The following is a 72,089-nucleotide window of genomic DNA, read 5'->3' as shown; positions in this document are numbered from 1 at the left end:
TCAGTTTTTTGCAAACTAATCCCAATACACTAATACACTTGGAACTTATTTTAACAATATATTAAACCTGAACCACTTGTCCCTCCCGGACGCCTTTTTTCTTAAACTAATAATCACTGTAATGATATGATGTTAGCATACTTAGAACTGTCAAGGAAACAATTGTGTTTCATAAAAAACCACTTGTTTCTGAAAGCTGAATATTTCATTAATTAATAGGAAAAAATTATGAAAAAAAATACTGCAGTCTTTGTAAACTACATAGTGTTAGAAGTAAATAGAGGTTTGGATAGCCAATAGCCCTACAGTCAGAGATCTCACTCCAGATAAAACATATGCTGACTGATGTCTCTGATGTTCACAATTCAGAAGAGAAACGAGGACGTGGGTTTCCTACCTCAATGCCTTCACCATTTTGTATCATCTGTGATTGTTTTGTTTTCTCTGCTTGAAAAAGAAACAATTCCATCCTGACATGGGCATTCTTCCAATTACCCTTTGCTCTAAAATGGACACTTTAAGTTAAAAAGTTTAATTGGAAATGTGTCAGCTGGTGTGAACACTGTCTAGAGGGGCAATAGCTGTTTTAAGTTCCATTTTGTGAAAAAAACAGATGATACATGGTTTAGATATGCACTGCGTGGTATCTTACTAAGATGACACATGACCAAGGGATACAGCTGCATTCACTAACAAGTCTGTAATTCTGACATTATATTAAGACACCGTGGGAAGGCTGTAGCCTGTATGTTTCATTTCTCCATTATAGCGGATTGTTGTTTCAGCATGTAGTTGAAATGATCTGCAACTTCTGCCTCTACAGGGTTATGGTGTTGTGGTAGTTTTGTGCATTTTTGTGCATTGCTGCTCTGTTCCTTTTATTATCTTGTTTCTTATGATAATTTACAAAATTGTCAATTTCTGTATTTTATACATAAGCTTGTAAGCATCAGACATAATTAGAAAAATGAGGAAAATACATCACAAACAAATCATGTTCTCAAATTTTGTTAGTTTATTTTGACAACTGAAGTTCAATTTCAATAATTTGTGGAGCTCCATAACATGGTCTACTGTGTCTGAACACTATGAGATTTCAGTCTGTCCTTCACTCTTCTTTGTAAGGAAGTGAGAAAGCAAAAGGCTGTTTGGCATAAAGTTAATTTACATTCCCCTGATCCAACAGCTACAGCAGCAGGACTGGGCAGCACCACAAAAACGTTGCTCGCTTGCTCATCTACTCAGGAAACAGAAATAATACAACACGACATCTCTTCAGTCACTGAGCTTGAAAGGTGACTCCTGGATATCAAACATGTTGCTAAGAACTACTGACAATTCTGAAAATAATAAAGTTTGAAAGATTCAATACAATTTTCTGATAACATGTTCAAGTGACTCTCTGCATACCCGTTCTACTAATGATGGAATGAGATTAAAGGTCTCACTCCTTAACCTCAACAGCTCAAGTCTGCTCCTTACGCCTGTCTGGTCCTGCTGAGATCGAGCTTGTTTCAGAGTATTGTAATATACAATTACTCTGAGTAATATACTCACTCCATACAAGTGAATGTATGGACAAAAAGCTCTCATGCTGTTGGTCCAAAATGCACCCTATCACACCATCCAGATAAGCACTCCTACCTACTAGTGACTCCTGAAATTCTCACTAGGAGGCTTCTTTGTTAATTGTCCTTTAGCCCAAGGAATCAACTTATTGTTTCAGGTATTTATTGCTATAAAACTTCTACAAAGAAAATGCTGCCAAAAGATTTCTAACTGCTCAGTTTCAATTTTCTTTCTCCAACTCAGAGGCTTTAGTGGTTTTCTTACCAAAAAAAAAAAAAAGTCAGCAATACATAAATTTCTTTTTTTCCTAAAGCTCTATTTTCTGATCCTAATCAAGCTGAGTCCTCAAAGTATTTTCTTATTAGATGTCTTAAAATAGTTTCTAAGCCTTTAACCACAACTGATGTTCAACATAACACAGAAATAGCCTAGTGTTCACGTAAGTCTTATCTTCAGTTAATTCTTTACAGTGGGCTATTTTGAATCTTCAGGACTCATTCCTGTCAGTGGATACCTGCAAGAATTCCTTTTAAAACTCTTCCAATATTTCTTTTCGTATGTATTTCTGTTTAAAAAATAGTTTTAAGGAATATAACATTTTATTATGGATTTTCTCCATGGTCAATTAGCAATCTTTCTAGCACATAAAAAATAACAGATTTTGAGCCCACAAAATTTATACCCTGGGTAACTACCCTCACCCATTCAATACTTTATAGTATATTTTCTGTCTCAGTCTTTATTTTTTTTTTCTTGCCTTCATGACACAACAGCAGTATTTTACAGATACAGAAAAAGAAAAATGTCAAAATCTTGCAAATTTTACTGGCAAAAGAAAATCACTCCCTGCCAACTCAAGCTCAAACACTTTAGCTGTTAATATTTTCTTCTTTATTACAATGATACATCCAATATAGCTTTGAAAGAGTCATTTGGATCCAGAACAAAAACAAGCTAAAAGAAGTTAAATAGGTTCAAATAAATATTCACGCTTTGCATGCTTATCGAAATCAAACTCCAAAGCCTTTCAAGTTTGCTCAACGTAGACTTCAGTCCAGCTTGTAAACTGTTTCCTAAATAGATCTTTAAGAATGCTTCAGATCACTTTGGTCATTCAAAACATTCTGTGCAGTGGAATAAAATAAATATAACAGAAAATATGAGACTGACAGACACAGAAGCCTATTTCTGTATTCAGTAATTCTTATTCCAGTCAGTCATTCTCACAGTAACTCAGATCTGTCAAAATCTATACTTTTTGGCATAGTCTACCAACTTATATATTTCCTTTTGATTTCTTATCTTATATACATTTATGTATTTCTCCAGTCTTGCATAAACTGACTTCAGAGTAATAGCTGTCTTTATACAACATGCCATTTCCTGATTTTTTACTAAGCTAAAGAGTCACTTTTTCATCTGTGTTCGCTGCCAGTTACCTTTATTTCAGCTGTTTATATTTTAAGATTTTGGAGAGCGAGGACTGGAGCACTAATGCTGCTTTTTCTCAGTTCTCTTGCTTGTGACATGGACACCCATTGAAAGCAGGTGAGGTATGTTTTCCATTATCATAAATTTTATTGAATAATATTGGCACTCCTTCTCAGTCTCTTTAATGAGCCTATGAAATGAACCCACGATTCTGACTCTGTCTAGGGAGCAAAGAAATCTGGAGCAAAAGTTAAACATCATTTGCTACATTTGAAATTTTATTTATTTTAAAGGCTTAGTCAGCGACCTTCCAGTATCTTAGAAGATATTATCAGGAAAGTGGAACCAGGCTTTTCACAGTGGGTCATCGCAGGATGAAAAGGGTATAAAAAGAAACACGAGAGGTGCTAACTAGATATAAGAAAAAAAAAAAATGTCACGAGTCACTATGGGAATAGATTAGACAACTGAGGGGTTGCACAATTTCCATCCTTGAAAGTTTTTAAAGAACCAACTGGATAAAACCTTTAGCATTGCTAAAATATGTGACAACACCACACAGATTCCTAAATACTATATATTCATAATCATAGCAATCTGAATCAAGAATGAAATAAAAACCTGGTATCTGCCATAGTCTTCATCTACCTTGATTAATTCTCAGGACATTCTAAAGGCTTTTCCGACGTTCCAAAGCTTCTGCTTTCATCCCAAGACAACGGCAGAGCTGGAATTATACCTTAGACTACAGCCCTCTTTCAGTTTTAGTATCTCTTAAGAAACCAGTACCTTGCATTGAAATAAACTGAAAATGTCATTGCAGGAAGGCTCCTTTCTAATGTGGATAACACAGGAATGAGATTATTTACATTTTGTGTTAAACTTGACAATTAATGAAGAGAATGAGTGACACATGAATATGCTTCTTTTGTAAGTTAAAGGACTGTCTCTGACTGTATAATTCTTGTTTCTGAAACCTCCATTTGTAGGTTTATTTTCCATGAAGAACAACTGTCACGAAACAAATTCTCTCACATGATTTGGACCTATTAAATTACATTTTTGCATCAGATGTTGCAATTAATGCATTAGTATTTTCAAGCATAAGCATTTATACTAGCACATACTGCTGTTATTTCAAACTATCATTTTATATTTATGCCAGTGAACATCATGCTTTTTTGAGAATATTTCACTTTAAATATATTTTTTTAACGCAAAAAGCTTTGGGAAATTGTTACAGCCAATTCCTACTTCCCATAGTTAGATTACAAGGAAGCCATATGTTAGGGCATTACAATTTACTTCCTTTTTGCCATAGTCACTGAATAATCTTGTATCATCATATCACTGAATTTTTTTACAAAGTATTTGACAACATTATTGTCATACCACTGAATTATTACTAGCATGTATTATAGAGCAAGTCATTTGATTCTTTTGTGTCTTATCAAATATTGCCAAAAGGGGGAGACACGTGGTGAAAAACTGTTCCTGAACTGTGCCCATGCAATACATCTGCAAAGTCACAACTGTAAGGGTGCCATCTGATTTTATTTATTTACAAATATTTCCTACTGGAAACTGATTTTTAAATCAATTCCAATGAGCAGCTGGTTTGGTATCTTTTTCCCTTATTTCGTTTGTAAACCCAAAAGGTCCAGTTATCTCAAATTGCTTGTTTTACTTTTGTGGCAAAGGATGGAGATAAAAGGACACCAGAAACTACTGGCATTTCTGGATCCAGAAGGACAGCTCTGAGCCAGTGACTCAAGACATTAATCTGACTAAAAAGAGTTCTACTCTATCATCAGTTTCTGCAGCAAGAGTCACCTTCCTTGTCACCTCCTCAAGCTTCACCTTTATCCGGATGCTCAATGAGGTAACAGTAAAGTGAAAATATAACCTTAGGAGTGAGGGATGAGCTTTTCACCTTGGTGGTTCTATAACTCTTCCAAAGGAAAACAACCCAAGGCCATTTCCCAAAAAGACAGCTAGTTACACTGAGTTTAAGGTTACTTAATTACATTTCTTTGCTCAACTGCTTTGTATAAAAGGAACTAATTATTTACATGTAGAAAGAAAACACCTAATTTCCCTTCAGAATAATCAAAGTGATAGTACAAATAACAGAAGAAATTTATATAGGTGGAGGGAAAACTGCAAAAATATTGGCTATCTTGATGTGGCAATTAGGGTATGATACTTGTTTTCTCCTGCCTCTCCTTCTGATTACAATATTATTTTCACTCAGTTTTGATCACCGCCATTATCACCATCACATTAGCAGTAGTAATAAAACTAATTTGGTACGAAGGAAGTAAGGATACATAAGAAAATTATCATTATCATGCACTTAATTCTAATATCATCAACAGTAGCTAGAGATGAGAGGGAGAAAATAATTCAAAACTGTTTTTTCAGTGAAAAAAGATTAACAGGCAGGGAGAATTCAGTAAAACAAAAATATTTTTACAGACCAGTCAAATGCATTCTTTCAGGTAGCGTTTCAAAATTAAGCATTTTTATTTTCTGTGTGAAACAGCTTGTTAAAATCTATTTACTTATGTTATATTTTTAAATATTTTTTTTAAATATAATCAACACTGGAACAAATACTTAAATGTTTGTTTGTTTGTTTCCTAAGTTATGGAAGAGCTATTGAACAGAAAAGAGAGGAGTTTAGACAAAATTTCAATAATGGTAGTTTGACAGCTCTAGAGATATAAAAAACATTAATTAAGGTTGGGACCTACAGGAAAAAAAATAATCACAGTTTTATAAGTTTTGATTGTTAAGTGAATGGAGGCTCATTCTTGATCTTTCCATTTGCCGAAACAAGGTAAAATAATCAATAGGGAAAAAAAGACAAAAAAGATGAAATATCTACTTGGGGTAGCAAGGGCAGCCTAAGAGGCTCTTTTCATAACCTGCCCCCAGTCACTGGCATATATGTGGTACACAGGCAAATACAGACATAAAGACATTCTGTTCACCTTCTCTTATCAGTACTGTTGTCCCAGAGTAACTGCTTGCCTCTTCACCTCTGCAGCAGGAATTCAAGTGTATCTGAGAACGTAATGTGGTTGTCAAAATGACAACAATCTTGTGTTTGGCGCTTCAACGTCTGAACAAAGAGCTAGTGGAAAATGTGCGAAATATGTTTAAAAAAACTCTTTGGATGTTAAAATAAAATTCCCTCTGGACTTTAAAGAATAGCAGGGGGTCAGTAAAGAAAAAATATCGGTGTTGCAAGGCTTTTGAATAAATATCAGTAACATCAGACATGATCTGCTGACTTGAATTTAATATTACAGCCTACATGCCAGCCAAATCATTTCTATTTTGAACTAAAATTAAATGAGGCACTTGCTGCAAAATAACAGTGCATACTACAAAGAGTTTTCTTATCAGAGATACTGGTCCAAATCCTCACCAGGCAGAAACTGAAATAGCTCCAATTTAGTCAGTGGAAATGTGCCAATAATACCAATATTGCTCGCCGACCATCTTTGTTTTATCATCCCTGCTCTGTCTTTAAGCAGAACATCTTTTTTTTAGTTTTTATTTTCTTTTAAATCTTTTTACAGAAAGATTTATAGAAGATTTTTCTCCATATCTCTTCCAACAGCACTTCAATTCTGAGAGTTGGCATATATTCCCAGGACAGCTCTAAATTGCTTAAACAAATGTCAACTTCAAAAATGCTTAACTTGGAGGCAAGGCATCCAAGTGAGGAAAAATCTGTAAAGTAGGGAATACAGGACAGCAGTTTTCTTATTGCCACAACACAAGTACACTGATGATAGCTTGTTAGAAAGAAGTCTCAATCCACCTGCTGTAGGTCTTCTGCCAACTGTGAACTGTAATGGCAGGAAGAGTCATTATAACCTTATTAGCTAAAATGATGATTGCTCTTTTGGGCCAATACAATACCGGCTAACATCAGCTATTGGCAAGTTGCACTTTGTCAGCTACTAAGTCTGGGACACCGGGAACTGGAAGGAAATGGACTTAGAATAATTTTGTTGCTGCATCTTTTGACATTTCTCAGTAAGAGATGAAAACAGTAGGCAGTTAAAGCTTCCATATTATTAATTCAATTCATTAATCACTTTCTGTCTTACAATAACAGGAAGTCTGTTTTTAAATAATGATTTCCATTTTCCTTCTTTCAAAGTGCCTGTGCGTAAGTAGTTAGGGAAGTGCTCTCTAGTCCTGGGCCAAATGCTTTGTTCGTGTAACTTCACTGATATGGTACAAAATCTCCTTCTCATTGCAGGAGGAATGTCATCCAAGTAATTAAATACAGCACTTATGAAAGGATAGTAAAATGAAGTCTGCTACAGTTCCTTTAGTATTACAGCAAGCTGTATTACCTCAGTCTATTACCATAATGGTAGGCACTACAGTGATTTTTATACATCTGTTCTGTGGTCAAAGTGAACCATAACACCCAAGACTTGCTAGTAAAGGATTTCCATCCTGCCAGAAGATTAGGCTATGAGGTGAAACGCACTGAAAGTACTGATACAATATGTTCCGATGGTTTGGGTTTTTTTCTTCTAGTTCTCTGCTTGGATGGCACACAAAACCAGATGACATTAGCATACTTTGCTGCAGACATTACCATATGCATTACTACTACCTTCACTTTATCCAGGGTTTTTTTTGTGCCATGCTGCTTATAGAGAACAAATTCTTTCCTTATTTCTCTGAATCATTTTACTATAAAGAACACTTTAGTTTGTAAATCTCCTGGAAATGTAACCCCCTCTCACTACTATTTGGAAAGCTCTCAGCCTTTGAAGGACGCTACCATAAATATGCCGATAATGGAGACAAGAGCCAGAAATAAAATAAAAGCAGATGCTGAAGTTGTTATTAGAAGACCCAGCACTGCTACTTCTTCTTTGGTGAGTTTTGTCAATGAAAAATAATGCATTTCCTACATGACCAATAAAGGTATTTCTCACCTTAACCCTGCAGCTTACTTTTTTGTAGCCCGTATAATATTCTGATGAATTTGAAATTGAGTGGTCTGTCTTACTGCTGCAATGAAAACTATCAGCTGTTAGCATAAGCATACTAGTAGATACAGAGGAATCTAGAAGCACTTTTTAGATCATGAATTCAAGTTTGCCCTTTTCCTCTGCGGCATTTGGACACAGAATTGGGATGAGAGCCACATGCACCATTTAAGCCAGAAATGTAGTGTCTAAACCTGGCCTCTGTACTTTTAGAATTACCTGAACAAAGTTAGACAACTGAATTCAACTTGCTAGTAATCTAAACTCATTTTAAGTCTCTTTTTGCAGCCCTTTTTTTTGTCAGACCTTGCTCTGCATATGTTTTCTATGTTACAAGCATTCCCCTACACATATCCACTTAACTTTTCCAACTTTAGGCACATTTTATCCGTCCGGTTCCTCCCAGGCATTCATCCATCCTTTCCCTCATGCTACTGTAGAAATACAGGGCAGCTACCTTGCTGTTACTTGCACTGTACCTTGCATTTGGATGAATTGAGATGACTCTGGTCTCTAGGGCTGTCAAACTAGAACATTTCATAAGCAGTACATTCAATCAGGGACTTTGTTTTTTTTTAATAAATTCCACCTTCTGAAGAGTTTTTTTTAGGCTTTGATCTACTCACTGTTAACTCACCAGGACTTAGAGAATTCTACTCATTACACAGAACTTCAATGGACTCTGGTGGTTTGATAGTCTAATTCTAAATTTCTTCTCATCCCAAAGAAGTCTGTCTTATTAAAGTACATCCAAAAGATATCACAAAAAATGAGTTGATATTTTGAGTGCTGAATTGATTAAGATGTACGTTTTTCCCCCTAAAGAAAGCTGCAGCTGTTTCTGTGTCCTAGAATTGCACAAAATCTGTTCAATGTAGAAAAGAAAGCTTCTGAGTGCCATTTTCAATCGATCCATGTACAACAGTTAAATAATTGGCCTTCAGGTAGACAACTAATTCCCCTCAGAACATTACTGCACCTCAGGTGTTACAGCGGTTCTGCATATGAGCAGATGGATAAAATACAGAGGAAAAGAAGTGGGAAGTAAGGGTAAATATTTATTTCCAGTTCACTTAGAACATCATTGGACAGATGTTGCATGGTACAAAAATATATTTTGAAATTGCTTGGTAGCTAGGAAGCAACCCAACGCTAGGGACAGTTTGGGATCTTTAAGAATTTGATCTTTCAAGCTCAAAAGGCGAAAGGGAACCAGATGTTTAGAGCAAATAAAGCGACTTTCCACTTGGCTGTAAACTCCTCCTAAATTTTTGGTAGATAATACTGACTAGGAAACGGAAAGCCTGTGCATGTTATATTATCAGTAAATATATGTCCAGGAAATATAAGAATCATTAGGAACCAGAAAGATTGTATGAAAAATGAAAAATGTAACTTCACAACAAAATCAATGACAGATGAGGGCTAAATCTTCCAAATTATAACATACCTGTTTAGGGTCAATGTTAAGTAAGTATTGGCATTTTCATATGTAAGTAGGATATGAATTTTGGACTCTCCCTGAGCTGGCTATCAAGTAAGTGTTGTTATTCCACAGGGCATCTAGTCATCTAGTTCTCTGAAAAACTGCTGTGGAAACTTGACTTAAAGCGAAGTACTCTCAAAAGCAGCTTGGGAAAGAATCTGTAATCTCTCGCTGTCTGACATAACAAAACCAAAACAAAACCTTCAGAAAAAGGAAAATTAGCAAGGTCCCACACAGAAGCTGTGTATTGTCCAGTAAGTTTTCCATCTAGTAAGAATTTTTGAGAGGAATCATGAACTGCACTAAATACTAAATTATTGCAAGGGATTCCCATAAGAATCACCTTAATGAAGCTGCTGCCTAATTAAATACCCACTCGTGCATCTTGTCTTTTTTGCATGTGCCTGGAACAAAATTTACTCTTGTACAAGAGACTTATTTTTTCCAGTCCTTATTCATTCTAATATATATCTATAAAATGTTTCGGTTTTTTTGTTTGTTTGTTTGTTTTTTTACCTGGTATTTGTTTGCATTGAATGCACACGCACAAAGCTGTTACTTCACCTCCTATTTCAAGGTTTTCATTTCCCCAGTGATGGGTTATCCTGAACCTCTTTATCCCTTGATCTGTGGTGAAGGTGTACTTTTGTTCTTGGAGAACAATATGTCTCAGAGGTTTTATGTATTGTTTGTTCTTCCTTGTTGGTTAAGAATTGAATCTTCAATATAATACATTTATTCCTATGTTATGATGTTTCATGGATACATAGGTACACCCACGTTTCAAAAATTAACCATATCTTCACAAAACGTAAAACTTGATGTTGTCCTTCTTAACAGCTTAATAGTTCTCTCCTTTTTGTATTTTAAAATAAGATTAAAATTTATTTTGAGACTATTTAATTTATACAGGACAAAGCATGTGATAGTGGACTAACATGTAAAACAGATATGGTACCAAAAGCTCTTTGAAGAACCTGACTTTATGAATGACTTAGCACAAAACAATTGAACCTCCAGGTCAAGTCTGATTTTCAAGTATGCTTTTACTAAGAATATTACCTACCACCACACTTAAAGCTCTAGCCATTTTTAAGGAAAACCTGCCCCATCTTTGTTTACACATTGCCTATCTTTTCTACTTACTAGAGGTCCTTAGAATCCAGCAAGTGATAAGATGGTAACAGCAGCAATTAGTTAAAGGGGAAAAGGAAGAGAAAATAGCTGCCCTTATTAAAAAGTTCAAAAAACAAAATGTAGTAATGACCAGCAACTCAGACCTCAAACCATAAAGTCCTAAAGAGATGAATAAGAGGGGTAATAGTTGGAGAAAAATGGGTTGTAGGATACTGTTATCCGCTAACATACCATATACAGTCTGTGACTCTGCAATCAGGACCAGATAAGTTGCATGCAGTGCATCTACTCAGTGATCCATAAAATCCTCTAATATCGTGGTAACCACAAATCAGTTCTGTAACAGTCTATGTATTTTGCTCCTCTTGCCTTTGCCGTGAAAACTCTTTCCCAAAAGATGAATCCTTAGTTACGATCATAAAAAGGCTGTATCTTATATATAAGTACAAATGCTTTTAATTGAAATACGGTCTGATGTCTCCACCTACAGACCTGCCTCCCTGAAAAAAGGGAATTCTGTATAACTGGGGGTTTTCCTTCTTCTTTGGAAAAAAACCCCACTTCTAAATTAACATAAACATATCTGTCACAAACTGAGAATAAATAATGGAACATTCACACTTAGATTTGCTTGACAGCACCTTATAAATTATGGTTTTCATTATGAACAGAAGAAACAGTACAGGCCACTGTCTTTTATATTGTACTTTTCTATGGAAGAGATCAAAAAGCGTCATAAGAATTGGTAACTGTCTCCTGGTAGACCTCCTAGCAAATAAGTATGTACTGTCCATATCTCACGTACGATAAACTGAAGAATTTTAAGGGTAAGTAACATATAAAAAAGCAATACAGAAGTGGAACATAGTGTTTTAGATCTTGACTCAGCAAGAGTTCTTGAGCTTAACTTCATACTTGAATTACAAGAGTAAACTGAATAGCAGGCCTTTTACCTGCGATGAGGTTATTGTTCCAATTCTTTTGGAAATAAAGAATGGAAAAGACAATCCCATTTACTCAGCATTTCTTACATTGCTATTTCATATGTTCTTGTGGTTTTGATTTCCAGCTGAACCAAATACAATCACAGTCAATGAAAGAGGTGACCTCTGTACCACAGGAAAGTCAGGGCCAGAATTGTCAGTTATTAAGTAAAGATTTATTGCTTTTTTAATAAACACCTTTCACCTTCTGTATCATGAGAAAGACTCCTACAAACAACATTTCAAATGAGTACCATAATAACATGCTTTATAAGAAACAGGAATATAAACATACAGAAGTGATAACAAAATGAGTTATAATTACAGTTTAATTTTATAATCACACCTATAATGCTGCCAATCCCCAAATGGATGAACTAATAAATTATGCTTAAGTCTTACTCTATTTGTAAGCTTATTCATCTTTCATGAGAATTTTTCCAGATTAGACCTATCAACTGATGAATGAGGACATTAAAATATACATTCTCCTAATGGTAGAATATTATAGGTTACTTTGCTATACAATAACTTAATAATACTTTAATATACTGTCAAGTCAATTTCTTGCTGAACTAATGCCACTGATTTTTTGTTTATGGAACGTTCACAAAACAGACAAATAAGTAAAAATCATTTGATCCACAACTTCTGTTTCTACCTTCTTGCTTTTTTGGGGTTAAAAAGGACTAGCTTCCAGGATTTAGGAAGACAGATGACTTTGTACATGGATCCAATTCTATAACCTTTTTTTAACAGCTAACTATAAAAGCAAAAAGAAATGCAAAATCACAGTTGGTCTGAAGAAACAGTGCAGCAGAGGCATCTACCTTTATCTATATTTCTGCATGGTGCTTTAAAATTAAATCTGAGATTTAGTATAAAAAGGATACCGTATTCTCTTTTTTGCTTTATTACGTGGGGAAACGAGAAGAGAAACAGCAAAAATCTCACTAGAAACAGTGGCTTTCTAGAAAATGTATATAGAAGTATGCTCGCACACATACGTGTACACACACACACACACACACACACATGCAGAATAAAGCTATTTTACCTTTGAGAACAGAAATAATTTCCTGTAGCATATTGAGAATATTTATAGAGATAAAGGTTTTTTAACGCAACCTCCCTCTGGAGAATTCGTGTGATCCCACGCAACCTCCCAATTTGCCAGTAGAAATGGTGCCACTGTTGGTAATGGAAACTGGGTCCGCAAAATACTAATGGCATTCTGGGTTAATTAGTATGGCAACAACATAATCAACATGAACATGCTTATCTTTTTTCTGACAAGATTTGTGGTTGGCTGAATGATTTGATTCCTTCTTTCTGATCTGACTCTGTATTAGTGGAATTGTTTAGCATGATCATTTTTTTGCTCGGTTGTTTGGTTTTTTAAATAAAAAATGGGATTGGTATTAAAACTACCCTGATCATCTTCACAGTGATATGAGCTTTGACAAAGCAAGGTATTGAAATGTGAGATAACATCTATTATGAAGATTACGTTCATGAAAGCTGCCAGGTGACAGCTCCACAGCTGGTATTCCGGAAACAAGGCATGGCACAAGCTAACGCTGCAAAACGCTGGAGAAAACATTCCTCTCACAGGTCTCACCAGAGACCCGAGTCAAGGACCTTCAGAGTTCGATATGGTCAATATTTGATCACTTAGCCAAGAAAGGAATCTGTGATGTTAGTTTTCCCCCTTTACACTTGCCTTCCTACTCCCCAGGAGGGGGGGTGGCCACTTTCTTCTCTTTTCCCATAAACTCAGTATTCTTCACATATTCTCAGCTTAAACTCTCGCTAAACTTCTTTCAGTCAAATCTGCAACTGACATTAAAACTATGATATAAAAGGTATAGCTTCAAAACATATGACTCATGGATGAAAAGCCCTGGAAATAAATTGTAGGGAATAGTTTTAAGTCGCCTGCTAAATATTTGGTTTTTTTCCCCTTCCAGTTGAATAAAATGATGCCCTTAATATCACTTTTACCAGGTTGTTTCAGGCACTCACGGGCTTAGTTGCCAATTTTATTTCTTAGGTGGATAACAACTTCAAAATAGGAGAGAGAGAGCAACAGGCAGAATGAGATCTATCTCCTTAAAGCCATTCATGATATAGAAACTACTCTTGGATACTTTCAGTATCCAACTAAACGGGTAAATAAAATTTGTTTTCGGTCAAACATAAAACCAACATTAAGCCAGTAATTTAAGAGAGAAATGAGAGAAAATGATATCTGGAATTTCCAATATCTGACTACTTTTGGACAATACTTGAGGCATCCTTCGAAATGGTAGCTTTCTTTTAAAAATCTTCCTTGGTTTCTTCCCTTTTATTGCTCAGAAGCTAAGAAGAACATCAGGTTTGAAAAAAAAAAACATATTCATTCTTACTGAGACTAACAGTAATATTTATTCCATAATGTCACAGACTTATTTAGGGTTAACAGGAATCAGGCGAGTTATTTTATGCACATCTCAAAAGCTTTAATTGCATCATTTATCATTCAAAAGCTGAAGCTGGCAGGAAGGTATCGACATTAAGAGAATATGCAGCTTCCCGTAGGGATTTTGTTATCCAACATCATGGAACACCTGCCACACAGTGGTCACTGTCACCACAAGCATCTCTGAGCGACATAATAACAAGTTTGCTAGGGGCAAAGAGTGAAATTTCCTTGTATTATGTGTAGATTTGTTGTAGAGCACAAGTGCTGCACTAAACTTTCATGAAAGCTTGCCAGAAGAAAAGCTATTGTGAATCATAAAGGTTTTAGACTATACTGAGGCCTCAAATCATAGTTATTAGTTTAAGTAAGCATGCTTTTAAAGGAATATATTAAAGGGAACAAGAGAAATAGAAAAGAAAAAAAACCCAGTGGTATTCCACGTACACTGTAAATAAGCTGAAGCTTGCTAACCATCAGGTAGTAATGTAGTATTGTGCTCTTGCTTCCGTAGTTTTTATAACCTCAGATTCTGGCAAGGGGAGGCAGTGAACGTGGGTCACATGCGATTTGTACAGAAGTTTGCAGAATCTCTAATGAAGCTCAATCCCACAAACACTGTGTTGGTCAGATAAATGGCTTTGCTGGAGTAAACGGGCTGACACCTTAGAGATATCAGATTCTTTACAGCCCTGGTGAATATGAAACTCAGCAGCATAAAACAACACAAATCATACAAAAGGAAAAGAAAAAAATAAATCGTGGTCATGGTAAGATTCTCTCTCTTGATTACCGTCTTCTCCTTCTGTTTTTTGTGCATATGGCATACTGTTATACATAAAAAAGGTGTTAAAAAAGCATTGACGTAATTTTTACTTTTTAACTGGTACTGATAGCAGCAATGGATTCAACAGTTATTATCCGATGCAAAAATCACAAAAAAAGTTTTTCAAGCCAATTGCGTAGATTTATCTCTCTTCTCTTTCATAAAATTCTGTAATACTTTCCCCCTCCCCACTCAGTTGTCTTTTTTCCCAAAATGAAGAGTCCTTGCCCACTTAATGATATGATGACAGAAGCAGTAGGACACGAAGAGCAAAAGGGCTGATGCTAAGAGCCTGACATCCTCACTCAGTGTCTTTAGGAATGTTTTACTTTGGACTAATGCTAGACTGTTTGCGTGGACTGATAACTCAAAGATTTGTGGAAATCTTCCAGTAAACTCTATCTGAAGGAAATTCAACTTGTGATCTCCCAAATCACTCGGCAACTAAAGTGAATGGCAAATGGAAACAACCTGAAGATTCACTTCCAAAGCACACTTCCAATCCAAGCTACAGTGCCAATGTAGTTGGCACCCTGAGTTGTCCTTTCTATGGAAAGTATGTCACGCTTTTGATCATTCTCGATGCTCCTTTCAAAAGCTTTCCAGTGGTACTATATCCTTTTTGAGATCAGACAGACCAGAACCTCACAAAATACGCAGACACTGGCAAAATACTGCAAAACAGTGGCACACTGATATTTTTGAGTCAGTTCCCTGTCCCTTTTCTAATAATTTGTGCCATTCAGTTTTCTTTGCTGACTCCTACTGAGCATTGTCTTCGAAATTGTATTCAGACTTTCTGAGGAACTCCCATGCTCAGTGGGCTAGTGTAATGAATCCTAAATTATTGTTAACTTATGTTCCTAACTCCAGGGAAAAATAATTTATACATATTTATATGTGGGAGAGATGTTAGGCTCATTTTATCTCCATTGTTAGCTGGAAACTAAAAACCAAACTTAAACCTACCCAAATTCTTTTAGTGACGTTAATTTCAGGTGATCCATACTTACAGGAATTTCTAAATGAATGCTATAACTAAATGACCACAAATCCATTTTCAATACTAAAAAAGTTCTTAGATGTACATTCCTATAACCAGTTAGAATTCTTTTCAAACACTGAAAAACTTTAATTCAAATCTTTTGTAAAATACATGAGTCTTTCAAATGCAGCAACAGAAACATATCAATCACCTTCAACAACATCAACTCTATCCTAGAACAGTCTCCCTGTTTAGTAACAGAAATTATTACCTCCAAGCTGTTAGCTTGTTTCCTTTGATATCAGACTTCTATTTTGATTTTAACAAAGAAATCCAATTTACATTTTAACACCTATGCCATACCACAAGTTCTGCGATTTAAAATCAACTATCAGCAACATCAGCTTCCAGACCCAGTGAGCAGATTTCTGCAGCCCCAGGACCTCACAGAACTGCAGAGTTCACACAGCTCAGTGAAATTTTCTGTAGGACTTGAATTCTCTGGGAATATTGCTCCATTTGAGAGAACAAAAATTAAGGACATTCATACAAAACATACTAGGAGCCCAGCCGCTTTGGTTTATGAAGTCTTACAAGAGAAAGTGATGGTTATGTCATTTTTTTTGTACTCATTGTATCAACTATGTCCTTAATATTTTGTAATACTATTCTGGGTTCCAGGTGTCAGCCTCACCACAACACCACACCACCACACCCGAGACAGTACTATTACTTATTTCAGCATTATAGTTCTGCATGGGGGAAAAAAAAAAAAAAAGATGGAATTAAACTAAATCTTTCCTAAGATAAAAGAAGAATTAAGGAAAAAAACAACCCAGGTCACAATCTTACAGTCCGTGCAAAGAAAGAATGTTCATGGCAAAACCATGAGCTATTGTGCAGAAGCTATGCATCAGCTCCCTCGTCTTCCCATGCCAGTATGTTTCTCGTACGAGTATCTTCTCAGCAAATACTAGAAACTCTTCCAGTGTGATGTCTGGTATTCTGACTCCACAAATCATCCAGCACAGGCTGTCCACTGAGCCACTTTAGTTTATGGGTAGCATGGTACACAAGCAGATCTCATGTAGTAGTATGGAGAGCTTTACATTTGTTCAGTGCCCACAAACTAACTGTCTTTCAAATTATAAGAAAATCATGGAGTCAGCGGTTTTAATGTTATTTATAACTGATGTAGGAAAAAAGAACAAAACCGAAACAAAACCCTGACTGTCAAGGTCCTTCCATGTTTTTTTTTAACTTTGCTTTCCTTTTCAGAGTTCTTGAACTAGCTTGCCAAGAGAGTGAGCTCAGAGAAATGGAAAATATGAAAAGTGTCAAAGGAAAAGGAAGTGGTTAAAGTCAAGTATTACGTTAGATCAAGAAAGTTTTAAACCTAAATAAAACAGCTGTCATAAGATACTTTCATTATTAAAACATATTCTCATAAATCCACAAGGTATCTTCTCCTTAGATTATTTTTAATAGTATCCATTCGTTCTGAACAGCAAAACAGTGATCGATCTGTAATACTCAGGACTTCACATAGCATTGGTAGGTGAACACTAATCATATGCATATGCTATAAAGACATTTTTTTTGTCCAGTACCAGCAAAAGCGAATAGGAGTCTCTACTGATTGCAGTGACCTTTGGTATGGTTTGTGAAGATGATCATTTTACAACAGAAAAATATAAAATGTGCTTCTATGCATATTACTGACAGCATCATCTAAACCTTTAAAATAAATAAATAAAAGACCACAGCTTCTGACTCTGGGAAGTATTTGCATACGTCGCAATTACTTTCAGCCTAAGTATTCTGAAGTATCTCGCTCACTAAGCTTCCATGCAGTTACTAATTATGCACCACGAACATTTAGTTGTCTAGATGTTTTGTAAATACTTTTTTGCATAGTGCTTGAAAGTCTGCAGCACAGAAATGGAAAGGGAAAACATTTGCGAGTTTACACTTAATAGTCCCATGGCTCTTCAAAGCATAACATTCTAAAAATGCTGAGAATTACTTAAAAAAAAAAAAAAAAGGTGTGTTTAATCCAATTATTGTTACTGAGATTACAGAATGTGCCTCTTTCCCTTCCACACAATTTAGCACACAGAGAAAAGAATCGCACAGAGAACGAAAAAATGACAGCCCAGTGGTTCTGAAGATTATTTGATCAATTCAGTTCCTGTGTTTGTAAAAGTCACTGAGCTCAAGGCTCTCAAAAGCCTTCCGCAGAAAAGAGCTGGAATAACTTTTTTTAATTATGGAGCTGGTGGCAGAGTTGCACATTACGCAGTAAGCCTACAAATCCTTATGACAGTGTGTAACACATAACTTAAAACTCTTTATCATAAACTAGATGCACTTTTTTATTTTGAGAAAATTTGAAATCATGCCAATTTAATTCTATTCAGGTTTTACAGTATACAGATCTACCTTACTGAATAAAATACAGGAATCTCCAACTGCACAGAAGTACCAGATTTTTGAAGTAATGCTTTTTGTGTGGCATTTTTATTGCAGAAACTGCAGCTCCAATGGATTAAAATATGAACAATGATTACCATAGGCTGCTTTCCAGTGATTTTTACACATTCGAACTTGCAAATCTGCATTTAAGCATACACAAAATAATTCACCAACTTTATAAAAGAATTTTTTTTGTCCATATGGACACCATTGTGTAATATGCTAATGGGGCAGAGTGACTTTCCACTACTTCTAATTTTGTGTCTTTAAATAATCAATTAATTATTTTGTTACACCTGTACAAGAAGTGACACTATCTTCCACACTTTTGAGTCTCTTCATTTACCCTTTTTATGACTTCTAAGTCTCTCACAGCTCTTCAAATGGCTTCAGTGTCATCAGGTTTTCCTACGATAAAAACTGTGGGAATAATAATAGCTCCTTTGGATGGTGTAAAAACTAGGACTCCCTATTCTTGTAACAGAAGCAGAAGAATTGCATTGGGATATTGATGCACTCCAAGATGAATCTGACCTTACATTTCTGAATAATACTGAGCAGTATTACGTGGATGCACCAGCTTACTGGCAGCCTGCAAAGGTATCTCTGCAGTGGTTTTAATATAGTTACAATAATTTTGCATTGCCAGTAGAACTCAAAGGGTGGGGCATACATAAATTAAGGTCCATAAATGAGAGGTATATCCAGCCTCATGAAATTCAGGGACCACTTTCATCCAGAAGCTTTTGACGGTACGGTAGGCTAACATTTCATCTGGTCTTCTAAAAGAACGAACAGAAGTCGGTAGGGAAGGTGTATTCTGTTCTACTCCCTTTTCCTTTCAGATATACAATGGGATATGCCAGTGTATTTCCCAAACAAAACATACTGTTTGAGTCTGATCTAGGCTTTCGGTTTGGTGGCACATCTCTCTTTTGATCTAAATTTTCTGTAATTCAGAAGTTTCAGTATTTGAGAAAAAAGCAAAACTCTACCTGAAATTTTTTATATTACTTTTACAGAAGAATGGCGTACCCTAGGTGGCCAAAGGCTGTAAGGACCTTTGCCTTCTACCACTCAATTCAATGGCACATAAAATTAAGCTTCATTAAAAAAAAAAAAAATCCTTTAAAAACAAGCTACCAAGAAGGTGTTTGTTATTGTGACTAATCCTATGGTTGCATAGCTTGTGTCCTTCCCAATTTATTTTTGATGCTTATTCTTGATTAAAGCCACCATTTATCTTTCTGTTTAGAAAAATAAGTGGGCAATCACTCTAATTTTAGAGCATCTTTGATATCAAGACATTGTTTTGCAGATAAGCAGTGGGCTTTTTATTCATGTGTTGATTACAAAGCACCCATCTTACAGGTCACTTCTAAACTAATCCACTGCCTGATGCTCATTCTAAGAGAAAATTGCCTTAACAAAAATCTCTTCTAGTTATAAATACTAAAGCTGATATCCCTTAGTAGTTCTGCATAACAGCCCAGAAGAAAAATAATAATTACTTAAAGAGGCAAGCAGTACTATGAAAGCATCCAGTACATTTATACTATATCCTTAATGGAAGGAGAGAAGGAAACAAGACGGAAAACGCCAGTGATATGGGCCTCCCTGAACTACCACAGCCTTATAGACCAGTATGTTTACAATACATATATATTTTCACATTTCATTTAATTCAAATTAAATAAATGCATATCACTCAGTTATCTGGAGAATCTCAGGTTTTAAAGATAAAAGTATTTTTTTCAGGAACAAAATACAGGCAATAACGACTCCATTGAAGCTGGCACCTGCATAAATTCCAGTCTTCTAAGCATGAAATTGGGCTTCTTGCAAAATCCTTCATCTTTTCTTTTAGAAAGTATGATACCAATATATTTCAGTGTAAATAAAAATACATAAACAAGTGTGTGCTCAGGTGGACTGAAAAAACAGAATGTATATACCACGGTAACCACTCTTGGTGAATTCCTAGGATAATTAAATCAGTCTTTATCTTTGAGTCTTCTTAATAAGGTAAAAAAAAAATCTTTCTAAGCTGGAGAAACAAACAACCAATTAGTGATCAAACGCTTGTTTTCGGATTGAAAGCAAATCTCTTTTTAATAGAATCTTTTCTCACTATACTTTGATAAAAACACATATCATAAGTCCCATCCCACTTTAGACACCATGAAACAGAATACGAAATGATATTTGTGTGCAAACTATCATATTTTTCTGGTTCATTTTCAAGATCTGTGGTATTTACATATGACCTTTCCATTTTTAGTAACAGTTTATTGCATTTTTGCATTCCAGCCAGCAGAAGAGAAAGGTAATTTACACAGAGATTTGACAGTTATACACACAGCTATAAACTTCAGTCCATTAACTTATTTCTCATGTAACCTTTACCTGATTCTACCCAAACACCCAAATAAGCAGTATATCTTGTTTTCCTTTACGTTAAAAAGCCGTCATCATAAGTCCCTGCTTATAGAACATCAAGTGGAAGGAAAAGCTCTGCACAAGCTTATATCATGGTTTTCTCTGTCTCTTAGTATGTATAGATCTCAATTTAAATGATGTATTTCAGGATCAAGTTGTTTATATACTGCTAAAGCTCATGTGCCTTCGCACAACATGGCAAAATTGTTAATTCTTTTTTAAAATACAGGTGGTTACACGATTGAGCTATTACATGGATATTTAATGTACCACATGTAATCAAACAGATGTATATTTTTGCACGCGAACATTGTCCGATGTTACATAAACACAGGCACACACAATACGCAGACAGGCAGGAGAGCAGGGAAGTTCTAGCGAGGTTGCTCTACAAACGCCGAGGTTTTCTCCATGATTTTCTGACTTCATCTCCCCAACACGCATGTCTTTCAGCAAAGCATTCCTACAGCTAAGGTGTCTCCGATGCAGGGTGAGGTCTTGTGAAAGACATCCATTGCCTGCATTTTTCCTGTTGCTATGAGGTTTCCTCAGAAAGTACGTAACAATTTCAGGATGGTAGCTCTCACAAAAGTGCTTCTTTCAGAAAGTGAAAGCTTTTCTTAGCATTTTACAGCTCCAAAATAAAAAAGTTTTAAAAGGACATAATTCTTAATAGATTTCAGTAGGCAGGATTTTTTCCCTAATTTTCTTACATCAAAAATTTTCCCTCAGCAATTGTAAATTCATATCTTACAAGGGTAAGTTGAATCATGAAGATAATTTTGTCTGACTCCTGGATAGCAAAGCCTGGATATACGCCCAATAATTTGGGATGGCCATAATTACCAGTTTAAGCTGTGGTTGGTATTTCTTTTAAATATAAAATCCAATTTAATTACAAAGACACCAAGACATCAAGAATACTCTATTTCCCAAGACAAAATGTAAATCGCATTTTACTTCTAATGTAATTAGTGTCAATTTCTAACCACCATAGGCGCTTCAGCTTGGTCTCCTCAGTCATAAATCAAAATATCTCTTCTCCTGGAAATAGTTTTAAAATATAACTAACCGACTCTTTCCTGAGTAAGGTAAACAGGTAGCATTTTTAAACAAAACAGGACAGAAAAATATTGCTGGCATTACTAGATCAGAAATCACTCATAGATAATTTCTGGATTTTTTCCAGGTTTTGCAACCTATTTTTCTGTAAAAAAATAGAAGCCTGATTCAGTGCTGATTCTGCAGACAGTTAGCTAAGGAAAGAGATGCAGCAGGGCAGGACTCAGTTCCTGAATTTGCTATTGCTTTCACTTTTTCACTTATTTTTGCTAGCAATTCAGTCAGAACTAGTTTTTCATTGATAATACGTAGTCAGTGGTTTTGCCCTCTTCTTTGCCCGCAATTTGTTCTTACCATTTTCTTTCAAAGGTGAAATTTTACGGAACTTAATGAATGCACTCCAATCTTGATCAAATACAAATAATTTTATGATGATTTTTTAAAGAATGACTACGGACATGCTGCTGACAGGCATCCACTTTTCTGGCTGGGGAATGAATTTGCTGATAGATTATTAGAGAGAATTGAGTTTAAATAAATTTAAAAATATATTTTAATTTAATAAAAAAGTTTATTTAGAAGGCAAAGAATATGTTAGTTCTTTTAGTCTACTTTGTATTCACCCAGTGAGGAAACACATATGTCAGACAGTGTTATCATCAGGAAAAAACCGCCCTGAATTTTAAGATATTTCTAAAACACAGCAATAAGACTGAAAGGGAAGAATACAAAGTGATATATTCTGTTCCCTTTGCCTGTTCCATCAGTAAAAGATTCATCCTTTAAAAACACAGAGAGTCTTCCAAAGGTGACTGAGATTCAAATCTTTTCATGATCAAATGGAACAATACATGTACTTCCTTCTTGATTTGGCAGATAAAAGTGACAAGTAAGAGTTCTTTAATCGTTAGAGAGTATGCTGGGTACAAGAGGGACAGAGTGGAGGCTGGACAAATGCCCTGATTCAATTTGAAACTTTAAAGGGAATTCACTCTTCTGCAAATGTCCATCATCCAGAGAGTGTAAAATGAAACGGCAGATACCTTTAGAGATTAGACAACTGCAACTTTACAGTTTGTCCTTTATGGTTTCACTATTCTCGTTAAGTTAAAGGAGCAAAGTCAAAAAATGTCTTACCTGGGTACATACGAGGAACGGACATGATTCATTAAAATAATATGTAGCAGTAGTGACTAGTTTTAGCAGAATAGTAATTGTAAGCAAGGTTAAGGAAACGTTATCAGGCCTCTTTTCAAGTGACAAAATCTAGCATTGTATGGAGAAAAGAATTATAGTCAAGACTAAAAGGTAATTTTGAGTCATCACTTTTAGATGATGAGCATTTTTTTGCTATTAAAGAAAATATTAACACACTTTGGTCTACCCTGCTACTGTTGCCAGGATTCTGTGAAGGCACAGAATGAACAGAACAGCTCATATGTTATGCTTTATCAAAACCTCAATAAATACGCTTTGTCTTTGGAATAACTATGCCAAATTCATCCTTGATCAAGAAAAATGAAGAATAAGTAAAATCAATTTCTTTTAGAGGAAAGCTGCTAGAAAGGATACTTGATTTCTGGGCAGTTCTAGAGCTAGGAAGTGAGATAAATATATCAAGGAGTGAACTAAATTGCAGCCAAAGAGAAGTCAAGATTCAGAACACTGTGTACTTTAAACCACAAATTATGTGGAGGGGGAGACTACCTCATCATTATAGGCACCTAAAAATTAAGTTTCTGGATTATGATACTTAGGTTGCACTTTTCATCAATTGAGAGAAAACACCTTATAAAGATAATTCTCCTGAATACATAAGAATGCCTCTAAAACATAGTAAATGAATCATTTATTTCTTCTCTCTCTATCTGTGACTAGCTGCAACTAGCAAGACAAATATAACTAGTTTCTTTTATATGCTTATTTTTTAGATGGTTAAAATCAGCTGAATGTAATCAGAGTCCTGAGCAGTCTGCTAAATGAGAGAACGTATTTGTGAAGAAGCAGTGAACGATGCCTTGTAAATCAAGACAAAAATACAACTGAAGTTGTTAAACAGAACCCCTCCAAACCAAAAATAAACTTTTTGACCCACAAGGTAATATAAATTGTTATTGTAAACTGGGTGTAAAATATTATTTATTGGGAAATAGAATGATAATTACATTAAACATAAAGCATACAAGAAAACATTGCATTTGAATGTAAGTCTTCAAAGAAGCAGGTAGTCACGCTAGCCTGAAATACCCTGGTACGGCACCACAGCAGAATGGATTGCCAGCAGAGGTACTAACCCAAGCCCCAGGAACACTTCAGCCACGCCAGCTACTCTGTTTCTCTTGACAGCTTATTAAGAGCATTGGACATTTCTGTAAAGCGCCAAATTGAACAAGAGAGACTTATATGGAATTTCACACACAAATTGTCCAACTGCAGATCTAAGTGCATTGCTCAGGTACTTATGTGCTCTCCTGGCATAGTTAACAGTGCTCAGTCACTATGGCATGCTGCTCAGAGTATTTTCAGATCAATAAAAAATGGGCGTGATCCCTAACGTGTTAAAAATGGTCCCATTCTTGCACTCAAAGGACTGTGCGAATTTTATATCTTTTCTTTCGATATACTCCTGTTTATTTCTGAAATGATTTCTATTAATATACGTTCTTTCCAGTGAAAAAATCAGAACGAGCATGAAATCTGATTTATTCTCCCCTATAAATCACCAGTTCCTGGACCTGCATGCACATTTATGTTGGCCTATGATAAAGTGTACTAGACGGCTCCACAATTAACCTTTTACCCAATTGTAGCTATTATATTGCTAGAATAGGCAAGAGGATCAGATAAATCAGAATGTGTGTCTAATGCACTGCAGAACTAGCTTCTCTGGAGAGAAGCACGATGGATTAACTGTGGTAATGCGGCTGCTGAAAGCCAAGGTAAGACAGCCATAGTTCCTTCCTCAGCTCTGGAGAAACTGATTTCTACTCTTATAAGTCAAATATCAGAGAAATGATTGGAACACTGGGAGTCTGCATTGTCACGTCTCAAAAATATAGAAAAAATACCTATTTAATTTGTAATATTGTAATATCAGCTAGTATTTTCATCAGCAGCATTCTGAAGCATCAAAATATCTGTTTATTAATTTCATAGACATTTCTTAAAGGCCTTTACATACCATAACCTAAAGTGTTATAAGCTTTTGTTAAGAAACCCTCTCAGCAATTATAATCTTGAAGCTTTTCTCTCCATCTTTCTCTGCATCTTTCAGCCCTAGTGGGGCTCAAATGGGGTCCTGGGCCATGGCCAGGGGGAATAGTCTCAGGGGGACACAAAAAGTCCGGTCTGTGGGGGCTCTGACAGCTACGTTTAACAAACAAGCTCTAATGGCAAGAAATTGTTATTATTTGCCCAATAAAATGAATGGATATCCAGAATGAGCTACTGTCTGCTGTTCTAAAATGCTTGGACAATCCAAATTTGGAGTTGTAAATGACAAGGCTTAATATGACCATGCCAGAAGAAATCAGCTAAAATTACTATGTAGAGATACCAGCTTTTCTGTACAGCATGGAGTGTTAGGCATTTGATTTGCTTGTACAAAAGCAAAATAACTTTGGGAAACTTTCCAAGCTTTGCTAATTCAGTAGTGCATACTACTGCTTTGCTCTCAACAGTTAGACAAAAGAGTTTCCATCTTGCGACATATGTCAGATTTGCCGGGGAAAATAATACCCTTTCACCTACAAAATCCCATGGTCACCTTTCAAATACATTAATTTCTTATTCTTCTTAATTCATTATACTTATTTACAAAAACTCAGTTGTTCAGCTACCCACTTTGTATAAGTGCTTCTCTACTCACATGACTCTTCCTGCCTAAAACCTCCTTTTAAAATCATACCTTTGTTTTCCAAAGGAATGACTCTGGAAATGTGACAGCAAATGGCTTGTTCTCTTTTAGTCTCCACCAAAAGTTATGGGGAGAGTCCAAAACTTAACGCATTTGCGGGGTTGGGCTTTCACGGTAGAAAGTGAGGATTAAATGAACGGAAGTAACCTGACCTACACTCAAGTAGTAAATTTTTTCCCCTCTTTTCATCATTCCTTAAAAACTGAAGATGCATTTCTTGGTCTTTACTATATACCTAGGGATAAAAACAATAAATGCCCAAATAAAATGAGTTGAACAAAGGAAAAACTTACGTAGAAATGGCTAGCTTATGACATTATTATCAAATGTAAAAAGGACTCCTATCTCCCTTTAACAAATCAAAACAAAACAAAACAAAACAAAGAATTTTCTGTTATCAGTTATATCTGTACTGTTGCATATACGAACATTCCAATTTCCATGGAAATTGTTAGAAGAAGGGAAAGATATTTTGTTTACAATACTCATTTGTTTATATCAAAATATACAGAAAAAAATATATATATAAAACAAAAAAGCTTGAGTTATAATTTGAGAGATATCTATGTCTCCATATGCAGAAGCTGATCATTGCACCCACCCTTGGGAAAAAAAATTGTGTTGTTTGGCTACTGTTTTCAGGCAGACTTCATAAACCAAACAGAAACAGAGGAACCATGCATTCACTGCAGTCTTAAAGGATGCCCTGGTGTATACACATGCACATACAGACACATACACATATACTCTGTACACACACTCAAGAACTGAAGGGAAATCCCATAAAATCTATACTCAGACACATGCATAGGAGATATTTTTTATATACCTCCTACACATACAGGAGAATAGGAAATAAATGTTCTTTCTTGAGAATCCCAATAGAAGTAAGTCGTTCATTAAAGAAACAAAAATGTAAAAAGTATCCAACTGACGCCTCTTCTTGATTGTTCGTTATTATAGCTGTCCATGGGGGTACTGGTTTCAAAATTTAAGATGGAGGCAAGATAGGCAAAGGCAAACACAGTTGGAAGCACCATAATGACCCCTGCGACTGCCCTGAGTGTTTGGAGGCTGTATCTTGCCTTCCTTAGCTGCAAGTAGGTGTTACCACTCATTTCTAAAGAAGACACCTACCCCTTTTGTTTAATAAGGTATATGAATAGAATCGCAAAATGGATTATCGCTGCAATAAGAGAAGGCACAGTAAGAAAGGGGAAAGGGCGGGGAGAATGGGGAAGTCTGGCGATGTTAAAGAAACCAACTGTCCACACTAGGATCTATCAAAATAGGGCCTCAAGAAATTCCCGTTAAAAACAACAAACAAAGAACAAGTTAGGTTGTGAAAATTAACTTTTGCAGTAATGGATGTATATTCATTTGGGCTTTGCAACATTCACGAAGTTGCGAACCGGTCTTTGTCTAACTTAAAAAAAAAAAAGCTTAAATTGAAGCTTTGAACATTGGGTTTGCTTTGTATGATATTTTTGTATTTTGATATTAATGAATAAATCTCTGCTAACTATGATGAGCTTAAAATGGAGCCCGCTAATATTAACTAACTATCTTACTTCATTAACTTGGCAAGAGACTGAAAAAAAATTTCTTTTTCAGAGGTATTTTGTTTTCTGTGAAAATATGACTGTAACAGCACAGGTGAATTTGGTAAGCTCGAGTCACGTAATAAAACTCTATATGCTAATGTAGTATCACCTGAAGTTCAGCCAACTAGCAAAGCCTGTCTCAGACAGAAGTCATCAAGTAAACACAGAAAACTAAAAATGATCACCACAGGGAAGTGAGTATGTTGGATGTGAGTTGAAAGACGTTTCACGTACATTCATGGCAAGACGTCTGCTTCATAAAGCAAATTACACACCGCCACTAGAATGATTGACTGCCTTGGGAAAGCACAAACCGGTACATGATGGAAAGGGGAAAATAACACTGAAAACTGCCATCAGAATTAATGCAGGAAAGATAATGTGGAGCAAGAAACCAGGAAATAGACGCTGTCCCAAATATCATATGCTGATAATCTGAGAAAAATCTAGATAAATATTGACTTCAAAAAAGCAGCGGCTTTGTACGTTTTCTAGTACATTTTCTAGTATATTTTCTAAACTAAGCATCCTTAAAAAAGTTGAAAAAAGCAGTTAAAAGCTTCAAACACTGACTAAATTTAAAAAAAAAAGCTACCCACTGCAAGACAACTGCTGAGTAATATTTATCAAATCCCAGGTAGTTCTCTACAAGGACCAGTAAATGAAGATGATACCACAAATGCACTGCAAAATGGAAAATAGTCTTCAAAGCCTCGTTTCATTTTATGTGTGTTCAAGATCTCTTTTTTCTGCACTATATGAATATGCCAGATTGCCAAAATAAACAGCTGTCAAAATACAATACCAAACAAAATACATGTAGCTGCTTCTGAAATCCAGTACGGATTATAAAGAAAATTTAAAATATAAATAATCAAAGGATCAAGCACTAAGGAAGCTGGGCAAAGCTAATATATATGGCATATTAAGCAGCATATGGAAAAGGACTTCGGGATTAATGATTAAATAAAGTAAGTATGTTGGAGTGGGAGACGGACCCGGAGTAACGATGGAATCTCAATATGAGTATGATCGTTCTCCCTTTATTCAAGTTTTCACAGAGTATATATAGACAGGCAATAAGAGCACGCGCTAGCGGCAGCTATATGATTGGCTTACAGTCTCTGTTCACACACTGTCCATGCAGTTCATTCACAGATCAGATTGGTTACAAGAATTCACATAGTAAATTACTTAGTCATTAGCACAACATGTTTTCTACCTTCTCAGTTCCCGTTTTTCCCATGTACTAATTCCATCTTCTACCACCTGTTTTGCCCTTAATCTAATCTCTCATAGTAGGGAGGCTGGCTCACGTGACCATTTTCTCTCAGACACATTCCTACATAAGTATAGCTGTTTTATGATGGATAAATTATGTCTAACCTGAGCCAACTCAGAGAGGACGGGGAATTCAGGACTAATAAACATGAGTTAGAAGTGAGAGAATAAAGCAAGGCAGGAAAGATTCAGACTGCATGAGTTCTCTAGAGGAGCTGAAATCTATTAAAAGCTACAGAATTTAGCTAAAAAAGGCTGAGAGTGCAAAAAGAAGCAGATAATTTTCTGTAGATTTCCTACTGCAGTACAGTAAGCAAAATTTTTGCCATTATTTATAAAAGGCCAGAGATGTTGAACTGGCATGACAGTCCCCGGGCTTGCCTTGGCTTGAGTTGTTTTCAGCTTGTTTGAGCAACGGCCTGCTGGCCAGGTGACCATTGTCTCACCAGCTTCTGCTGAAGCTCTGTGAATGACAACCACGGTCAAGTCTGACCAATGGAGGACGTCATGGCACAACAAGCAATTGCCCTCGCTGTCAGCTGAGGCTGAGGCAGGCCCTTGTGCAACTTTCAGGCTTGAGGTGGACCCCGAGGGTGAGGGGAAGGAAACCTGTACTGTGAAGATCATGAGCCTCCCAGTGAGGACCTTCTGGAGTGATTGTGACAACTTGATGCAATGTCTCCCCCTGCCTGCCCCTTTCTGCTTGAGGAAGACTGAATCTGCCAACCTTGGGATCCAGAAGGACATTGAGAAGGTGAGCATAATACCAGAGAAAAGGGGTAGATGCTAAAAAAAAAGGAGGGGAGAGTGGCTGGGTTTTCTTTTTATTAATAATAATGGTGCTATTAATGGGTCTTTTCTGCATTAATTAAACAAATTAAAGAGTATCAGACTGCCAAAAACTCCATTGGACTAATACCAAATTCTTAGCTTCCTATATATAACGTGTTCTTTTGCCCATAACAAGATTTTAACTGTAATGTTATTTTCAATGTCAGAAAGCTCCAGAAGGTCAGAAAGTGGAACGAGTGTTACGAGCAGCACAAACATACCTGGTGCTAACATTGATTAGAACTGCTGATGGTGGCTCAGGAGAAGGGAGAGTTTCACAACTGCAAGGTGCTACAAAAAAGAGGGGGTTTCTTAGGTTGTACAAAAGACTAAAAGTGAACAACATGCCTTTCAGGGCGGTTCTAAATATTTAAAGGTCCTCATGGAACTGCCACCAAAAAAAAGAGGAAGACCAGAAACAAGAAACTTCTAATTGGTTTCTGTGACCGTGACATTTGTGTTGGGTGAAGAAGCAGGGAAGGTAAGGAAGAGGTGCCAGGAAAGATAGTTCGATAAAAACTTCTATAAGGTGTTATTCAATGTAGTCTAAAATAGGTAACTAGCTGATAAGCTGAAATTAGGGGAAAATTTAGACTAAACTTCAGGATGGAGTATTGCTGAAGTATTATAACTGAATATTTGCAGAATAACAATCTAATTAGTTTTTCCTGCCACATTCTGCCATATCCTGCTTTAATCTTGATTCTTTGATCTTGTAGTCAATATTTTTTGTAAATATGTTTCTTTTCTTTTAAATATCTAAAATAGCTAAAACTGCAGTGATGAGAAATCAAATTAAAAACAGCAGCTCTAAACACTTTACAGTCCTTCAGAAGAGATTGCCTGTTAAAACAACTAACCCCCTTATAAAACTAACATCCACTTGTGTAATTTCAGCAATTTCTTTTTACTGGATTTGTTTTCCACAGCTTCCATTTCATTTCACTAAGGACAAACTTTGGTGATTTTATGTGATTTTAATTAGATATATGCCTAAAGATTTTGGAACTGGGTCTTTAAATTTCACTTCTCAGATGTTTGGGTTTTAAACTACAAAAGAAAATTAGTTAACAGTGGAAATAATCTTCAAAGGATTTAATACTTTTAGCCTGTGTTCCTACTTCTTTTTTCTTTCCTAATGTGTAATTGAATAGAGAACAGTTAATTAATTCATTCTACAGCTGAGAATGAGAAATTATGAGAGGGACATTTTGTTGAAACACAGAAGCCAGTTTTCCATCTCAGCGTTGTAAAAATTGGACTGTCTGTTGGACTTTTATTGTCTGTTGGACAATAGAAGTGTACCACAAACCTCAAAAGCTAGCAACTAAATCTTTCATTTCTCCCAGGTTCATGCAAACCTCTAAACTTCTGATGGTCTTCAGTCAGGGAAGTTTAGTTGAGAGAGTGATTTTTCTACCATAAATTCTCTATCATTGATTTTTCAGAATGATTTCTCTAGTCTTTCTCCATCATATGACCTCCATATTTGTTGTGGCCATGTGATTTATATATATTAAGTCATATATATAAATCATTTAGTATATGACCATATGATTTATATATATTAAATCACATGGCCATACATATGGTTTGATATATATTAAATCATATTGTCATATATTAAATGACATGACAAAACCAATAAACTATGATAAACTGATACTATCTTTAGCCATAATAAATCTTTTTTTTTTTTAATTAAAGCAATTTTTAATTTGTTTTCTCTAGTTTGGTTTAAACATTTCATAATCCTAATATTTTCATGCATATTTTCTTGAATCTCAGTTTCATTAAATATCATCTTCATAGGAGATTTACTAACCATTCACTGTTTGTTCTCTGCTTCTGAAAGTTTAGTTCTTGCTCCAAGTATTTATTTAAAATACTGTCCTCCAGCTTCTGAAACATTCCCAAAATACACTTTTGTTTGACCAAACAGAATTACATTGCTTTTGAGAAATGAAGGCTACTGTTACAAAACAGTTTACTTATATTTCTTGTACTTTTATGCATTTTATTGTAATCTGAATTAAGGATAGAGGCTATTCATATTGTTAGCCTTGTATAACATGACAACTCGCTAATAGAGTTGGGAAAATAAAGATAAGTAATTTTAAAATAGCTTTATCTTTCTTTCATTTTGAGATCATGGAACATTGACTTTTGTGGATCATCACAGACTACCAAAAAACACTCTATGTACAGTATGGTACATTTTAGACTATCTTATATTCCCAAAGCATAAAGCTGTCATAAGTATTCTTATCAAATATAAAGGAACGAGAACAAAAACACTACCTGCCCAATGGATGATGAAACATGAAATTAGGAAAGAAGAATTGCTTCTACACTGCTGTAATTTCTTCTAAAGTAAGCAATGTCTCCTAGTGTGCAAATCCTTTTCATACGTAGTCATATTCCTCTTACTAACTTTGTGATTTTAGTACTAAGAAACTTTTAACTTATTATTCCCCCCACCCCCAAAGAGAACAACTTAAACTGCTGATGCATACAATAATTCTGTTAGGGAAAAGAACAGATCGCTGTAACCTAGAGATTTCCCCATGTTTGTTAGTAAATCTATGAAAACATAGAGAACAGCTTATTCTTCATGTTCCAGACCACCCTCCCTTTAAATTTATCTTGGAGTCTGCTTAAATTAAATGTGACTAAAGAATATGTCGATTTCTCTCTATGAAGTTTTCAGATATATCATAAACAAGCTAGCTCATTGGAGACAGGATGAAGTACAAACAATCAGGAAGGCATCCAGCTACATGATAGGAATAGGTCCAGAAAAACTCCAGCTGTTTATGCAAATGCTGATACTGAGTGGCTGGCACCTTATCAAGGACCAGAGGATCAGTGGCATATTTGTGTACTCTTTTAATGTGTAATGGATGTTTACCGCATCGAACAGGAAAAATCAACAAAAATTCCCAGCAACGTTTAAAGGATTTGCTGAACGGGGCCATGCAATAGTGCCTCACCTACTCTTATTCAATTAAACTCGCCCAGAGGTGATTCTTTGCTATTGCTGTCTTGTATCTCTTCAGACTTGAAGTATTTTCTTTTTCTCAAAGCAACTTCTAAAAAGCAGTCACTTATGAGATGCATACTACCAACAGGCCTCCCATTTTGTTGTTTTTTCTTCAGTTTGGCATCTGAATATTTTTCTGTGTATCTACTTTATGGGTTTATTTTGTTACCTCTGAACAGAATCAAATTTTTGTAAAAATTACACGGATGAATTCTCAGTGCAAGCCTGTCTTTATGTAATTCAATCACTTTCCTGAGTTTCCTGTTGCAGAACTGAACAATGTATGTGCTTCAGAACATAAAGATACTGAGTATGTAGGTATTAAATGTAATACTTATTGTAAAACTGGTTCAAAGGCCACAGATACATACATCTACCTGTCCTGAAACGTACCGGATACAGTCCATGTGAAAGCAGTATTTCTCTGTGTGACATTTTGGAAATCAAAGATTTCTGCATTTCCTATATTATATTCAGTATCCTCTGTATTTTTAAGAGTTTTAGATGCAACTTTCAGTAATAACCAGATATAATATTGTTTGCCTTGGATGAATGAGTGGAGTAACAGCAAAGGTTATCAAAGTTACCAACTGTTTTATTTAATGGAAGAAAGCTTTCAAAACATAAATTATACAATTTTATTAATAAAAAACAATAAAATAATATTTTTAAATATATGTTTTCTTAACAAAAATATTTCACCCAGTCATAATTTGTATTGATTTTATCACATGCAGTTATTAAAAACAACTGCAATATATGAATAACCCTTTATATAGTAGGTAAATAAAATAATATTTGCTTTACAAATCTACCAGAAATAATTTTAATATGTTTTGAAGGAAAATTACTCATATATTAGATATCTTAGCATGTTTCTCTACATCTGTTGCATACGTGGACATAAGAGGTTGATTGTTGAGAATTTCTCCTGCATTGGGTGTGCTCAAACACTAAGCTGGGATTGTTGGAAAACTCAGCTTCATCATAACTGATTAAGTATATTTTCCAGATAGGTATAGCTGATTATATGTGTATACATAACTTCCACCTGTGTATTAAAGCATGTAATCTCAAAATGTTAATATGGAATGCAGCTGCAAATATTTTTACAAGGTGGTTATAATGTGTGATTATAGTTCTAAAAATAAAAACAATCGAAAGACCCTCAACTCTTTAGTCACAATTTAAATGAAATATATTTCATTGTGGCTTAAGAGCCATGTCATAATAAGAATATTCATGTACTTCTTAAGATTGAATAAGTATATTTGGGTTAATTGGGTTTATCAGGCTGTGTTGCTCTTAGAAAATCCAACATAAAGGCAAACATATTGCACATTAAACCGCAAGAATAGTTCCCCATTATTACAAAACCAATATTTCCTTATATTTTTGGAAATACAGAACTTTGGCACTGATATAGCTATGGTTTAGCTTACGAAGAATTTCTGTCTCAGCGTAGCTTTTGCTGCAATCTTCCTAGATTTTATAACTTTGCAACATCAGCTTTATCAAGGCTCTCTTTACAGAGCTGCTACTCATCCCACATCATACAGGATAGTTATACTCTTCTACTGACGGCATTGCTTAACAAGTAGAGAAACATCTTCTAGGGGCCGTAAACCTCTGCTCCATGGAAGGAAAATGTCTGACCTTACCATGTTGTTAAACACCTGCAGAAACTAAAGAGGAAATAAAATTAATTTCTTCATGCAATAGGGAGAATTGTATTAAAATTCTTTGGGTTTTTTAATCTTTGCAAAAATAAATTAATTTTCTGAAATTAATTTCATTGGATCAAATACAACGGCATTATTGCTTTCCTCCAAAGGAATGCATCTTTCCTACTGTCTGGATTTTGAAAGTCCTATGATGTTAAAGGTAACATGAGAATGTGTTAATTTTTAGTGGTTTTGGAAGACAACAGAGAAAAGCATATTTCCTCGCTTTTTTTCTCCAATAAATGAAGTCCATGATTTCAAAACATAAAGAGTTTTGAAAATAATGGAAATAATACCTAAAGCTACTCGCGACATGAAGTACATGGAACATCATACCCTTATAAGAAAAATAAAGTTTTACATTATCATAGCTATTTGGATTGTAAAGTCCATCTTAAGCGGTAGGTAAATCGAAGCCCAAAGGTCTTTAATGAAAAACTCAATTTGGTGTAGAACAGCTATGTGCCATTGGGTTAACTTTACAGACAAAATCATTGCCAAGGTCTGAGACAGCCCATAAGCTAAAGCCATGCAAGATAAGAAAACTAAACACACAGACATGCAACTGTTGAAAGAATAACAGTATTGCAGGTGGGAGGGAAATGCTTACAAGAAAAGGCATTTTAAAAAGAAAAAAGGAATATGCTACCAATGTATAGAGCATGCAAAGCAATGGAAGCCAAGCAATGCTCCAGCCTGACCTTTCTGCAGCTGACTAAAGAGCTCCTCTGGTGCCTCGCTGGTTGTGGTGAGCACACGGATGCATGTCCTAGTAGCGTGTTAGTGCCACCTGTCTATTGGCTGTATCAACCAATAAATAACTGGTCTGAATCCATAAACTGCGTATAACCTTGCACCAGTCTCTTTGTGCATGGCAGAAGATAGCTAAACAAAACTCTCCCAGTTTGTTGTTATAGGATTGTATTCCTAGGACAGTTACAGGTGTGCTTGAGGCGGGTAGATACCATCACTACCAACTCTAAGTAATGAGTGAACACACACTCTAAAAAAGCTTAATCAACTGAAAAATAATTTACCTTATTTCTGAACTATTTGCTATCTTAATTGTAAGAAAAGAGAACAGACCTAAGAAACACGTACCTGAGAAAACCAACACCTGGATCTGAAATGTGTCTAGCACAAAAAGTATCTCATAAAGCACTTACTCAGTGGCAAGGTATTTAATGTTCTCCCAAATGCATGAAAACCAAGACAGTAATACCTGTAGAATGAAAAAGTACATGTTTTTCTAGGTGTCTCAGCTGTGCCTTGTCACAGATATTCCCCAGCAGCCTACAATACTGACTGACTCTCAAATATGAAACTACACATGATGCAGCTTTCATTTAAAGCTGTAGTGGGAAATGAGAAGTGTCCAAGCAGACACCATTATTTTGCTGTAGAGATAAAGATGTATGAGGGATTTTATTTGCTGTAGAAATGAGGATCTAATTTTCCTTGCAAACATCTTCTCCCTGTTCATGCCTGTGATGTATACCAAGATAGGCATTCAGATCACTTACTCAGCATGAAATTTCATCTCACCCTTTTGGGAACATGTTTACATTAAATGTACATATCAATGTTGTGTATCTAAAAATTGATGAATCTGAAAAGGCTTTGTTATTCCTCAAAAACCTAGGTACTAAAATATTATCTAGGTTTTCAAGTCAAATGAAAAAACATAATTAAAATGCAGGATTGAAACCGCGCATCAGCTGTTGCTTGTTCATGTATTATAGTTAGACCTCTGTTCTTCACCAAGATTAACATCCAGTACAATAAAGCATTCTTTTCATCTGGCAGAAAAACAAGGAAGAAAACAGGAACATTTCTTTTTCATGTCAGTTTAAGATATTCTTGAGTGGCCTTGTACCTGATCAAAATCAAGCTTGTAATGTGTTTTCATCTTCCAGAAGAACCTGACAGCATTTGCTTTTAAAGTTTCATTTTCCAAGAGAGAAAGATATTGTAAACAAAGTTCTCGTGTTTAGTTCTGGGGGCTTTTTCTGCTGTTATTTGGGTTTTCTGGTATTTTTTTTTTTTCAGACTTTGTTTGTTTTATTCATTTTTCAGTAGTTTCCTGGCACATTGTATGGGTCTGGAAATGACCACGAGACACGGAAATGGTCATTAGTTGCTACAGTTAGTGTTCTTACAAGTTGCAATGGAGGCGTCTGGCTTTCTCGCAATACCATGACTTATGGACTGTAGGTCTCATTTAAGTAGGCAGCAATGGGAAGTACAAAGTTTTGGTGACAAGAGAGGATGGTTACAAGACTTTCATTCATTATTTGTGTGCTGCCATATGGCACGCTGCTGACTTCAGTTCTCAGAGGGAAAGAACTATTTTTCAGCAGTGTGCTTAGCACCGCAGTGTCTTGATTATTGACTGAGGGATGTATAAATATTGATATGAAGGAATAAAAATACGTATTTTCCTTGAGACACTCCTATAACACAAAGAGAAAATTCATTAGTTGCTATAATAATAATGACTATAATAATGTTCTCAGGAAGGGAAAAACACTTTAATACGTGAAAGAATGAATGAAAGAATTTGCACACTACTGAAACATTTCTCCTTTTTATTCCCACTCGCTACTATATAATCACTGTGTAGGGGACAAACTTGTAAAGTGTGGAACTTGCATTCATATAATACTTACCTGAACACTTTTAGCAGCACACAATTACGTAAAAATATGTATATGGAGGAGTTCTAAGTTCTTCCTGACTTCCCCTCAAGAAATTAATATCTTTTACAGTCTTAGTAAATTACCTTTGCTCTTTCAAGGCCTTCAGGAAGATGTTGGCATACCTTTCTGACTTTTTGATTTCATGGATGACTAGCTATGAATTCAAGTTTAATATGTAAAAAAATTAATCTCTTAATGTTTTTACTTCCCAACCCCTCTCTGCTCCCTCATGCTCTGACTGGGTAAAGCAGTAATCTCTCAGACCTGTAATCGGGCTATCGTCTTCTGCTCAGACTTGTCATTGATGTCTAATATCCAAGCTATACCATTTTCATGATATCCCTACAATACAGGCTTTCCCATCTGTTCCATGGCAAGATCTGTGGCCTAAGCTTTTATTCTCCTGGATCTCTGTAGCATTTCGGACGTGCAATTCACCTACTCCAAAAAGAGAACAGTTACTGTATAGCTAATAAATCACCAGAATAATACATTTTCTAAAGTGTTTGTTTACACGTTTGTTTTAAATGACTGTCACTCCCATCACTCCTACCTTTTAAAAACCTGACCCTGTTAGAGAAGGGTTCCTCAAAAATTACAAATTCTTAGTAGAATGTTAAAAACCTGGACCAACATATATGATGCTTCATTCCAGCATAGTGCTACTGATGCAGTAAGGCTGAATGCTCATGTTAGGTATCTCTTCAACTGTCACCTGATTTGAAGGTTGTACACAAGCATATAGAAATAGTATCAAGATGGAATGCTCAGAAAAGTAGTGATCAAACACATACAAAGCTTAGATCCGAGTTCACGTGACTTAGGAGCATACATGCCAGTTTTGATAGTCTATTGTGTAAGATCAATCTTTTGAGAGGTGAATCCAATGAACATTAAAAATTAACAAAGAGACAAGTCTTGAGCTAAGAATGAGCTTCTCTGTCCCAACGCTTCTTTCCTCCTCCCAGCGTAACACTTCAATTTCACACCTGTGCGGCTGACCAACACTGCCTTTTTACTACAGGAGGGGCAGTTTCTTGACCAGCTGCGCCTAGCCCACAAGTTCCCAGACTGGGAGAAAAGCCACAGCACCGACGCGCAACTAGGTCACTATTCCCTTTGAAGGTGTGTAGACAAGGAGCAACTCCGCAGTGAGGGCTCTGCTTCTGCAAAATGACTCATTTAACCCACCGGTCAGCCAATATCCCATTATCCAAAGGAGGTGTCTTACTATTGCACTAGTGAAAAACATCTGCAAAAAGTGTAATCACAACGTACAAAAGAGAACACAGTTTTAAAGACTGCCAAAGCGTGTTTGTGTTTATTTACATCAGTTAAGTAAATCTGCTGAATTTTAGCTGGGGGAAAAAAATTAAAGATTAGTATTAATTTATGAAGATACCCATTTCCCTACACTCTCTTTTTACCAGATCAGTACAAAGAATATAAACAAAATGGTAATGTTAACAGGAAGACATTTCTGCCTAAAGTTAATGGAGATAAATATAGCCTTATGTTCACAATTCACCTATCCTTGATTGTGAATGAGATATTTTGTGGTTTTCAGAATAATTTTTCTTTAAAAGTATTATTTCCATTGAGGAAAAAGGGAACTGGATTAACTTATTCTTGTTTATGGGCCTTCCTAATCTTTCTACGAGCTGACATCATGTGAACCTTATTGACCCAAAATGATTCAGAGGAACCATTTGTGGTTTTGTTCTTTGGTTGGTTTGGATTATTTTTATTTATTTATTTATAGAGGTATTGAGTGTTGTTTGAGGGTAAGGGAGGGACAGAATTTATTTTGTTTAGCTTCAATTCACATTTCTTCTTTCCTTTGTATACTTGTTCAGAGGAATCCAGGCATTTTTGCCTGGATTCCCTTCCAGACAAGATTGATATTGTATATTAAGAACTTTAGACCACTGCAGTATATAACACATTTCCAATGTAGGATTTTTCAAAGACCTAGTGGGAAGTGAGTGCTTAATGTGTTAATGCCCTCAGATATTTGGGATATTTCTGTCTTATTTTTTCTGCTCTTGTAAACTTATAATTACAAGAAGTTCAAACTACATTTCCAAGACTAAAACTTTGTTGCAGGTATCATATTTTGGAATTAGAAACTGAAATCCATTACTGTCTCAAATAAATATTTAAAGGTTAACCATGGCTAGGAATTTCAAATCACGATTAGATTAAGCCTGTTACACTTCTGGCACACCACTGAATGACACAGTCCTACTTAGTAGTTTGTATTGAAGAAACAGAATGGTTTGACCTTTCAATAGGTAAGATATCGACCTGCAACAGGGCTCCACACAAGTCTTGTAAACTGCCTAAATTCTATTTAAGTCTTGGACTAAGATTTCTGTCCCTGTCCCATGAGATACATTTCATTCTTACTGAATATATAGAAGTTTCTCTTTAGTCCTCTGGAACTGAAGACGTAACAAAAGAAAACTTTCTTTAAGGAGATCAGAGCTCCTAACATTATCCTCTTTACTTGTTTGATTTCTTTAGAATGGGATGCTATTTCTTTTGTGGGTATAAGTGAGATAACGATTAATGTAAATGGTGTTTGTTTCTCTCCCTCTCTGCCTTAAAGACCACTTTTCAATGGATAATCTCCATTTTTATTGCACTCTTATGCCTTGTCAGCCTACAAAGCTGGAGGAAAATGACACTGCTTTCCTCCTCTTAAAAACAATTATATTCTCTGACAGTGACATCTACACACTGCATTATGCAGTCTTCTGATAAGAGTATGTATGTGTGCTTTCCTCCATTTGAAACAAAATGCTCAGTCATATGTTTGTAAAGGCACTATATAAATATGAAATACTGATTTACTGATTTATTTTTTTTAAAAGGTTCATTGTTCAGAAATCCAAGTTAAGAAAAGAAAAAGGACTCAAGATCTGTTTCTTTTCACTCTTTCCTAGTGGATAATTTCCACGCTTTCCATCAAGATGGGCCATCAAACTCTCCTTCAACAGTTTAGGGCAGAGCAGGGTTTTGATACCCCCCAAACTCTCCTCCTGAGAAAAGAGGGATGCAGACATTTTGCAGAGAATTTCCTTCTTTCCATCTCCTCCCATTCTTCCACTGTGAAGGAGTGAGGATTTCTGTTTCTGTATTGCGTCCTTTCTCCAATACATACAATGAACTGCGGACTGCTCTTTCTCATTATTTCTTGTATCCTTTTCCATATGCTGGCCCTGTTAGTGAACACGGACCAGCAAATAGTCTTAGAAGCCATTTCTAAGTTCATGAAGAATAAGAGGGTGATCGGCGGCAGCCAGTATAGGTTTACCAAGGACAACTCCATTCCGACCAACTCTATTGCTATCTATGCTGAATCGACCTTGACTTTAGCAAGGTCTTTGACACCCTCTCTTGCAGTTTGTCAGCAAATTGGTGGAAGTTTGCAGACAACACTAAATTGAGGGGAACAGTCAATATGCTGTACCTCAGGGCTGCTCTTCAGAGGAACTTGGACAGGGTGGGGAAATAGAGTGACAGACCCCTCATGAAGTTCAATAAAAGGAAATGCAAAGTCCTGCATCTCGGATGAAATAACCCCATGCAACGATACAAGCTGAGGACTGGTCTGCTGGGAAACAGCTCTGCAAAAAAAGGACCTGGGGATCTGATTTGCCAACAAGTTGAACATAAGTTAGCACTGTACCCTTGCAGCAGAGGCAGCCAACCACATCCTGGGCTGTATTAGGAAGAGTGTAGTCAACAAGTCCAGGGAAGTGATCCTTCCCCTCTAGGAAGCATTTGTAAGAACGTATCTGTAGTGCTGTGTCCAGTTTTGGGCTCTCCAGCAAAAGAAGGATATTAATATACAGGAAAGAGTCAAAAGGATGGCCACCAAGATGGTCAAGGACTGTAGCACTGTATGTACGGGAAGAAACTGAGGGAACTGGATCAGTTCAGCCAGGAGAACAAAAAGCTCAGGGTAGACTTTATTGCTACCTACAAATACTTGACCAGAGAATATAGTGAAAACAGAATCAGACCCTTCCCAGAGGTGAACAGCAAAAGGCCAAGAAGAAAGGAACACAATTTGGTACAAGGAAAGGATTTTTCTTGTAGCACAAGGGTGTTTAAATACTGTAAAAAGTTGCCCACAGAGGCTATGGAATCTTTGAGAGTGTTCAGGACTTGATCAAGCAAGGCACTGACTAACCTGGTCTGCTTACCCTGCTTTGAGCAGGAGATTGGACTAGATGACCTCCAAACATCCCTTCCCAACTAAATTATTCTATGATACTGTCTACTCCTATCAGGAAACAGCTCAGTAAAGATGATGGAGATGATACGCTTTGAAACCTGCAGAATGTAAAAGAAAAGCATACAAGAACAGACTTGTAGTGTTTCCCTGGCCACACCACTAAGAAATGGAAAAAAAAAAAACAAACTGTAGAAGCATTATTTTCATGTTCCAGCACTTTTGGTTCAAAGAAAGTCTGAAAAAGGGTGAGGAATTTTCCAGCCAAATCAAATACGTGACTGCATTCCTATTAGACTTTCAAATTCCAAATCCCACTGAATAACCAGGCAAACGCTTACGTGGTTTGGGGTTTTTTTTGGGGGGTTTGTGGATTTTTTTGTTGGTTTTTTTTTTTTCAGGTGTGATGTTGCTAAATTAACCCACCTGTTCTTCCACAAAGATACAACCCATTTTCACATAGGTACCTATGGTTTGTGTTTATTTGTATGCTCCTGGCTTGCTTTTTTTTTTTAAGGGATTATATTCAAGAAAAATGTATGTGTGCAAATGTGTGCAAGTGTTAGAAGCCAGACGTGCTTTTATTGCAGTCATAGATCTTTAGAAACATGTTTTCACCAGCAAGCATTGCAAGGCTATTGGGTTTACCGAATACAGATCAGAACAGAGAATGCATTCCAGGAATTAACATACTGTAGTACAGAAGGAAAGAAGGGAACTAACTGCTTCAGTGACACCCACAGCAGCAGGCTATAACAACAATAGCAGTATCAGCAGCAAAAAAAATGCTGTTTATAAATGAGATTGAACATATGGATACGTAATTAAGTTTATTTCATTAGATCAGACTAGAGCTCTCCAAACAATCATAAAAAGGGTTTTTCATGCATAATGCTTTATATAGGCTTCTTAAAACACCCTTTAATACATTAAAAAGCACAGATTCATCTTGAAAGAAAATATTCTTACACCTGCAGATTTTGCAGAGCCTTTTGTTTTAATGATCAGAATAACTTTCATAATTTAATGTACAGCAGCATTATTTAATGTATACTCCTGTTCTGCCTTATTCTCTTCTGTTCTTCTTACCTCAATTTCTGAACAATCTACTATTTACCACCTTCTAGCTGTCGATCTAATTGGGGTGATTCCCTTCCAGTCAAGGTGCTCCAAAAAGTCAATTTCCTTATAGTTCCGATATGCAAAGCAGCCTGGCCAATTTTCAGTTTCCTACCTAACTTTCAGGACACATTCTCTTTCCAAAGCAGATCCTTCTAAACCTTCCTCCTAATCTTTTCAGTCAGCCTCCCAGGTCCCCAGTTCAACCAGTTCCAACCTTTCAGAAAGACAAAGTCATTATCTTTCTGAAAAATAATTTTTCTTCTCACCACTTTTTGTCATTTTTAAGCTCTAGTTTCTTTTCCCAGCTATCTCAGCAGATTCTGAGGCTTAGACACTTTCAAGACAAGGGTGGCAAATTAATAAAAAAAAAGTTTTATCGATTTCTGTGTGTAAAGATGACTTTGATTCTCATGTAGGTATCTAACTTTTATTACATGTAGCCTTAACTTTCTAAACACTACAAAGTGTATGTCACTAGGGACAATCATGTTTCAAAATCAAAATTCCACACTGGGTGAAACAGGACATCCTTCTTAAGACATTACCTTCCATGAAATTACGACTGCAGGGCATGCAGCAAGCTTGCTTTCTAAAAGGATTTCTTTCAGGTTATAAGAACCTTTTCAATAGCTACTGGAATCTAGAGAGGAATATTAATTATGGAAGAATATGAGAAGCCACGTTTGGAATTATTTTCTTTCATTAATCTCAACACACTCAATGTCATCCAGGAAAAGTTGTATGCTCTATGTTCCATACATTAGATGTTCCAGGAACATAGTGATAGAATTTCTACAGGAGATAATACACATGCAATATGGTAACTGAAACAGTTATAAAGCAAACTTAGAAATGTGAATTTTACTTAAAGTACCCATATTTTTAAAACGTGGACATTCTGTAATCAGACAAAATGAATTAATCATATGGAGTAACCAAAAAGACTGAATTAGCAAGGAGACAGACAGCATTAATACCCCAAGATACTGATATAGTAGAAAATATAGTTGAGAGAAGCCAAAAGGCACTAGAAACTAATTTTGTCTTAACTGAAGTGAATTGTTAAAATATAGATAAAACTATATACACATACAAAATATTCCCTAAAACTCTGGCAAATTATAGAGGAGTATTGAGTTATTAAATCAATCTTTATATCAATTTGTCCTTAGGACCCAGTGTTACTTTTTATCCTGACAGCTTGCCATTCAGCTCACTGCTGGAACTAGCTGAAAAATGTAGTGATAAAAGAAAAGTTTGAAATGATGTACAGGCTTCTGTTTAAATTCAAGTTTGTACTTTAATTAGAAATCCTGCTAAGATTTGTTCTTTGAAGAGCCACGTTGTAGTTGAAGTTTTTAAACATACTCATTCTCCAGGAGCATCTAGATTTCTGTTCCAATGAAATAAGACATTTTAACCACTGAAGCCTAATTTGAAATGTTAGTTTATATAAAAAGTATTTCACTCCCAGATGTCTGACTATATAAAGACACGAAAGAGATGAATCCTTCTATATTTGAAGGAAGAAATTAAATTATTTTTTCCAATGTTAACATCATTGCAAAATGAATGCTGGTTCCACTAAAGTTTCGCTATCGATCGCAGCCTCAATCCACAGCATATAAATAAGGAGCAGAGCCAAACTTTTACATTGCCTTAGAAAAGGTCACAATTTTAATCTTCACGGCATGTTTTCTGAAAGCTCTTCAAACTTATGCTACACGTTGTGTTTAATCTACATCTTTCAGTATCTAAATACACTTATGATTTTTGGACTGAAACTCGCTATTGTTTTCTGTGCTTCACCTTCTGTGTCATGAGACCTATTAATTATTCATCCTTACTTCCATATACCTTCCTCTTCCTTGTTTTATAGCATTGTATAGTACACAGACTCTGGCTTGCCTGGTGGAAGAGCTCTGAGACTGGCTGCTGCTTCTACACCTCTGCTATGAAGGACTATTTACAGATATGCCCACAATATGTAGGGCAATAGGGCATCACCTCAGTGGCGTTGTTTACTCACCATTAATTTAGGATGTGATTGCTGGGGACTAACTTCCTAGATTACGTAGGGACAATGAATGGTGATTAAGTACAAGCCATTTATTAACATGTGTGCTGTCAGTGAATGTCAGTCCAGCAAAGTTTCATTTTAAACTCTAACATTAGCTTGATTTATCAGTTTTCTAAACACTCCCATCGTGGCCATCTCTAATTCTTCAACAAATATACAGATATGCCTACAAAAAGTCAGTCACAGCAATTATGTAGGATGCCACTGGAAGGCTGGAAAAAAAATGGGAGGAACAGAGGAAGAATGCACTTTAGTTTCAGTATCGAGGTGGTGACCACTTTATACAAAACAGAAGGATTTCTGTAGCATGACTGGAGGAAGTCACTCCTCAAAACCTACCACAGTCTTCTAGACACCCAGCTCCCAGTCAAGGTGAGGTCTAAATTTCCTGATTGAGGCTGGAGTTCGCAGTTTTCCTAGCCTTCTTACTTCAGAGGTGGGGACTTGATTATCAGTCACCCCAAACCCATAAAGCCTCAAAGCTCTGGAATCTCTGGGAGATCCAGTAACCAAGTGCACAGGAAGGAAATGAAATAAAAATCTAGCAATCTTTTTCTTAGTTCAGAAATGTGAACAACGAATCCCTTTTCATTAAACTATTTTTACTTGAATACCTGGCATTTTCATTTAAACATTGTTTAATCGCAAATTCAAACAGTTTTAATAGCAACGTTTTCACTGTCTCCTTCAAAGTGAAAATCAGCACTATGAAGAAAAAAGTCAGGACTAATTCCATTTTCCTTAATAGAGTTTTACCAAATTAATAAACACAGACAAGAAAGTGAAGTTTGTCTATTAATTTCACTGCTGCGAAGTCTAAGTACGTACAACATGCCTAACCTTACACATTTATGACCAATTTGATTGATTTGCTCAGACGACTTGCAGTAATTCTGGACTGGCAGAAAATGGGCTTTGTTGTAATATTACTTTCCATCATGATTCACTTATACCTTTGCTCTAAAAAAACCATCACCTACTATTAAAAAAATATTAATTTTAACATGAAGTTTGGCACTTCCTTATGCCATAGAGGAACGAACAAGTGGTTCTAATGTCCTCCTTGTCGCTCTGGAAATTCATAATAGAGCAGGGCAGGGTTAGACCTGGCAGTTCATTGGTAAAGAAACTGAGATTACCTTATCTTTCAGAGGATTGTTAACACACTGAGTGGTATTCATGTTGTCAGCTTTAAGTATTTAAATTTTGTTCAATTAAAATATCCTTATTTTGTGAAACCACCAACTTTGACTAATTCTTCTCATGAAAAAAAAAAAACCAAACAACCAAAACCAAACCTGAAACATTCACAAATAAAAAAGAAACAATTCTGAAATGTATTTGAAGTCAAACTGGAGAAAGATTGAAAGTAAAAGAAAAAGCTCAAAGTCTTTTTTTTTTTCGTTACCTTCAAAATACCTTAAATAAAGTTTTGTCTTTTTGTCCCTGTTAGAGTTTTTAAAAAATCACAACATCTTAATTTGTCTGGAGACAGAAATGTCTGCTTTGACCAAACTTAATTCTGAAGGCAACAAAATACATAGCTTTATACTCTATTTTGACAGGACTGTATTTTTTTGTCTATTTCTATCAGTTATTATGAGTACAAATTAAAAATAATTTTTTTAGAAACTATTCCTTATAGACAACTGCGGATTCTCATTGTTTTAAATTAATTCCAAGAAATTTGCAGGGCAATACAAACATGCATGGGGCCTTGATCATCCAAAACTAGTGGGAACACCTATAAGCCTCTTCAGTTTTTCCCATTTCAAAAATAGTAAAATGTTTTGTTTCATCTCTACAGTGGTATAAAGCAAATGTGAATGAAATACTTTTATCACAGGAAAAAAAAAAAGGTGGCTTTGGCCTGGCTTATTCAAGGTAATATGGTACTGAAATTAATCAAGCCGATAGTAGAAGTAACCTATTTTACCATCTCAAGGAATTATATTAACACATTTTCTTCTTTTTTATGCCTGAAAAAAACGTGAAAACACGTTCAGAAAAAATGGGATCTCTCCAAACACCATGATTAATACAACTAATATACTTCTTGTTATTGTTTTATTGGTTTAGTCTTTTCTAACTATAGCACATTATAATCACTAAAGGATGTAGGAATACAAAAAGGCTGTTCTCTTAATCAGCTGCTGAATTAATGAAGGCAGAACTTGTGGCTGCCACTAAAAAAGGGAAGATATTTGGAGTCGGGTGAAATCTTGATTTTTGTCCAGTTCCTGCTCTCTGTACTGTTTTCATTCTGTCCTTTCCAAACGGACGGCTAGTCTGGAAAATATGATAATTCATTTCACCACCCAAGATTACATATAAACTGCATAGATTCTGGACAACGTGAAGGTTTTGCTTTAATAACTTTTTTTGTTAGTGACTGTTTCCTTTTGCTAGATAAGGAAATACGTCTAGAAAGATTCTTCATATCAGCACCAGATGACATGTCAGAGTCTCACAAGAATTACTCAGAGAACATCTCTGTCTCCGAGGTTGCAGACGTTTAATCATTTCTTCACTATTCTGGGCAGCTGCAAACTGACCTCACAGCCATCACCTGCTTCTGGCCTGTCAGCCACAGTATTTTGTAATATAAGGGCTACTTTGCATGCTTCTTTACCAAGAAGAAATGCCACTAACTGTGACAACAATCCTAATTAGCTGTTGAAATACCATTGTGAAGATCTGTCACCAGCGATTACTCATCTCTTTAATGGTTCCTTCAAACAGAAGCTCTGTTTCAGCTATTTAGGAAATGGCCAATATCATTATCATTCCCTGAGGGGCTTATCTAAGCACTTTGAAGGATTACTGTCCAATTTTACTTTTAAGCAAGGTTGCAGAAGTCATGAAATAGACGCTTTTCAGGGGGAAAATAAAACATCTTTACAGCAAGAATTTCAGCCGCAGGAGGCTGGGAGCAGTTACAGTCCTCTAGGCAAACTATAACACAGCAATTATAAGGAAAGCATCCTCTGAAGGATAGAGAGGGAACAAGATTTTAAGAGAATGAGGCCAGTAGGGGATAAGAAGTAAGAGAAGAATTAGATTCAGGACTAGAAACAACACATTTGATTTCCAAAATTTCCTATTAGTATCACAAGCTAAATTTATACCACAAGGCAGACGTGGCCTGACTTGGTGTAGACCAGTAGGATAACTGTCTGCTGTTAACAGACAAACCACAGACAGCTGTTGGAGTTAATAAATAATTGCTAAAAAATGCAACATTAACAATTTAGTTAAGATTAGCATAATTACGATTAGATTTACAGTGTATTTTTGTTTACATCATATCTGTCCCCACCCTTCAATGCCTGAAAAACCTGCTCCAAACTGCTTAGAGAAATAAATACCTAACCCCAGCCAAACAGTGATTCCAGACCTCCTAACCCTATCCCAACAAGTCAATGCTTAACATTACTAATTTATCAGCTGTCCTTGAGACAGAGAAAGAAAGATAATTTAAATGATTTAAAAAAAACCCAACCAACCAAAAAAAACCCCCAAGAAAGTCTGAAGATTGTTACAGAAATGTCTTTATCTGTAACTAATAAACACATTAGGATGGGTTTATGTACAGCAATTGATACTAATGGTGATTAGTGGCAACTGATTCAGAGGATGTCGTATTAACAAATACATATTAATAAATAAAATCCTGACCAAATTATAGTTAACCTGTCCACAGAACACTGTTATGTTAACTATGATAATACAGCTATTGACATCTCCTTAAACCTGAAGCTTTACGCAGTATACAAGGAACACACCGATCTTGAAATCTTCGGATTCTTTTAGCCAATTCTTTTTAATGAAATTATTTACTACTATAAAATATTCTGTTATTAAGAATGGAACTTTCATGAAGAGGCACATACAAAACTGCAGGAGGCCAACAGTATGTGAAGCCAAGCATATATGTCAGCATTAGCAAGATCAGAGAGCTATTCCACTGAAAATAATAGTTATAGTCAAGAAGGATCAAATATTAACTAATTTAAAAGTGAAAGATAATAGTAATTATCTGATAATAATAGTTTTACTAGCTTTTAAAAGGGTATTTAATTACTTACAATTCTTTCCATTGTTTTGAATTATAAAAAAACAGTGTAAATTAGCTTCCTTGATGAATATTGTTAAATAGTGACAAAGTTAGTTTCCTTTATTTATTATTTGTAGGAGTATGATTTGTAGGTTTATATTTCTGTTATTTCTGTATAGTTGTCTTATCAAGAATACAGATTGGGTGCATCCATAGGTAATTTTCTGCTAAGCTGTGACTAAAATAACCTCAAAATTAAACAAATAAATGCATGCTCCAGTAAAATTCATCTTGGAGAAAATAAATCAGAAAAAAACCATTCAGGTCAGTAGAAGAAAAAATAAGAAGAAAATGCTTTGTTATGTATAAAGGTTTAATTTCCATAAGTGATACATACATATTCCCTGTTAGCATCCTTGAAAGTTATATAGCAAAATGGGAAAATTTAGTCCTAAAGTTATGTAATTCTACGTGAGCTCAAAATGTGCTTCCCTATGAACTGTGTGCAGGACATCTGCTGCTGCTCTGAGCAGAATTCAGACCTTCTGACTCCTTTAAAAAAAAACTAACAAGCAATGCAAGACCAATTTCTCTGCAGTCTGAAAATATTATGCATTTCTAATAGATACTAGATACATGCTCTTATTTTCTTCAGCTATTAGAGACACATTTCCATGTCTGTCATGGTTTGGGCTGGCCTGGCCACTGAATGAATGACAGATGCTCTCTTTGATCTTGCTCTCTTCTGAGAAGGGAGAGAGAATGAGAGGAAGAGAGAGAGAATGAGAGGAAGAGAGAACTTATAGGTCAAAATAGAAAATAAACTACTTTAATAAAGGATTAAAAATAAAATAATAAAAATAAAATATAATAATATTAATAAGAAGATCATGAAATATATACGTTGGAGCTGGAGGGCAAGTTGTTCCTGTCTTGCCACGAGGATGCAACTGTTAAGGAATATTTGAACATATCCTAAAGGACTATCCGAGGAACAGTTAGAAAGCCTAGAAAGGGGCTGCCTCCTGTTCCCATGTCATTGCTTAACTTCTTTTTTGAAAGCTGACATATAGGAATATGTCGTTTTAGTAGGAATTTAGATGTTTATGATAGCTGATCATGAAATAAACAGACAAAGAAACGCCGTAAAATAAACCTGCAGGTTAATTCTAGCTACTTTCCTACACCCATTTAAAGAGCTAGGAGATTTATAGACAATCTATCCAGCCACCAATATCTGATACTAGCAAAGAGCTCTCTAGTTCCAGGCATGCAGGAAGAAAAATAGACACTGACATAGCAGAAGGTACCAGCTGTGGAACTGCTGAGGACTGTTATCATGTAAGCCTACTGTCAAGAGAGATTGAAGTGTTCTTTTCCAGCTGTCTAGTATATCACTGCTATCAACCCCTGCAAATTTATTGTGTCTGGTAGTAGTTCATGTTATGTGAAAACACCCATTGCTGCAACAGTATCATTACATGACAAGAATGGAAATATTCTTGGAACAATATTATTGGTTTGAAGACGGTGATTTGTTCACTTGGTTTTTTTACAGCAACATTATGCTTCAGTAATATTGTTAAGACTGACTCATGGTTCTCCAATATAATGCCCTAGAAGCACAGTGACTACTACAGAATATTCAGTTAATTCCGACAGATGGGAGGTCCTAAGGGATTGCTAGGACCGAGTTTGATAAGAACGCATTTTTCTGCACAGTCCTCTAACCCAGATAACACAACATTATTTCAGGTCAATCAAATGCAAAGGAAAACATGAACAAAAGGAAACAAACCAACTCCCCATGTTCTATTTCACAAGACTCAAGCCATAGAGTTCAACCTGAAGTGAAATAACGCCTCTTTATTTTGTATTATTGAAACTGTAAAAACAAACAATTCCCTTTACTATTTAAAAAGGAAAATAAACCCCATTGTATTTCATAATTCTTGCTATGTATAACCTTTTTCTTTTTTCATTGGCTGATATGTGTCACATTTGACCTGTATTAGTTTGTGACACTCATGCTCCCAAATCCATACCTTTACATAGACCAAACAGAAGGTTTTGGCTACTGGGCTTAAATATCTCTTTCTATAGCATTTTCTCCTTCATTAATTTCAAACAGTTCATGTAGCTCTCTTCTGTGGAACATTATACAGTATTAATCATTAAGTCATTACAAAATACCCCTCCTTAAGGAAAACAGTCCCATATAAATTATTTATTTATAGAAGTTCTGTGGATAATTTCTTCTGAAACACCCTCAAAGGGATGGTGAAGGGAAACAAAACTTGACTTTTGAAAAGAAGCTGTGAAGGATAAGGTAATATAAAATAAACACCTACTCTTACCCAGAGATCTCAATCTGGGTAAAACCAGGAGAGAGTTCTGTAGGGTTGCAAGAACATATAGGAGGTTCTGATCAGATTGGCATGGAGTGAAGTGTCCAGGGATCACATCAGAGACTTAAAACTAAATGAGAACAGGCATGTAGCAGGCTCTTTTTGTAATAGGTGCTTGCCTCCCATTCCAAGATACCCAAATCACGCAATTTGTAAATCCAGTTGTCAGGGCATGAAAATGTTGAGACTTCTGAAGCAGAAGTCACTTAGCCATCTGGCAGGCAGGAATGAATGCTGCGGTACAAAGCTTCTCTGTTTCATTTCAGTAACATGTTAAATAAAACAAGTGAGCAGGGACACCTTAGCATATAAAGCAAGAAGTATATAAAAAAAAAAGTCATATAATTTAGCAAGCATATGAGGAACAGCTCACCCAATGACAGCTACAACAAAAGAATAATCCCGTAATGGCTTTTTGACAGTTTATTTTCAGTGCATATGCTTAGGCAGTACATACTGTTTATTTTCTAAGCAGCTTAGCAGACAGGAGGTAAGTAGGATGATGAATATAATTCAATATAAAATACATTAAAATAAAGTTGGGGGTCTGACTTAAGCCCTTAAAAGTCAAAATATATAAGTTAAGTCTCCAGCAACACCCTTAGCTCAGCTGCTATTCTTATTTTCTAAATGTGGAACAGTCTCTTATCACAGGCTGCCACACCACTGGACAATGTAGAATTGGTATGAGGGAAGAATTAGTTCCAGCGGCTCCTGAAGAACAAGATTCCGCACCACAGGCAATTTGACACAACTTCTAACAGGCCATTTTCCACATATTTTTTCACAGTTGAAACAAGTGTTTATACTTTCGTTTGTTTTTCTAATATCTATTCTTTCATACCTACCTGATCCAACTTACTAAAATGTCTAAGTGGATTGTTATCTCAGGAAAATACTATTATCTCTAATTTAGACAGGTGAGAAACAGAAGGATTATGTAGTTTGCTCAAGTTTACCACAAAAAGTCAGTTTCACAACAGAGCATTTTACCAGAGTCTCCTGAATTCCAGGTAAACCCTTCCAATCACTTTAAGCTCTGTGATGTTATCAAAAAATATTGTTTCAGGGAATAGATATAGGAACATGCCACTGGAGAATTTAAGGGAAGGGTGAAAAGAAGCTTAATTCTGAAGACGAAATTGCATTCCAGTTTATTATTCCCTTTCCACTAAATTATAAGCTAACAAGGCATGAAACCATCAAGGCAAGTGCAGGATCATATTGCAGTTACAGAAGCTGGAAGGTGGTCCTCAGTGGCTTTGATAGATTATGATACTGGATTGAGTATCCGCCACTGCAAATATTAATTTAGGGATGAAATATCTCAGTCAGACAATCAAGGCTTACACCTGAAGACTGCTGTTTATTACCCACTGCCACAATGGGAAAATGGGAGGCAAACCACAATTAATGCAGCTCGTTAATATCTTTTTAATAGATTTTAACTGTTTAGTTAATTAAGGGCCAGAACACCTCTAGGTACAGACCTCAGACATAGAAGGATGGGGGAAGGCTTAAAAGGGGGATGCAGAATATTGGGATGAGGGGGAGACTGGATTTTGTCAGGTATATGTATACTGTGTAGAATAAATGAGTATTTCCAAGAACCTGAAGTACAAATAATGGTGCTGGAAAAAAAAAAATCAATATCACATCCTCTGCCTGTCCATAGGATGAACATTCATGGAACATTCATTTAGATAAGTTAATGGGAGATTTGATAAATGCATGGAAGAATAATCCATCTTAAACACAAGAAACTCTCTCAGGCTCAGGAAGCATCGGAGCTGCATGTTCTTAGCACTGAGAATGAACACCGATAAAATCTGTGTGCTTTGCTTTGCTTTGCGCTTACCCTGTGGGCTTCCTTCTGAATCTACTGCTAAGCAGGATACTGGCCTTCATAGGCATTTGATTTCTAATACACTTCTTTTCACAATAACTAGAGGTATTTGAATAAAATTAGAAAAAACATGAAGAGAAACAATGAATTTACTACTGTGATCAATACTTTCAGATCTCTTCCAAAGACCCTGAGTTTAAGAAGCCTCTATGATTTGGAAGGTGGCGGGGGTGGAGGGGTGGGGGGTGAGGGGGGGGCGGCGTGTGTGCTGTTTGGTCGTGGTTGTTTTTTTTAAAAGGACACCAATATTTTTTTTACCAGATTCCATTTTTGTCACCCTGCAACTTTTTTGTGGTAATACCTTGACTTATAAAGATATGATATGTTATAAGCTCAAGATTCAGGTTACCATGTCACATCGTGATTATGACATCAGTACATGAGACTGAGATATGAATTGTTAATATGAGACACAAAATGCTATTCAGCATGAATAAATTCTCTGTAAAGGAAGATTAGAAAATACACTACCAGAAGTACCTCACTAATGCCTTACTGTTCTTGTAAGATCCACTCATATCAATAGGTCTCCTACAGAGTGTACTGCTCGAACAATATAATGGATAGCATCAAAATACCTTCTTAAGCTCAACCAAGTTCTTCCCACTCTGAACAATACATTTGATCAGCTAAACTTAAAGTAAAAACAACTTACATGTAATCCTTTCCCTTTCCAGTATTACATTAGGAATTCCTTTAAAGGCTGCCAAGTTCAATTCCAGCAGCTAACTCATATTAAACATACATTGCTTTTCCCTGTTACAGTATTGTTGCTCTAAGTGCAGACAGATTTTTGTTTATTTATTTATTTTTTATTTGTTTTCCCAAGTTCTAGGACTGCATAAAGTTACTGTTGGAAGAGGACATGGTAGCTACCTAACTGCTGGAGTTCTGCTCTCTCTCCTGGAGGCAATTTAAGTTGTAAAATAACAAATATTTTATTTTACATTTCATATCCCTGAACACAAGGTAAGTTTCAACAGTTTGCTTTCCACAACAGATAGCATAAGGAACTCTTCTGTGAAGACGTAAGAAGTTTCTGCAGGGAGACTTCATCATACCTCACTACTGCATGGTTTGGAAATGAGATTTTTGCAGAGATTCTTAAAATCTATCTGAATTTCACCTTTAAAATTAATTACTACATCTCTAGTTTTCTTACGGTTCTCTCATTCACAAGAGCATTTGCTTGTGGAAAAGCAGGTCTTCCATCATACCACCAAGATTATGATTAACTGTCATGATCATGTTAAAATACAAATGCTGAGGGTGGTACTTTCACTAATGAATTTATTTCCATCAGGTATATAGCTTGAGATACACATACACTTCCTAAAGAGAGAATACTGGATACCATAACGAAACCGTCAGATGGTATAATAACCTCCTATTTTTTATGCTGCTAGGTTGGAGGCTTTTTCTCTGTAATATGTGATACTAACAAAAGAGTATAACCAACAGCAGTTACCAACTTCCTAACCAAGAGCAGTTCCCGACTTGCTCGCATGCTATATTGAAACAGTCAGATAAAAGAATCTGCTACTGAAGGAATCATCTCAGATCATTAGGCAACAAGTGAGATATTTTTTAACACCAGTGAGACATGAAACTTTGTTATATCTTGACTCTGAAAATAAAAATTCCCATCCTTATTACTTAATGTTAGAACACAAATGTACCTGGCTAATAAACCTTTCTACTCTCATTTTATTACTTTGGGCTCAGCATCAAAACTTTCACATATAGCTGGATCGTATTCAGTAAGTGACTCAAAATATAATACATACCTAGCGGATGCACAGCTACTTCCTTCTGTCTAACGCATACCCTGTTAATTGATAGGTCAATGTACTGTTTTTTCTTTATGATAAAATTCAATTTTACAATACTTGTACCATCTTAGATATCCTAATAAAGGCTAAAAATATGAAATTGAAGAAGATCAATTAATGAATTGATGAAAACACAAATCAATCAACAAGACAGAGCCATAGGTTACCAATAAAAAAGAAACAATATGTCAATTCAACATGACTGATGTTTTGATAGATTTATTTTCACTTTTTTAAATAAAAAATACCAACCAACAACAGACCAATTTTATATTCCTTTTGTTAATCAAAACTTTACAAAGTTTCTGCCACTTTCTTATCTCTCTTGGAACTAAACTTTCCAGAAGCTCATTAAAGTCTGAAGAAATCTTCAGTAGCCAGACCTTGGAACAGAACACATTTTTACTGGGCATTAACAGGACCTTATCTGTCTCTTCTGCACTACGACAGCAGAATGGTATGGTTTTAAAGCCGCACAGAAAAGAATAAGAATGAGAAGACCAGTGAAATGTATGCTGAAATTAAGGTTCATATTAGTATATCTAACATATACACCCTCCTAAAACATATATGAACGTTTGCTATGAACACCAGAAGATATTCAACACTATGTGGAAAGAGATTATACAATTATTTTGACTAACTACTTCCTGATGGACTATTCGGCATACACCTTCTGGTAGCAACCAAATTAGGTTAACAACCAGATCCCCGAGGGAGCACATTGACAGTCACAGCACATACAGATATGACATGACCTCTTCAGGATCAAGTGTTAATTTCTTTTGTCAGAAAGTACAGAAAACTCATGAAATTAACTTAAAACAACAGAAAGACATCAATACACATCCACTTGACTTCCCTGAATAGACGTGGTGTGGATTTAGGGAAACTATTGCCTGTCAGAGTTCAATAATCTCTGATCAGGTCCTTTATGATATTCCACATGAAGAGGGTTTAATACTTAATACCAAATTTACTCACTGGTAGACTCTTGATGTCACAAGGGATTTTGTTTGAGCAGAGGAATACAGCAGTGTACTGAAACTACAGTACAACTACTCTTATAAGAATACAGAAATTATATACATACTCTATTCTGTAAATTATATAGAGAGAATGAAAAAAAAAAATTTATTTATATATACACATGTATGTATTCGCACACGTCCCCTGCCTTGCCAAACAGCTATGTCACTTTAGCAACTTGGGTTTTAAGGAACTCTGTCTTCTTGTTTACTAATACAGCTGCTTCATTGAAAGGTTTGCTGGGCTGTACCATCCCGCCTGCTTTGGAGAGAACGTTTTGCATTCAGGCAGCGTAATGCACCGTGAGCACAGCACGGCTAGGGCTGCACAGCACAGAGAATGAACTGGAACACTGGAAATCAAAAGGGTTTGCAGGCCAGCCACTACAGTGCAGCACACTGACATAGCTAAAGTCTAGCTTAGTGTATCTTGTGCGCTCGTATTCGACACTGCATATTTGAGGTACAGAAGTCTCCTAAGGATCTAAAGGACCTAACCATTAGATCATACTTGTACAGCGCAAATACATATGCATAAGAATTTACTGTTATCTATAGGTAGAAAAAAAATCTATCCACTCTATCTTTGAAGGTGAGGCAGACAGTATATCAACATGTGCTACAGTTTTGCTATTTGTTCTAAAAGCGTGTACCATATGAACTTCTGACTTTTCAGACTGATAGAAATGCATGTAGACGCATAGGAAAGTAGATGGCTTAAAGTTGTAAGTGAAATTGAAAATAGTTATAGAACTCCACAGCTCCAGGATTTCACAGTTTAGACTTCTTTTCTGCCATCTTCTGATGACTTCCCTAAGGTTGAGTTCCATCTGCCTCTCTCAGGTGGAAGTACTCTGGAGTCAAGACAGTATTTAAGACGACACTTAGCTTAAGAGTTATATATTTATTGTTGTGATTAGGGACAGCCTTTAATACATGACGATGTGCTTTTTTGACTTGATGTCATAAACTGAAACTTTGGTATGGGGCAGACACTCATTCTCCAATGCACTTCACAGCCTTGGTTCCAGCCTGCACCCTGTCCCCGCCCTCCCCTCACATGAAAAGACGGCTACGCTGCATGCCTCACCCTCACTCTTCCAGGTCTCCCCTTAGAGAAATCCTGGGTAAATTAAGGCAAAGGCCCTCTTTTATACCCCAAAGCACAAGTATGCTAAAGAACATACCATTCGCCCCCACCAAGTGCAGACACAGCTGGAACACTCAGCCCAGGGAAGGGATTACAAGAAGCAGAGGGGGGTGCCCCTTACCTCAAAGGCTTAACCTACAGCACAGAGGAGAGAGACGCTTTTGGCTAAGAATACATTACTTCTTAAAAATTAAAACACAGAGAACAAAAGGAACTATGGAAGTCCATCAACATTTCAATGGCAAAATTATTAGTGTTCATACCTACTATAAAAAAACAGCTACAGAAAACATATCCTACAGGGAACAGTTACAAGGAAGTCACATGAGAGGGAGAAAGAGATTTACAGTTTCCTTTCACTCCTTCCGATTATTTACATCTATTACCCCAGATACTACACCCAAGAAGAACATGAGCTAGATCTTTCAATTACAGAAATGTAATGTGAAGCTATTTTGAAATAGAAGAACTAGAACAGTCATAACTTAGGTTGGCAAACACAACTTAAAACCTTGACACCTTAAGACACTTTAAATTAAATTTGGAATAGGTCAGATATACGCTCAGGCTGAAATGATTAGTCTCGGATAACTCAATGCAGAGAGGCTTGCTAACACTCAACCAGCACGTATTTCTCCTACCTTTTCTATTTCTCCTCCTTGCAGGATCATAGGTATATCCAACAACAATATACCAAAGCGGACTCCACAGATATTTCTCAGAACCAGAGTGTAACAGAGCACACTACAGAGCCCATCAAGCTGGCTAAACATCTGCTAACTGAGATCTTGAATGACACCTAGCCCTGTTAGCCCAGGAATGCACTTGAGCGCTGAACTCTGCCTGCTCGTTAAGCTAGCTGAGGTGATAACACAGTACAGGTATGACTCATCTAGACATCAGTATTGAAAACAATTTGTGGTCTTTTCTGTTGATAAACCTAACTGGGGATTCATGCTCAGATGTGTCTATAATATGTTTCAGTAGTCGGTTTGTCTCTGAAGTAAGAATCCTTTAGGTTGCTCTATTACAAGTCCGTTGTATAAATTTAATTAAGGTAGAAGTGTGACAAATCTTCAAATCTGATAAATTCAGACTGAAAGTTGTACTCTCTGAAGACAACTGTCTGAATGCTGCCTTAAGCCTCCATCTTGTGTTTCAGAATGGAGGCAGAACAGTGGCCGTTCCCCTCTAGCCCCCCCTGCACCTGCTTCCCTCTTGCACCTGATGCGTTGAAAACACACCTAATCCAGCACGATAGCTCTGTGATCTGTACCATGCTCCTTTTGGCGTATGTTCCCTGCATCCCTTTCACAGAAGTGCATCAGCATCGTGGTTTCATTTGCTAGATAAATTCTAGTTAGAGCCCTGCTCGAGCACAGCATGGATTTAATACCACCCCAGGAAGGGACCGGAAAGGGTTTTCCTCAAGAAGTGAAATTCTTTCACTGTCCTTAAGCACAAAAGCAGTATGAAATGTGTAATATGTTTGGCAAGGATGAAAACCATTTCTTTCAGTATGATTTTTCAGTTAATTCTCTGTTTTCAAATACATGGCACTTTGTTCTTTTTCTTCCAGCAATCCTTTCACATCCTAACAGTCACAACATCAAAACAGCATTCAGGCCTTGTTTTTGTTTCTAAGGGCTCGTAGTAGGTGCACAAGTGCCTAAGTAAGGAAATATTCCTTCAGGATTTGGTTTATTGATGATAAAAGATTACTAGTTAGACCAGAACAGTGTTGGAAGCAATAAAACTTTTATTACAGTGTCTCCGTATATCCTAGCTGTTGTTGTCAGTTACTTTATTAATTAAATAATACAGCTTTTTATCAATATCATCTTAGAAACCACGACAGGGAAGTTAGCTTTGTAAGATTAGAATGTTTCACTAGAAAAAAAATTAAATGTTGGACCACATTGTGCTTGTGAATGACTGAATTTTTACCTCCATAGCATAACAAGTTTCCCTCTGTGCAAGGGGAATTTACTGAACATCACTAGCTTTACTTCAAAAGCATTGCTAACTCAAATAAAACCTCATTGTTAAATGAAAATGTCTTACTAAAACCAGACCGCATCAATGCACGGTTAAATTGCACTTATCAGCAAATCCTATCACCTTACTCTGTCTTTCAACTTCAGCAACTTCTGACCAATACTCACCAAGGACTGGCAGTCTTCGTGCAGGCACCCTGTACTACAACTGACAACACTTTTCGTCCACAGCCAGAGGATCCACCACAATCATGACTTGCACTAATTATGAGCCATACGGAATCCAACCAAGTTAATCTGTTCTGGGGGGAGGGGCGGGGAAACATCTCCAATGCAAAAAAAATCTTTGTTTATTTGAAAGGAATTATTTTGTATATTGTCAGTTCTGTCTTTACATCAATTTAGATAAACAAAAATTTAGGAAGATAAAACTAGGTACCTCCAAACATGGAGGACTGTGATTATTTTTTGCTTGCTCTTAATCAGGATAAAAGTGGACTGCAACATTTCAAGCCTAGATGAGCTAGATGTCTTCACTTTAAGCTTCATTAAACTTTTCTGTTAACTTTACCTTAGTTGAAGAGAAAACCTCTGGATATATGCTATAAAAAACACTACTATCCAGCTACTGAAAAGCTTTATAAAGCGTAGAATATAATAGGTGGAGATACTCAGATTTGAAGAAAAGTGGCTTGACAGAGTCAGAAGCTATCCAGGAGTAGATCCACCAGGACCAAGGCAGCGGTCTAGTATTCAGTGGTGAAAACGAGTCAGGGTAGCAGGCAACACGGAAATAGAAAAGAAAGCATTTCCCCCATGAAGAGGTATAGAGGTACAGACCCAGTACCAAGAGAAAAACAGTGACTGTCAAGAAGTAAATGGGCATGTATATGCACAGTGGAAGTGCAAGAGATCTATTAAGACTATTATCTTTACATTCTTGCACTAAACCACCTACAACTCCAGAAGGACTCGACCTTCTCTCTTATGCTGAAGTCCTTCACGTTTTTATTTATATGAAGTTCTCAGTTGCCTGTAGTTAAACTACTCAATTAGATACTCAGTAATGCTGAAAACACAAACCATTATAGGAAAACAAGTCCTAAACTGGTGCTACAGCGCTCACTTTTAAAGTACACACAATGTAAAATAGAGAAAGGACTGCTATTCTTCAGTGACACCTCTTACTTGCAGTTGATCACACAATTTAGAATATCCTCACTGGAATTTTATTATCTCCTCAGTAATGTATAATTGTGGCCCCAACACCTTGTCATTTTTAATTGCATTTAATTATTGGCTCCTGTTTAAGAAATTAAACAGGCAGACTTCAGAAGTATTCAGAACCTAATACTTTCAAATTATTTTCAAGGGAGTCTATCTAATTTTTTGAAAAATGTTTTATCAGGAATACTAATTAGAAATTTCTGATATTCGCTCCACCCTCTTTTTTTCCCCATCGGAGATTTAGTTTTTTCAAACACTCTGCTTAGGTGGTTTTGAAAGTGAAATACTACCAACAATGTTCAAAATTTATTTCTTTAGTAGGTTAAAGAACCACGTAATACTTAAAGTAACAGTACCCAGTGTCATTCATTCACTGTCCCATGCTTCAGTGGTTAAAAATAAAAAATTGACATGAGCCACTTTTGAAAAAGAATACAAACTAATTAAGAAATAAATAAGTTACATGTGAAGACAGAAGTAGGGTTACAGTATCATTTCACAATTTTCTCACAGCTCAGTGCATTTGTCTGGTCTTATTTTATTTCCAGATAATGACCATATCTATTTCTGCATTGCGTAATATTTTTTTTAAAGGAAAATAACAATAAGAAAGGAAAAATATATATTATGTTCTTCCATCAAGACATGAGAGCAATTATTTAACAAGGGAGTAAAATGGAAAAAATTCCCTAAACATAGAAGGAGTTTGAGGAGAAAAACTCCTGTTTCTGTTCAGAAGATGTTCTGTGACACTGTGTTACTATATAAGCTAATTGAGAGAAAGGATTTATTCAGATAGAATAAAAAATACCTTCAAGTCTTGCTAGATCATGGAATAACGCAGCAGAGAGTGAAACTGTTATGACTAACAATGTTGTTCAACAAGCTCCTTGAGCAAGAATGAATGAGAATTTGTAAAACCAGAAGAGGTCTTACCCTTCGCTGCCCCTGCTCCGAGCTGCTTTCTCCTACCACTGTGAAGCTCTTTCTCTGAGTGCCACTGCCTGGTGTTTAAAAAGCTGCACGATGAACTGGAATAGCAAAATAACATACATTGAGAAATAACCTCTTCAAAACATTTTTAACCCAAATCTGTTCCCAGGGTAGTGCATGGCTGAATGAATGCACGTGTCAGCACAAAGGAGATCTTACCAGTGAGATGCACGGAGGGAACAGCAAGACCCACAGTAGAACCAATTTATGCCAATTTAGGCTACAGAACTATGATGTCATCAGTCACCAGCCCACTTGACAGGGTCGGTAAGAGTTTTGTTTGATTGTCACTGAAGTCTAAGTCACCTTCTGCTTATCTGACCCTGAGTAACCTATTTATCTAATACTGCATATTCTATAAATTTGATCAAGAATTAAGACTTTATCTATGGATACGCCTATGACAAGGCTCTAAAAACCCCCAGGTTATTGAGTGTGTGTCACCTAAATCCCTATCACAGGCTGCCCTTAATTATCTGTAGAACTTTATACACCAGGCAGCTTGCAGTTTCAATGCAATTTCCTTACATTAAACTGTTATTTTCTTTCTGTTCCTCAGATTTACTGTATTTCAGGAATTACGCCAACTTCAGCTGACTGTAAGTGAATACAGCGCCATTAACTCACAGATTTCACCACAGGTGATTGTGACCCTTCGTATTTCACTGAATTGACAGCTTTAGTTTTTTTTATAAAAAAAAAAAAAAACAAACCCAAACATACAACTTCTTTCAATATATAAAGAACAGTTATGATCTAGGTAGAGAAATACTTATATGTCTTCACGGATGAAATAGTAGGAAGAATTCTCTGGGGAAAGAGCATCCATTTCAACTACTTGTAATCCATTCAAAACAGCTGTCCAGATGAAAGGATTGTACAATAAAGCTCCAGACAATGGAGCACAATTTATGCGCTTTCAGTAGTGCCACAATAACCTGCAGGTGTCTGGAAAAATTAAAACCATATAACTGAAAGCATCACTATTGGTTTTCTGCTGTACAAAACCTACTTTTCAGACTGTTCTTGATTACTTCTGTTGGACTACGTACACTTAACATATGGACATTTTAAATGCAAATATTAAGGATATGAAAAGGCACAGTCACATGCTGCATTTTGGATGCCTTCCAGGAACTGAAGTGGCTTGATAATAAGACAAAATCATATTAGTTGCCCAAGCATAAATTTGCCTTGGCCATCCAAATATCAATATGCATTTGGCAAAACAATGTGAAACACGAAGGGAGACTTATGAGTAGAATTGTTGCCACCGTCCCTAGAGGAGGTAAGAGAATGAAGTGTAATGGACAAGTTATAAATGATGAATGGATTGATACAACAAAACTACTAATGGTGTGTGCCACTGATTACTTATGAAAGCAAAAGGTAATAGAAATTATCCAGAAAGTTTCTCTGGTCATGAATAATGCAAACTTACTTGGCTCAACAGACCATATTACATTTCAACATATCTGAAGGAAATGGAAAAAGAAAGACTAAATGGCAAAGTTTTTCTGTAGCGTTTGATGAATCAGAAAAAAAAGTCTAATTAATTATGGAAAGGTGGGTGACAATAAACAGGACTGAAAACAGTAACTGAACACAACTGCCTTCACTGAAATATAATTTATTTAAAAAAAAAAAGACAGATAAAGATTAAAAATGGTAAGACAGGGTAAAACAAATGTGTGTGTGTGGTTTTGGGGTTTGATTTTTTTGTGCAGCCAAAAGGGACTACAAAATGTATGCACTTAGGACAAAATTGTTACAGCGGACTGTGTCAGACCTGAGAGCAAAGACATCAACTCCTTGTTCATCTCAGGTTGCCCTAGGGCTCGGACAGAATTACCGAGCTATATCTGAATTGCTTGCAGGCCCCCACATCGGTGAGCATTCCCTGCCTGCACCCAGAGTTCATGCCAAAGTCCTTGGGGATGCACGAAGCCTCTCTCATCTCAAGCCCCTTTTTGTTCAGTGGTTTCCATGAGAAGAGGAACAGTCCCTTCACCCTGACAGCTGGATGGCGGGTACAGCAAGACACCTAGGGCGTACACATGCCAAGTGGCCCTGGCACAGCCATACAACGTATTATCTTTCTCACTTCTCTCTTCTTTTTTTTTTCCCCCCAGGTTAAGAAGCTGATGATTTTTTCTTAGACATATAGCTCTGTTTGAAATAGTCTTTGTGACTGTAACATTATAGGCACGTATCAGCGTCATGTGTATTCCACAATACTAAAAATTCATTTAATTACTACACAGATGATAAGTATTTTCTTCAATTTTTTCCCTCTACAGAAAAATATTTTATCGTCGTCTTTTTATCTTTGACAATTTTGCACTGCTAGGATTATAGACACATGCAGAAGAATGGTAAATGGTATCTTTCTTTCTGCATTGCTTTGTTCTATTTTTTCTCTATATCTTAATGTTTATACTTGTCTTTAAAAACAGAGCTTTTTCTCATTGAGAATTTTGATTATTTTGGTATACCATTACATACTATTTCTGTAAGTATGAAGCAACTCTCAGCTGTAAACAACTGAAAGGTTAATCTAAACTTCTTTAAAATCTTAAGTTTTCCTAAATTCTGAATTACTTAATTTAGGCTTTGCTGAAAAAGTAATGCTATACAATGGAGCACTAGGACATAATTACATGACAGGCTGACAGAGTTGGGGTTGTTCAGCCTGGAGAAGAGAAGGCTCCAGGGAGACCTTATAGCGGCCTGCCAGTACCCAAAGCGGGCCTACAGGAAGGGTGGGGAGGGGCTGTTTGCAGGGGCGTGTAGCGACAGGACAAGGAGCAATGGTTTTAAACTAGCGCAGGGTAGGTTTAGATTAGACATTAGGAAGAAGTTCTTTACATTGAGGGTGGTGAGACACTGGAACAGGTTGCCCAGAGAGGTGGAGGAGGCCCCATCCCTGGAGACATTCCAGGCCAGGCTGGATGAGGCTCTGAGCAACCTGATCTAGTTGAAGATGCCCCTGCTTACTGCAGGGGGGTTGGGCTAGATGACCTTTAAACGTCCCTTCCAACTCAACACTTTCTATGATTCTACATTTTCTGCTCTGCTTTCCATAAGACTTAGCTCTTGACTCCCATAGTCACACGCATACTACAAATCAAAATAAGATTTTTATTTATTATATTTCTGTTGAGGCTTTCACTTGAAATTACTTAAAATCAATTTATAAAAGCAGATTTACTGCCCGTAGAAAAGCATTACTTGAATGTAGGAAGGCTGTTGCAACTCAAAATATTCTAAAACGCAACACATATTTTTAAAAGACATATTTGCATGTGCATGTGTGTACATGCATACACAAGCAACGTATGTATAAGTAAATGAGGAGATTTAATTTGGACTTATGAGGCATTCATGTTTTTAATAACATGACTTTTATGTGCTTTCTGTGTCTTAAGCTTTTAAGATATATTCATGTCATATTCTCATGGCTTTCTATATACATAAACAGCAACTTTCTATCCTTTATCAAACACAGAGTTTTAAGTTCCAGGACTCTGAGACTTGCAAAAAACTTTAACACTGACAAAGTTGTCTAGGATCTCAAGAACTAATGTATTTTCACAGAGAAATAGAAATAGATGAGGGCAAATTTGTACATGGGAAGAAGATACATCTTGTTATATAAATCTTCACAAGCTTTAATTTACTGTGTGATAAGGAACTTCCGGACTGGGCATAGCTGGTGACTGGGTTATGCTCTACTGTCTCCTATTTTTCTGCGACTAAACTTTTCTGATGGTTTCTGATGTTCTCTTCCTTCTGAACCCCACCAATACCTGTCAGGCTGGCTTCACTTTCTCACTCTTTGGTTGTTTTTCATGTAACGTGATGTAGTATGTACATTTTCGTGCAGTATGATGTAGACGAGTTCTGCATATTTGCTGTGAACTGAAATAGTCTGGCATTCACCTGTCCTGATGATTTTCAGCATATTCCTACGCCTGTCAGGATTATAAAGTTTAGCGTGACCAGCATGCATGCACGCTTCTACCTGTTTTGATAGTTCTGAATTTATGTTTTGATTAGTACATAACTTTAATTACTATATAGTAACAGTATATGCTGTTCAGTTGGATATCCTTATTTGCTAACAGAAGTAGAACTTGAAGTCATTGAAGGGCTTCTCCTACCATCCCTTCATTAAAGCTATGTTTTTTCAGAAAGAACAATTTGGGAGGGACAAAGGAATGCACAGTGAATTTTAGGAGGCGCTCAGGAGAGCAGAGGTAAAAGGCCACCCAGAACAGAAAGAAGCATAGGTGAAAGCTAAGGGTTCAGGGGAAATAACACTTTTGCAGGCAAGAGTGATCAAGTGCCTGACCAAGTTTAGCAGTCTTCTAGCTTCTGTGTGAAGACATTGGCTGTTACTGGAGGTAGCAGTACACAAGGAGTGAGATAAACTGTAATCTCCTTCAATCACCTGTGATTCTCCTGCCGCACTGACTTTTTAAGCCAGGTTGTCTGAATGAAAGTGCAAAAGCAAACCGAAGGAGTTCACCCTTCCACATCCACTAGAGGCATTTCATCCTCTCTTCTGTTACTCCTCAAGTCCTCATGGGAGGAGTGTCTCCTCTTGCTTTCACAGTTTTTAAAGGTAGAAGCATGTGAGGTAGTAATCACTTTACCTAGAAACTGAATTAACTCACATATTTACGTACTTCAGATAAGAATCCAGTCCAAAATATTCGATGCCAGGAGCCAATTAAGGCTTTAATTAGGAATAAAACAGGAAAAGAATATGGGATTCACACATCATTGATATTTTCAAAGCTCGAAGTTACATTTACAGGGAGGTCTTTGTTCTACATTAGAGAAAAGAAACTATGCTGAAACATTTCTCTCACAGTAGGAGCCTTTTGTCAATTTGTTGAAGAAATTATGCTAAAAACTACACAAAGGCAAGTTTTTCTTACTCTTCCACTTGTCTGAAAACCAGAACTAGACAGAATTAGATAAAATGAAAGGAAACTTTCACCTGAGAAAATCACTGCCTTCCATTAAGGACTTCGTCAATGCACATTTTAGCAGACTAAAAAAAATTCTGTTAGCCAGGGGGACAAAGAGACTACATACTAATTATTCCTTTTGATCTTCACTTGCAGGAAGACATCTGACAACTGTCAAAGATAAAGCTTACAATTAGGCAGCTTTTTTAAATAATTAAGTACAGGAACTGAAGCTTTCCCTAGACTTGCCTTTTTTTTTTCTACCTCCGGCTGTATTATTGCCAAGCCAGCTGAGAAGTCACATCCAGTCATTTTCTCCCGTTGCCTACAGACAATCAAACTGAAAGTCTGTGAATGAAACTGCAGTCCACCTGAGTAACTAAGGTGACTAAGTTATCATCATGCTGGGCAGTCATTTAGTAGAAATTAATAATCAGTGACCCTTCTTATAATTCACTAAAGGAAAGTCACTTATTTTCTTTTTACTTCTGAAAACTACACGGTCTGTCTATTCAACCATTAAAATCTCTCCTGATGATATTTAAAAGTTAAAAAAAGAACCAAAACCAAACATCAACAGCAAAAGCTGAAAGGAAAAAAACAAAGGACTAAAATGACCTTGAGAAGGCATTTTATTGCTCGGTTAATCCCACCACAGAGAAGTACAGTTCTACCTGCATTCAATCTGTTTTGCATACACTCCAAACCTAATAAAACATTTAGCTTTTATCTCGATAATAGAAAAAAAACTAACAAGCACTAGAAGTTAAGTAAAGTAATGCCTATTTCAAGAGCTAACTTAATAACATGAAGAGGATTTATGGAGGAAAGCCTGGAGAGTGCTATCGCAGTGATTTGTTACGCTGAAGAACACTTCCCTCACTGACCTTTACTTGTGCCCCCCGACCTACCGATGTCAACAGAAATCAGGAATGACTGGGGATCACCAAAGCTGACTATCTTCCAAAATTTTAGCTATCTTGAATCGTACTCTTGTTTTGAAGATGTAAATTTAAAATAAAATATTACTTCTAGAAATAGATGTATCAGTATACCTGCCTTAAAAACATATTATTTTTTTAATATACATGATGTGTTCTTCTTACACAAAAGTCTAGTTAAATGAAATGTTCAGATACATACAGACGCTTATGTTAATCCTAAAAAGAAAAAAAAACACAAACTGTGAATCTCTTGAAAGTTACCTTGAAGAAGTAATCCTGAAAGTAAAAAATAGGGTATATTTAACAAGAATTTACTTTGTGAATTATTGAAATAGATTGTCATTAATGGGAATGTGAAGAATCATTAACAGTATGCAGTAATTTGAACTAACTTGCTGTAAAGCATTATCACTTTTTTCTTCTTCCTTTCCTTAACCAGTTTTATGCAGCTTAACTGTAATCCATAAACCCATGATTCTAATCATCCCTAGTTTTACCATACAAGCCTGATGAAAAAATGGGCTTGATCCAAAATTAACTGTAATAACTGAACATTTTTGCCTATTTCAAAAGTTTTGGACCAGATCCCATATATATTATCTTAGCTGGATGATTTTATAGTATTACAAGAAATAATTTAAAAGGCTCTAAGATTCAGCATTATGCTTACAGATGAACCACCACATATGGAATCATTTTTTCCAGACGAATATCCAGAAAAGCATGATAGGAAACTGGTAATGGGGAATATTAATAAATCTTATTATAATTGTGTGTGTATTCCTGTGTTGGTTTTATGTTGGTTTTGGGTTTTTTTCTTTGGGCTATTTGGTTGTTTGTCTGCTGTTTTGAGAAGGATCGCAAAATCTTGACTTCTGTTAAAGTTGCTTTAGCTCAAGTGATTTATAAACTATGCTGTTCAGCTGTACTTCTCCAAGTTGAAATGTTACAACAACAAAAGATGTAAGAAGTTGTTTCCAAGTAACAAAACTACTTTTCCTGCTGTCATATTGAATCCTGAATATAGTACAAGTGCTCTACTTCGGTACTGAGGAAAGAGACTTGCACAGATTTGTGAAATAACATTAAAAATGTCTAGTTAATTCCGTTGTAGCAGACCCAACTGTCTACTTCAAGAGAAACCCTATTTATCACTTGCAAAGATCAGTCCTATTTGGATACCTAGTCTTTACTGCAACAAAATTGTAATAATTGTTTTATGAAAAGGAGCCACATCTGATTTCTTTCTTCAAGCTCAGTTTCTCACAAAACACCCCAAAGTAGTGCTGATGTTCTATCTCACCAAAAATAAATTTTATCTCACTTTCTCTGTGCGTAGGCACAAAAGATACTGATCTCCTCGTGCCTTGGCTTTCTTCTTCCCAGAATAGGATGGCCTCACCCATACCAACAATTATATATCACCTGAGAAAATACTGTCATTGGCTGAACTCTTGCTGGAAAACAGGTCAACGGTCACATGTCACTTTTCAAGCCTGTGCGACAGTCTATAGTTAAGTTCATTAGTACAGATATGAGCAAATAGATATGTTTCAAGAACTGAATTTTATCAATGAACTACATGAACTTTATCATTATCATTTTATCAATGAACTACATGAATAATACACAATGTCACATTGCACAACTGAATGTTCCAGCCCTCTGATTCTTTCTTTTTTCGCTTGTCCTGGTGATTCCGAATTTTCAGGGATCTCAAAAAATCCCAGACATCTTTTAAAAGTTATTTTCTCCCTAGAAGAACCCCTGAGGGAAATGAATCATGTGAACTGTGGTGCCCTCTCCACTGTGCCCTGTGCAGTCTCCCTTGAAGGTTGTATTTCAAAGCCAAAAATTTTCTAGCACTCCTGTGGTACATACTGTTCCTTGATTTATGCAAAAAAATACCAAGTATATTATCACCACCTTTATTCTTCTTCATGTTCTTGGGAGGTGGGAAGGAAAGAAAAGAAGTCAATCAGAGGCTTCTGTGCTTAAGCAGCTCACAGGCTTTAGTTCAATAACTTGAATCACTTAATACTTTTGAAGAGGTTCCCGTTTTTTTTGGTCACGGCCTTTAAAGAGAAGACATGTAGTCTCCTTGCAACCTGAATAAAAAATAAAGTTTTCTTTTACATCATCCTTTGAAACAGCCAGATTCTATGCCCCAGAAAAAAAAAAAAATCACACACAGCAGAGGTAAAAACTATTGGATATTGTGTAGCTTGCAGTGATTTTTCTCCCAAGCACATCCTTAATTGCTTAAGAAGTATTATTAATTGCTATTACAAACTGTTCAGCAATCCTAATGGCTTATTGATGAAATGCTATCTTCTTGAGGCTCTAGACCTTGTTTTCATTTACCATGTTATCTCCATGGTTCATTCATTATAATATTATATCAATATTACGCCAACCTAATCAAATAATTTTTGCCTTTGCAAATTACTCTCTTCCCCTATACAAACAAAACATAGTACACCCCTCACTCTATGTTTTTTTAAAACACTGCAACATCAAGTTTGTGCGTTTGCTCCTATCCCAAACATAAAATTCATTAATATGCCACAGTGCTTCTTTCAAGCTTTATTTATTTTGCTTTGTACCCTGTGTTAGGGAATGTTCAGTTTATCCACCCCCCTCTCAAGGCTGTCCACCTGCCTGCATACCTTAACAACTTCATACACTTCAGTACGTGAGGGCTGGCTGGGTGCGGACATCCTTTTTCATGGTTGATGGCACTACAAAGTACTACCAGTGGTAAAAATAGAACGACTCCAAACAAGACCCTGTTCAGTTGAACCAAAGGTAGACGTGTGTCTGTAATTCCCAAGCACAACCACAGCACAAAAACACCATGCTAAACTCCTTTTTACTTCTGTTTTTGTTCTTTTCCTCACTCTTTTTTCATACATTTTACCTTCACAGATTAAAGCTTTGATTCAGTAAAAAAAACCTACTGTAGCAAAGCATACAATAAATAGACTCCATCCAAAATCTATACAGTAATTAGAACTACTTCCACTACCTTTAGCACTCAGCCTTTAGAATATTTTAGTTGCAGCTAGGGTATATGAAGTTGAGCGTGAATTATGCAAAATACCATAAGAGAACATGACCAAAAAAAGCACAGAAAATAATCAAAAAGTTTTAAGCAAAGCAAAGATTTATCATTAACCAGCAGAAAGCTAGGATGCACAGATATGTACTGCATGAAAAGCAGATTTGTGACTGATTAGCGTATTCACATCATAGTGCAAAAGTATGAGATGTTCATAATTTATATACTATACATATTTTAATAGTTAAAAGATGAAGAAACAGCTTCACAGTTAACAGAGAAAGTAAAAATCCTTTAGATTTAAGACAAGAAGTATTGAAGTTTGGAGACAGAAAGTTTATTGTGATTGTTTAAACTGCATATATCTGCAACACTATTGCTCTTGTTCAACCCTGAGATCAGCTTCCTGGAGCAGTGTGATCTAGCAAGTAGGGGGGAAAAAAGGACTGATAGCAACAAAAAAAAAGTGTTCATTTGTTAAAAGAATGGCATCAAAATTGTCATGCAAACTGTTGGTTTTTCAAATTAAATCCGAATCTTTAAAAGTTGAGAGCAGGGACAAAAAAGTAGGATTTAAACCATAATGATGACTTCTGAATATCTGACGCCTTGCAGCGGCATCTTTGAACCTCCAAAACTGCTAAAAAATAAAACTGATAAGCATAAACTAATGGGAACTTCTTTCCATGACAAATCATACACTGTTATCAGTTCCTCACTCATCACCTGTCCAGTTCTTTTAGGGATAAGTTAAAAATAAAGAAAAAAAGTGGTCAAAGTACCTTTGAAACTATTAAAAATAAATAACCACCTCTTGATACAGGCATTTTCAGCTAACAAAGAAAGTACTTGACCAAAAACACCCAAGCCAAAATAAAAACTTGAACAATAAAGGAAGTAAATATGCTGTGCTAGAACATAACAGCTAAGTTTTGGGGCCTTTTACTCTATCCATCCTTCCATCTTCATGTCTTTCACTGCTTATCCAAACAACAAAAGATAAAATACAACAAGGGATCCGTGTTTTATGTTGAACCTTGCCAAACTTCATGGAGTTTTGGAAAAAACAACACATGTCTAGAAAGGATATCTAGGGTTTTTTTCTAAAACAAATGTTTTTGCATTTCAGGCTTATTCATCCTTCATGTATTAAAAAGATAAGCATTTATTATCTGGTTAATAAAAAGCGAAGCCACAACATCAGGGGCTTTAAAAATAATTGTGCATGAATTTGATCGGCAGAATGTTATTAACTCTGCAAGATGAAAAACAAACAGGATGGAAACTTGCAGCATTTGGAGACATCATTATATTCTATTTGTGAAGAACAGTAGCAAACAAATCTTTGTTTAAGATTTTGGTCATGTTCAGCTCACCAGTATTATGTTAGAAAATTTATAATTCTCTGCAAATACACAGGATAACGGATGTGTCCTAGAGGAATATGAGGTTATAGAGCTCGCCACACTTGAATCATCTATTTCATTTGGATTTGATAGAATTTCATATATGGGATTCTCACCTAACACAGGGACCTTTGCTAATTGACTGAGACTATAGGCAAAAGATTTTGATATTTTTGCTTATGTGTGTTTCAGTTCTGTTTCCTCCTGTCACAAAGTATCTGCAGGAAAATGGTGACTCCTTCAGACATTCACTATTTGAAACCGTTCAAAGATTTCCATGGTCTGAAAGCTTATGTGAAACATTTACAGTTGCTAGGTGATATCCAAGTGGTGGTCAGTAATTGTGATTGAAGATGTACGGCTTCATGGCAATTTTCCATTTCCTGATTGGTGATCAAGAAAAAAGGAAGGCAGATTTTGGTATAAGCAATTCACAATTCAGTCACCATCAATATACGACGAAGATATAGTGAATGTTCATGCTGTTACAATGCAGTTTCAATCAGGAAAATCAAGCACAAAAAAAGGAGTGCTGCTAAAACAGATGAGTGAGTGAAATAATACATCTCAGTAAATATTTGCCAGTAACTCTAGTCATATTTCCCATTTTTATGCACTAATAATGTTAGGATCTGTATGACCTCATTGCTATAAGGATAATAACATTCTAAAGC

Source organism: Rissa tridactyla, chromosome 5, assembly GCF_028500815.1.
Source record: "Rissa tridactyla isolate bRisTri1 chromosome 5, bRisTri1.patW.cur.20221130, whole genome shotgun sequence".
NCBI lineage: Eukaryota > Metazoa > Chordata > Aves > Charadriiformes > Laridae > Rissa > Rissa tridactyla.
The sequence above is the reverse complement of the archived record's forward strand: the minus strand, read 5'-3'. Positions refer to the sequence as shown.